This window comes from Vigna unguiculata, chromosome 7 (genome assembly GCF_037176805.1).
Source record: "Vigna unguiculata cultivar grain cowpea cultivar isolate G323 ecotype 2 chromosome 7, ASM3717680v1, whole genome shotgun sequence".
Classification (NCBI taxonomy): Eukaryota; Viridiplantae; Streptophyta; class Magnoliopsida; order Fabales; family Fabaceae; genus Vigna; species Vigna unguiculata.
The window spans coordinates 551444-618846 of NC_140798.1; the positions used below are offsets into that span (position 1 = coordinate 551444).

The 67403-nt window shown below is 29.1% G+C and overlaps 6 protein-coding genes across 7 annotated transcripts; 4 read left to right on the top strand and 2 right to left on the bottom strand.

The window, feature by feature from the left end:
- The first annotated feature begins 2301 nt into the window (after positions 1-2301).
- On the top strand, positions 2302-3229 carry LOC114190788 (albumin-2-like). The gene has a single exon (XM_028079826.2). The coding sequence runs from the start codon at positions 2344-2346 to the stop codon at positions 3019-3021; it is 678 nt and encodes a 225-aa protein (XP_027935627.1). The 5' UTR covers positions 2302-2343; the 3' UTR covers positions 3022-3229.
- Positions 3230-5366: 2137 nt separating this feature from the next.
- Positions 5367-6358, bottom strand: LOC114190876 (albumin-2-like). Its single transcript, XM_028079939.2, has one exon. The coding sequence runs from the start codon at positions 6298-6300 to the stop codon at positions 5608-5610; it is 693 nt and encodes a 230-aa protein (XP_027935740.1). The 5' UTR covers positions 6301-6358; the 3' UTR covers positions 5367-5607.
- A 12154-nt stretch (positions 6359-18512) lies between these two features.
- LOC114189565 (glycolipid transfer protein 1-like) lies at positions 18513-24876 on the top strand. Of its 2 annotated transcripts, none has more exons than XM_028078167.2 (7): positions 18513-18653; positions 19479-19608; positions 20152-20207; positions 20483-20613; positions 23461-23596; positions 24174-24305; positions 24562-24876. In XM_028078167.2, the coding sequence occupies exons 2-7, from the start codon at positions 19491-19493 to the stop codon at positions 24595-24597; spliced, it is 609 nt and encodes a 202-aa protein (XP_027933968.1). In that variant the 5' UTR covers positions 18513-18653; positions 19479-19490; the 3' UTR covers positions 24598-24876. The 2 variants fall into 2 exon arrangements, with proteins under 2 accessions (XP_027933968.1, XP_027933967.1); XM_028078166.2 differs by having other exon boundaries at positions 18573-18761.
- A 1427-nt stretch (positions 24877-26303) lies between these two features.
- LOC114192685 (uncharacterized) lies at positions 26304-29092 on the top strand. Its single transcript, XM_028082467.2, has 5 exons — positions 26304-26558; positions 26696-26874; positions 27153-27250; positions 27354-27414; positions 28556-29092. The coding sequence occupies exons 2-5, from the start codon at positions 26817-26819 to the stop codon at positions 28954-28956; spliced, it is 618 nt and encodes a 205-aa protein (XP_027938268.1). The 5' UTR covers positions 26304-26558; positions 26696-26816; the 3' UTR covers positions 28957-29092.
- Positions 29093-32905: 3813 nt separating this feature from the next.
- LOC114192468 (Transducin/WD40 repeat-like superfamily protein) lies at positions 32906-36986 on the top strand. Its single transcript, XM_028082200.2, has 3 exons — positions 32906-34137; positions 34972-35585; positions 36190-36986. The coding sequence occupies exons 1-3, from the start codon at positions 33088-33090 to the stop codon at positions 36719-36721; spliced, it is 2196 nt and encodes a 731-aa protein (XP_027938001.1). The 5' UTR covers positions 32906-33087; the 3' UTR covers positions 36722-36986.
- Positions 36987-37502: 516 nt separating this feature from the next.
- LOC114191558 (phosphate transporter PHO1-like) lies at positions 37503-49146 on the bottom strand. The gene is made up of 14 exons (XM_028080797.2): positions 48840-49146; positions 46558-46864; positions 45004-45340; positions 43068-43116; positions 42105-42176; positions 41857-41989; positions 41439-41559; positions 40650-40899; positions 40017-40121; positions 39897-39941; positions 39642-39794; positions 38587-38865; positions 38360-38496; positions 37503-37996 (listed from the first exon to the last, which is right to left on the bottom strand). The coding sequence occupies exons 1-14, from the start codon at positions 49074-49076 to the stop codon at positions 37906-37908; spliced, it is 2316 nt and encodes a 771-aa protein (XP_027936598.2). The 5' UTR covers positions 49077-49146; the 3' UTR covers positions 37503-37905.
- Positions 49147-67403: the final 18257 nt, after the last annotated feature.

Consider the following 67403-nt stretch of genomic DNA (forward strand, 5'->3'; position numbering starts at 1 on the left):
AATAGTTACATAAATATCCATACCTTTATTTTGAAGACAGTGTGATGCGAGTGTCCATATAAGTACCCAAAAAAAAACATAGAAAAGCATCTTTTCATTTTAATTTCTCTTTTGTATTTTTTAATATTTATTATAAAAATGTTATTTTATTATTATTATTTTAAAACATACTTTTTATTTTTATTAAAAAGTTGGAATATATTTGAATATATGAAGTGCTAAATAATAAAAAAAGGCCGAAGTGTAAATAGTTAAACATGTGAACAATGTTATTTAAATTGTGCATGTGGTGTTTGTGATCCCATAAACAAATGCTATGAGCTTGTCGGCTTCTGTAACCTTATCCCAACTTCTAATACATTAATAGTTCACTGTGTTATTTAGAACGTGTGTGCTGTTTCTCTGATCACATGAACTTAGGTTGCTTCTTTCATAGTTGGTTGGATGTTTTGATTTGTAATATATATATATATATATATATATATATATAGCTTCTTGCTTCTGAGGAATTTTTCAGCTGTTTGCAAAATAAAGATTTGTGTGATCTCTCTTCTTTCCCTCTCTCAGTACAAAATTTTTTATAGGTCCTCCAAGGTGATTAAGTAGGGTGGAATTTTTTTCATCTCTTATATAGTATGATAAAATATTTCGTTATATCTATCCTTTAGTTTAAATAATTTATTGTCAATATTTGTACGAAGTTTTTTTTTTTTTATCACGAGTGTATTATTTTATTAAAATATAATATATTTTTATATAAGGCTAATGGTTGGTGAAAGAGTTGGACCCTTGTGCTCTTGAAACGTAGGTGTAGTCACATAGGATGAGTTTGCAGCTACTGACTTTGGCTTGTAAAGAACTTAATAATTTTTTGTTGCACAAGCTCTTTTTAATGGGTCTCTCTGTAAAGAAAGAAAGGTGAAGCAATAAAAGCAAAACGTTTCTCTCTGAAACACACTTATTTAGCTCATTCAGCTTACTGTCCCTATAAAACCTAAAACTCAACCCCACCTCACAACACAACACTCTTCCTCCTCATTCTTCTCATTTCATGCACGCTCTCAACAATTTCAAGGATCTGGATATTAGATATTAGGCATAAAAAGATTAAAAACTATGATAACCAGTAGTTTATTTTTGTTTAGTTTCTAACTTTGTTTCTGTTTTGCAGGTATTGCTAATTAGGCTCTGTTTAGTTTACTCTTTTTAGTGGAAGTTTCTAACCAAATAAAACATCATTCCACATCTCATGAAATTCTTTATGGCATAAGAATTTTAGTACAAATAAAGTTTCTAATGATTTTCATATCCTTTATGGTTGTATACGATTAGTAGCATTAGACTAATTATCTATATGAGTGTCAAGTGAGGCTGTTTGTATGAGATTTTGACAATGATCTCTAGAATACTTATAAATACGCATGATCAATTAAACACAACATAATGATAACAACAAAGACTTACGAGGGTGTATTGTGATTGATAAACCACTAACACACACTAAATGCTTGATTCATATGACTTACTATACCAACTACACTTTGCATTAAGTTTTTTAATCTAAAACTAGTTCATATAGTTTGTTATACTAAATCTGATGCATTACATCTTTCATAAGATCCATAATTTTCTTTCATTCTTTCTATCTCATACTGTTTTGTAATATGTGACGGATTGTTGTAAAAATAATTTTTTTTTGTTATTGCAAACATATGAAAGTTGTGTTTCGATTTGACCATTATCGTTGCAGCAGTTTCGATTTGGTCATTTACAAAAAAAAAATGATCGATGGTGTGTTATTACTAATTATTCACCACGGGTCATGGAAATTTTAGCCCATCTCAAGGTGTGTTGTACTTTCTCCAAAACATACCTCTCATATTCTTTTACCTTGTTTTCTTTTATTTCTCCTCTATTATTCTGGTTTACTCACTCTTTAAAGAGTATTTTTTTGCTAGTTCTGAGATACTTGCAAAATTTGGGAAGTATTTAAAGACGCTGAATCTTCATGCCTCATGAAGTTCCTCTAACGTTTTCGTCGGCTTTTACAACAAAGAAAAGGGTAAGGATCCCATTTCATACTAGGTGGTTTGATGTTTTCCTCATAATGAGTTCAGAATATAACATTTGCTCACGATCTTTATGCAGAAAAGAAAAAGAAAAAAGATAGACATAGCTACTTTTTTCACATGTACTACAATTATGGTTTCCAATAATAGAGAAGAGTAGAGTGAAGCAAAGAAAAGAAAAGAAAAGAAAAGGGCAAGGATCCCTTTTGATAACAGTATAAATAGATGGCCGGGTGATGAACGTAAATAAGCAAGCTTGTGTTAAGAAAGAAAAATGTCGAGCCCTGTTTTAATCAATGCCGCAATCCCTTCATCGAGACCATATCAAGTTTATTTCTTTGCGAAAAACAAGTATGTGAGGCTGTATTACACTCCCGGAGACACAGGTGATGAAATTATGACTCCACTGCAATTGGTGAGTTCTGGTTTTTCATCACTTGCAGGAACGGCATTTGCAGAAGATGGAATAGACTGTTCCTTTGACACCGAAGGAAGCAAAGCATATATCTTCTCCTCCGACATCTGTGCCTACATAGATTATGCTCCACATTCATCAAAGGACAAGATCCTCGTAGGTCCTACCACAATTGCTCAAATGTTTCCGACCCTCAGAAACACGGTGTTTGCGGAGGGCATAGACGCTGCATTTAGGTCAACCAAAGGAAAAGAAGTTTACTTGTTCAAGGGCATTGATTATTGTCGCATAGCCTATGATTCGAAGGAGCTTGTTGGGTCTATTGGTAACATCACTGATGGGTTTCCTCATCTGAAAGGGACCATCTTTGAAAGTGGAATTGATGCGAGTTTTGGTTCTGTGAAGAAGGGATTTGCTTACCTCTTCAAAGAAGACAAATATACGCTTTTACGTGAATCTGATGGTACTTTCAATCAAGTCAGGGATATCCTTGCGGGTTGGCCATGTCTTCGAGGCGTTTTCCCAGTTACTGAATGAAAGGATTGTTCACTCTCCTCTTCAACCACAATAAATAACAAATCGTGTCATCATATAATATCATGTTTCATGTTTCCTCATGTTTGATGTTTAATGTTTGTGTTTCCTTTCGTACGTGTGACTGCATGTTTCTTTCTATCTTCCCATGTAATTTCTATTTCCTTGCTTGATAATAAAGGCTTGAACGGCTCATATTTTAAATTTACAAGCTTTTTATCTTTATATCTTTACGTTTCAAAACTTAATGTACTTTTCTTGTCTTTTCTCAAATTAATTATTTACTTATCTCAGCCAAATAGCTAAAAAAAACCTTTAAGAATACTTTAAAAACAGTATAATTTTATATTTAATGTAGTGTTTATCTTGTTCATTCCTGCTCAAAACAAAGTAGTTCAAAATATTTAATAAGTAAATAAATAAATTATTCTGGTGTTGCTTTTTCTTTATAGACTGTTAATTTTATAAATAAATACTATTTATGGATGAACAATTTTTAATCTTAATTCTATTTATTTTAGTTTAATAATTAAGATTTATTATTTTATTGTAATCAGATTTATTATTATTTATTTTCTTCTACTTAAAAATACAACTTATGTGTAGGAACGAAAGAAACAAGAAACACGTAAGATTATATAAAAGTAGTGTATTCAATATTTTTTGTATATTGTCTTTTATAATATAATATTGGTCTTCATAAAGTTTAAATATCATTCATTTTACTCGATTGATCTAATAGGTCCTTGTATATAATCACTCAACCCAAATTTTTTTAATATTTTCCTTCGTTTAAAATCTTTTCTTGTATTATTGATGTTTGTTTTAAGAATTGTTTCGTTTGATATGTTTTCTTTTATCCATTTATTTGTCCTATTATTATTATTTATTTACTTTTTTATTTTTTCTGACACTCTTAAAGAGAAAAAGTTGTTTTATGTAATTCATCATTATTTCTTTTATAGCAAAAGATAGAGATAATATTATATAATATATTTGTTATGGATATGTTTAAATCACTTTCGTGTAAGTACTAAGAAATGAAATTTTAACTCACTAAAATAGAGTTATTTCTTGTTATATCTAAAGTTATTGATTTTGCTTTCATATTACGTTATGCTTTAACATCGTCTAATTCTAAAACATGTTTCTGATAAAGATATTTTATCTCATGGACATATTTTAAGTGTTTTGTATGATAACATTTATGAAATAATTTGTTATATTAAAATTGCTATATATTGAGTTGGGAGGAGCACTTGAACTAAAATATGTATCTGAAAAAAAAAAAAAGAGAGTTTATCTTGATATTTCTGTAAAAAATAATTTAATTTCAAATGATTGATAATAAACTTATGTTTAATTAGTAATTTGATCCTTATATCTAAATCTTTGATTTGTTTGGTTCTTATATTTACTTTTGATTTAATTGAGTCTTTATTTTTGTAAAAATGATCAATGTGGTCTCTTCTGTTAAATTGACATTAACACCATTTGGAAGTGTCACATGTCAAATTTTAGGTCTATCACATGTCAAAATCTGGATCATCTTCTATCTTGAAACTCCTTTAATTTTGACACGTGGACCTTCTAAGTAGAAGATGACCTTAGATTTTGACACGTGATAGATCCAAATTTTGGCATATAGCACTTCCAAATGGTATTAACACCAATTTAATAGAATAAACTTGAATTTTTTTTGTTACAAAATATGGATTCAAATGAATTAGTTTTAAAAGATAGGGACTCAATCGAGTAAAAATCGTATAGGATTAAAATGAATCAAAATCCTAATATAGGGACAAGATTAATCTATTTTTTACAAGATTTAAGAATTTGAAAATATTGTTCATGATATGAAAATAAAAGGAATTATTTTACTTAACATCATGCTTATAACTTTTATGATTTAAAAGTTGCTTCATTCATAGTCTTGAACTCAAAGTTTAAAACATAAGTCTAAATTTTTTTCTTTTTAATGTTTTGTTTGTGTGTCTTCATATCGAGGAAAAACATCTATTTTTCTCAAAAGTTTGTTCGAAATTTTCGGTCTAATTCCAAACATGTAACTAATACTATTAATACTAAAACGAAATACACATAATTTTAAGATCATAACAAATACTAAATTTAATAGGTAAAAATATCTTGTCCACTAAGGACAACTTTTTTTTAATTGTCCTTTTGCTTAAGAGTTCATTGTCAGAAAAAAAAAGTCCAATATATATGATAAGATTTTTGTGATTTACATCATGTTATATATATTGATAAAAGAAAGTTGTTTCTGATTGTGTTCTTATCCTGGAAGATACATTCTTACACATTGGAATTAAGCATACAGAAAAAAATAAACAACACCACACATTTATAATTAAGCATACAAAATTACATGAAGATAGGAAAGAAACAACCACTTACAGAAAGGAAAACAAACATCCAGAGACTTGTTACATTAGGAAAAGTAACAAGCATCCAATAATCCTAATGTTACACATATTAAAGAGAAAAAGAAACAAACTTTGGTAATGAAGACCTTATTTGTAACATGTTTTTTAAAGCTGGTCATCATATTGATGAGAGTAAATCCCTTCATTCGGTGACTGGCACAATTCCTTTAAGGGGTGGCCAACCTTCAACGATAGGAGTGACATCACCCACAAGTGTGTCATTAGTCGCATGCGGAGTGACTTTCATACGCACATAGTCATCTCCTTTGAAAAGGTAAACTTCATTCTCCACATGAGAAGAAAAACACGCATCGATTCCATTCTCAAATATCGTACCTTTCAAAACAGGGAACCCTTCGGGGATGTCAAGAATGTCGATGATACGCAACTTGGTATCATACGTAATGCGAGTATACTTCTCTCCCTTGAATATGTAAACTTCTTTGCCTATGGTTGACCTAAATGCACCGTCCAAGCCCTCAGCAAACACAGTGTTTCTTAGGTCGGGAAACATTTCAGCGATTGTGGAAGGACCTTGGAGGATCTTGTCGTTTCCTGTGTTTGGAGCATAGTCTATGTAGGCACAGTTCTTACCGGAGAAGATATATGCTTCACTGCCTTCAGTGTTGAAGCAACCGTCTATTCCTTGTTCTGCAAATGGCGTTCCTGCAAGTGATGGAAAACCAGTACTAACTAATTCCAGAGGAGTCAGAAGTTCATCACCTGATGTTCCGGGAGTGTAATACAGTCTCACATACTTGTTTTTTATGAAGAAATAGACTTGGAATGGGTTTGATGAAGGCAATGCGGCATCGATGTAAACAGGGTCTGACATTTTTCTTAACACAACAAGAAGGATTAAGAGAAAAAGATTTGAGTTTGCTTATTTACCTTCATCTCAAAGGCACCTATTTATACTGTTATGAAATGGGATCCTTACTCTTTTATTTTATTTTTATGTTTCTTTTACTTTACAATTTTTTTTGTGAATGGAAAAAGATCATGATATTTGAGACTTTCAAAAAAATATTAAAAAAACGGAAAATAATAATATTTTAGTTATGATTACATTATTTTTTAAGAAGGGTTGTCCAAAATATTTTTCGTTTTGAGAACAATTATTTTTTTTTATTTTTCATTATTAAAAATAGTCAAATCAACTTTAAGGTGCCAAAAATATCACTTTTTTATTGAAAACAATTGCGATGAACTTATCTGTACATAAAACACGTGACGGAAATGTGATCATATGATGAAAGAGGAAAAAACAAATTTAATAATTGCCACTGATATTGAAACTATAACACCGTATTTCTTCTTAAATAAATACGCCCAAAGTGTTAACTGCAGAATTCTGTATAAAAATACGGTAAATTGGAAATAAATTTGTATGTTTCATTCATTGTATATGAATTTATGAATGTAAAACTAAGAAAAAACTAACCATCAACAGAATAACATTTTTTGTATATTATTTTTCAAGAAATTAAATAAATAATGATGTTAATCTTCTTACATCAATGACAGACCTATATAAATCTTCATTTAATTTCTCACGTGTTTAGGACCAGTATTCAATTTCTGTCCGGTTGTTTCCTTTAAAGATAAGACTGTACTGAAATCAAATTTAGAATTCTGAAACGTGATAACATTTGTTTATGTGGTCCAATTAATTTTTAGGTTAAGTATCACTCATCCCTTTATTCTTATCCCCTATTAGTCTCAATAATGATTATAACATCCCCAAATATTATATATATATATATATATATATATATATGCACTTTATACAAATATTAACATAATTCTTTATTTAATTTTTTAAAATCATGTATATATTACAAACTAAAATAACTTATATGATAGTTTAATCACTACACAAATAATTGATATCAATAATAAAAAATAATAACAAAAATTTATTGGTAAAGTTTTTTTCACTGACGAATATATCCGTTGATAAATTCAAATCATAAATCATTATCGATAGATAGTAAATGCAATGCATGCTTATAGGATAGTGAGCTATGTTTTTCGCCCTTAAATAACCCTGCAAATATTTATTTCAAGTACAATAGAAAATAAATTATTAAAGTAATAATATGTTGGTAAGTATATTGTATATACACATAATAGAAAACACCTAATAAGTATCTTAAAATAGGTTCTAATAATCTACATAATCATCATCAAAATTATTGAATTCCTGATGAGGATGTTGTTCTTGCTGTTAGGATTGTGTTAAGGTTGAGTCAAACCAAATACAACTGAAATAAAAGTATTAACTATACTTGCAAAGCAGAAAAAATGTTTGAAACTAAACGAAAAGGAACAATTGGTTATCCTAGTTTTTAATTTCTTTATGCCTATATATAATATTTAGGTGCTATGCACTCTTTCACTCAAATACCGATGAGCCCTTAACTCTTACTGAGGATGGAGACACATGCTTAAAAAAAAGTTTTTAAATTTTCTCTCTTTTATGAGGTTTAGTTTTGTGTTGAATTTTATTTTGTTGACTTGAATTGAGTTGACATTTGTTAACTTGACTTAAATTGACCACTTGACCTTTTGTTTGGTTGTTTATTTGTAAAATAAGCTAGGACTATGTTGGAGGAGGATAACACTACACGGAGTGATGGAGAGACTCATCCTTTGACCCACACATAAGTGGCACATTTTTGGAGGAAGCTTGGAGAGTAAGGTTGACCTTCCCTTCTAGAAGGTCAATGGTGCCTAAAGGAGAGACTTGGAGACCAATCTTGGTCAAACCCGATGCAAGAAGTCTTCTTTTTAGACGACTTAGTTTCTAGAAGTATTTTCTATAAAAGAGAATCTTAGACTTTTGAGCGACTCTCACAAATGGTAAAATATATGTGTATTTCACTTAAACCTAAAACTTTTTGTTCTTTTTTCTTTTATTCTGGCACCATAGAACAATCTCCAATATCCATCTTTCAGCAAAATCAGTGCTTCAAACTAAAACCCCACCTACAGAACAATCAAATCACCGTTTACCGTGATGATTGGTACGACAACAAAGACGATAAGGCCCCTTGACGGCGAGTGCAGCAACAAACATGGCAGGTCCCTCGATGATCATAGCTACAACAAACGTGACAGAAACCATCGACGACAAGCATCCCTCAACCCACGAATAAGAGGACGCCTCACGGTAGCGTCACAACAACGTCATGGAGGACCAGGGCAAGGTCACCGTAGGTTGGGTTTTCGCTAACTTTGCATTTGTTCTGATTCACATTTTCGGACGAAAGTTAATGTGATATCATCCAATTAGTTACCGAAGTATTTTGTCCATCGATAATTAAGCCATTGTCGATTGAATATACCGACGAATATCTCACAAAACTTTATAGACAAATATTTTCTTCAATATTTTAAACAATAAATTCTGTCAAAAATTTATTATTATCGATGAATTTTAATTTGTCGATAAAATACTGTGGATAATTTATACTTTTCTTGTAGTGAATGAAAGAATTTATTAATAATAAGAATATTGAAAAATTAGCATTAAAATTAAAACAATTGAAAATGAAAATGAGATATTGATCTATACATATTATAAACCAAAACAAGGAATTTTGATTTTTTTTAATTTATTAAAGAGCATAATACTATTTCAAATATTTCTTTTATTGCACTATATAAGGTATTTAAGCCAATATTAATCTTAAAAAAAGTTTAAAAGAATAGAATAAAGAGTTAGTTCAATGTAATAAGTATTAACATGTACATGTTTCCTCTTTAATATAACTAGCGTTACACGGGATAGCGTATGTGTGTATGTATTTTTTAAATATGCGTGATATTATATTAGTAGGTGATAATATTATAATGTTACTAAGTTAATATATATATTAAAATTATATTTATTAAAAATAAAGTGAAATATATCAGAACAAATAAAAGAATAACCATTGATAAATAAAAAAGAATAGAAGAAGCAAAGACATCTGATTTTATAAAAGGTTTGTAAAAGTAACGGTCAATTTTTAAAAATTTAATAAATTGTTATATTTAAAGGGTAAAATCGATATTTTGAAAAATGGACACAAAAAGGGGAATCTCCATTATATATTGTTATAGATAAAAAAAAATAGTATCCATTATATATTGTTATAGATAAAAAAAAATAGTATTGATATACAATTTTCAATTCTGTTTATTTTATTTGAATTATAATAACGATTAAAGTACTGAATATATTGTTTTACTTTCAATACTATCCTACAAATTTAAAAGAATAATAATATTAATATATAATTATCTTTTAAAAATCACAAAGTTTTAAATTTATGATTTTTATGAACAAGAAGAGAAGACTTCACGTATAGAGAAAATATGTGAAATAAAATGGAATGCTTGGCACCAACGTTCAGGTTTCGTCCAGTTGTCACCTCCATATGGTTTATAAGAACACAAAAAAAAAAAAAGTGAAATAAGCCAATTTAAAATAATATTTATTTTCTTTGCAATGACGACCAAACTATGATAAGAAGAGAAGATGTATGATTGGACTGCAAAAAAACAATGTGAAACATACATTTTTGCTTAAATGTTCTTTTATGTCTTAATATAAAAATTTATGATATCTTTCAGCATAATTATAATAAGTGGAATTTCTTCACTGTAGATAATTAATTTAGTTTTAAAAAATGGTTAAATTTAAAAAATAGATATTTAAAAGAGTAAAATAATAATATAATTATTTTAAAAGAGTAAAATACGTTTTGTCGTCATGGCAAATAAAGTTAATAATATCGATTATTGAATTTTACGAACCGGATGAAGGTGACAACTGGATGGATGACGATTGAATGCTGGTCCCGAACATCCCACTGCTTCTCATACTTTTTCGAATGTTAAGTTCTTGTCCTCCAAAACCAACCAAGGTGACAACCACACCAAAATTGAATGCTGGGCAAACACAAGATGTGAAAAAATATCAGTAGGATTGTGAATTCTTGAAGAAAAAAGAATATATATATATATATATATATATATATATATATATATATATATATAATAAATCTATATCTTTTATTTGAAACATTTCATTAATATAAAAATAAAAGTGAATTTTAAAGTCTTAGGATCAAACGTTTATCACTAGGTCAAAAACTATAGTTATTAGTTAAGGTACAACTTTTTTTATGTAAGAGTATAACACCAGTCTAACCACTATGATTTGATTATGACTCAGTCCACTTGACCTCTGTCACGGAATAATTGATGTCAATTATTTTCCATCCACTTTATATATATATATATATATATATATATATATATATATATATATATTATTTAAATTTTAAAAATAATAATTAAAAGTGTAAAATTAAAAAGATATATATCTAAAGATAAAATAAATTTTAGATATTTTATAAATAATATTTTTATCATGTATAATTATTTAAATTTGAAAAAGCTATTACTAAAATGAAATAATTCTTTTATAATTATTTAAATTCAAAAGAATATTTACTAAAATGATAAAACTATAAATTATTTTATTATTATGAAAAATTATTTAATTTAAAAAAATAGTAATTCAGAGAATAAAATTAAAAAAAAAAGAACACAAAAAATTATATATATATATATATATATTATAATTTTATTTTATTTTTAATTAGTTTACGGACAGAAAAAATAAAAAAATAAAACAATAAATACCATTTCAAAACTAGAAATAAATAATATATGGATATATAAAAAGTTAGAAATGTTTGAATTTGAAAGTGAAAAGAAATAGAAAAGAACACCAATACGTGTTGAATTTAGTAGCGTAGAGGTTAGGTGTTAGCCTTATGCAAGGTCCCCACATCCGAGGATTCTTAATACATTTATGTGCATAAGGTTGATTTGGAGTCCCAATTATTTAATCTCAGTGGAGACGGCCCGTTAGGGACAAGAAATGAGTTTATTTTTGCACTCTCGGAAGAGAGGAAAGGGAGAGAAAATTTATTGATATATTTATCTAACCATTTGACAGTAGGTTTTTAGCATAGGTGTTTTATTTTCATGGTTGAGATTGTCAATTAGAGATATGAGGATAGAGAAATCAGTCTTGCATTGATGTTCTATTTTAGGTTTATCTTTCTTTGTTCTTTATATTTGAAACCATTATTACTTTAATGTATTGGTTGGTTATAAGTATTTGTTGGTGCTTTTGATTTGGCTCTCTTATACCCATATTTGATCTTAGTGGAACCTGATTTATTGACTTATGTTTGTGGGTATTCCCACAAGTCCCTCTCATAGTGGAGAACCTGAGTATTTTGAAGAAGCTTTGGAAAGTAAAGAAAAACAATAATAGCTCGATGTAGTGCAAGATCAGATCAAATCTTAGCATGATAATTACACTTATGACTTGGTAAAATTACTTAAGGGCAAAAGGACTTTAAAGAACAAATAAATGTTAAGAGTGAAGCAAGTGCTACTTCTACGTCTTCAAGGTACAAGGCAAAATTAGTGGCGAAATACGTAAAACAAAGAAAAGGTGTTGATAAATATGATATTTTCTCACATATGGTAAAAGTTTATACAAAAAGATGATTAAATACACTACTTTTATATAATCTTACGTGTTTATTGTGTCTTTCCTTCGTACAAACAAGTTGTATTTTTAGGTAGAAGAAAATAAATAATAATAAATCTGATTACAATAAAATAATAAATCTTAATTATTAAACTAAAATAAATGGAATAAAATAAAAAGTTATTCATCCATAAATAGTATTTATTTATAAAATTAACAGTCTATAAAGAAAAAGTAACACCAGAATAATTTATGTCCGACGTTAAGTGACGTCGGGGGTAGGAGAGGCCGACTTAAAGGGACGTCTGGCGCGCCCTGGTCCGACGTCAAGGGACGTCTGTCAAGCTGGGGGCCGACGTCCTTTTTTGAGTGACGTCGGGGTATTTTTTAACAGACGTTAAGTAACGTCTGCCTGCTCCACGTCAGACGTTAAAAAGGTCTCGTTATTTACAAAAATGCCACCGGTCATTTTTAATGTTGGGCTTTTTTTAGACAGACGTTATTGGGGTGACGTTAAAGACCTTTTTTGTGTTAGTGTATAACAAATTATATGAACTAGTTTTAGATTAAAAAACTTAATGCACAGTGTAATTGGTATAGTAAATCATATGAATCAAGTATTTAGTGTGTGTTAGCGGTTTATCAATCACAATACACCCTCATAATTCTTTGTTGTTATCGTTATGTTGTGTTTAATTGATCATGCATATTCATAAGTATTCTAGAGATCATTGTCAAAATCTCATACAAACAGTCTCACTTGACACTCATATAGATAATTAGTCTAATGCTACAAATCGTATACAACTGTAAAAGATATGAAAATTATTAGAAACTTTATTTTTAGTAAAATTCTTACACCATAAAGAATTTCGTGAGATGTGGAATGATGTTTTATTTGGTTAGAAACTTCCACTAAAAAGAGTAAACTAAACAGAGCCTAATTAGCAATACCTGCAAAACAGAAACAAAGTTAGAAACTAAACAAAAATAAACTACTGGTTATCATAGTTTTCAATCTTTTTATGCCTAATATCTAATATCCAGATCCTTGAAATTGTTGAGAGCGTGCATGAAATGAGAAGAATGAGGAGGAAGAGTGTTGTGTTGTGAGGTGGGGTTGAGTTTTAGGTTTTATAGGGACAGTAAGCTGAATGAGCTAAATAAGTGTGTTTCAGAGAGAAACGTTTTGCTTTTATTGCTTCACCTTTCTTTCTTTACAGAGAGACCCATTAAAAAGAGCTTGTGCAACAAAAAATTATTAAGTTCTTTACAAGCCAAAGTCAGTAGCTGCAAACTCATCCTATGTGACTACACCTACGTTTCAAGAGCACAAGGGTCCAACTCTTTCACCAACCATTAGCCTTATATAAAAATATATTATATTTTAATAAAATAATACACTCGTGATAAAAAAAACTTCGTATAAATATTGGCAATAAATTATTTAAACTAAAGGATAGATATAACGAAATATTTTATCATACTATATAAGAGATGAAAAAAATTCCACCCTACTTAATCACCTTGGAGGACCTATAAAAAATTTTGTACTGAGAGAGGGAAAGAGAGAGATCACACAAATCTTTATTTTGCAAACAGCTGAAAAATTCCTCAGAAGCAAGAAGCTTTATATATATATATATATATATATATATATATATATATATATATATATATATATATATATATATATATATATATTACAAATTAAAACATCCAACCAACTATGAAAGAAGCAACCTAAGTTTATGTCATCAGAGAAACAGCACACACGTTCTAAATAACACAGTGAACTATTAATGTATTAGAAGTTGGGATAAGGTTACAGAAGCCGACAAGCTCATAGCATTTGTTTATGGGATCACAAACACCACATGCACAATTTAAATAACATTGTTCGATTTTTTTTTATAGTTTAGGGTCTATTAAAATTTGAATTTGTATAAATGGATTTTTTTTTTTCAAAAATAGATCAAGTCGTGAGGAAAGATAACGACATCAAAGATAAAATCGTCATTTCTCTAACTAGTTTTTTTTTTTAAAAAAAAGGTGATGTCGTCATTGGGAGGAACGATTTCTTTGAAAGTAAAAAGTGAAGCCGTCCTCACAAACGACGACTTCACTTTTTCGTTTTTTTTTTAAATATTTTTTCTATTTTTTTTCATAATAAATTAATTGGATTTTTTTAGGGTTTGGAAGAATAATCAGTAAAAAAAAATTAATAAATTAAAAATAAACATTACATTAATATATTTTAACATTAATTAATAATTAAAATATAATAATTAAGTTAGTAGAAATCAACATAATTTTTATATGGTTTAATTATGTCTTTGGTCCCCATTTTGGAGTCAAAATCTCAAAATGGTACCCAAATTTTTAAAAGTCTCAAAATGGTCCCCTTTTTTGACAAAACGTCTCACGTTTGCCCTTCCCGTTAAGTCAAGGTTGATGCCGTTAGAGGGAGTGTCACGTGTCAATTCCTCAATTTTTTGAATTTTTTTATTAATTTTTTTGATTTTGTTTTTTGAATTTTTAAAAAAAATCAAAAAAATTGCCACGTGTCAAGCTGTCATCGTGCCACGTGGCAGTGACAGTGACACGTGTCAGTATTACGCCACGTGTCATTTTGTTAGTCTCAATTTGGTCCCTTTATTTTAATTTGTCTCAATTTAGTCCCAATTTTTGTAAAAATAGAGCAATTTTGTCCCCTTCAAATTGAAACAAAATTTAATTTCTGTATAAATATTATACAAATATTTTTATTAAATTTGATATTTTTATTCAAATTGATATTTTTATTATATATTTTTAACATAGCTAAGTTTAGTTAAAATTATCTTTCACATTCAACTTTACTTAAAATTGTTTTCAAATTTTAAATTTATATGTGTTTTATTGTAACATGAACTAGGTAATTTATGATTTTTTTTCTATTAACATTATTTTCTATTAACAACTTTTAAACCATTTTAAATAAAGTTCAATGTAAAATATTAATTAAATGAACTTAATTTGGTTAAAAATATTTACTTGAAATATCAATTTTGATGGAAATATTTGTGTACATTTATACAGAAATTAAAAATTTCAATTTGGAGAGGGACAAAATTGCTCTATTTTTACAAAAATTGGGACTAAATTGAGACAAATTAAAATAAAGGGACCAAATTGAGACTAACAAAATGACACGTGGCGTAATACTGATACTTGTCACTATCACTGCCATATGGCACGATGACAGCTTGACACGTGGTAATTTTTTGATTTTTTAAAAAAATTCAAAAAAAAATTCAAAATAAAAAAAATTCAAAAAAAATTAATAAAAAAATTCAAAAAATCGAGGAACTGACATGTGGCACTCCCTCTAACGGCGTCAACCTTGACTTAACGGGAAGGACAAACGTGAGACGTTTTGTCAAAAAAGGGGACCATTTTGAGACTTTTAAAAATTTGGGTACCATTTTGAGATTTTGACTCCAAAATGGGGACCAAAGACATAATTTAACCTTTTTATATCTAACAAAATTTGTAAATAAAATAATTATAAATTCAAAAAATATTGATAACTGATAAGTTAAAAAAATATAAATAACGAAAACTGAAAATTTATAAAAATTTAATCAAAACTGAAAAATAAAAAATTAAGCAAAACCGTTAAATTAAATAAAAGGAAAAAAATTCTAAAATATTTAAAAAATAAAATAATGAAAAAAGAAAACAAATAATTAAACTGAAAAAGTGAAAAGTTTAAAAAAAAAATTTGAAAAGTGAAATCGTCATGTTAGAAGACGACTTCACTTTTCTTTGACCTCACTTTTCTTTTAAATAGAAGTCGTTCTCTCACGTAACGACATTACTTTTAAAAAAAAAAAAACGAAATCGGCCGGGAGAACGATTTCATCTTGAAAGTTATCCTCCCCAATAACAACTTGATCCAATTTTAAAAAAAATAATCAATGGACCCTATTTTACAATTTTTTTTTTCAAATAGACCCTAAAATAAAAAATGTCAACATTGTTCACATGTTCCAATTTATTACGTGTTACCATTTTTATAGGAAAAAATATCAACATCAATGGTTTCACACTGCGTTTATTTATGTTTGTGTGGTATTTTAAGACTGCATTTTTTTACTGAAAAAAAAAAATCCTGAAGTTGAACTAAAAATGGAAAATGATTCCTGATCGAGACTTAAAACTCGTATATCGTTTGGTTCTTATATAAAAAATTATAACTAATTATTTTTAAAATATTTTATTATCATTTATGTACAAATACATACCAAATTTTACAAACGAGAGTTTTTCCGAATTTAAAATCTAGATTTTAAAATTCGAAATGAATTTTGAATCCGAAAAAATAAATCGTATTACATATACACCCTAACAAGCAACCGTGAATATGAAAAAAAAACAAATTCATATACCCAGTTATCTCTTGCTCTTCGCAACGCACTATTGACAAGCCACCTTCTTCTTCACAAACTTTGAGCAATGGAAGTGCCGAGATTTAAGCTATGAAGGTGCTTGGAGGTTCAAGCTATGGAGGTGCAAACCATTGAAGCTTTAAGTAATGGGGTCGAATATGAAGTCCGGATACAAACACGGAAACAGATACGACACGGACACGAAAATATGGTTAAATTGGAAAACATAAGACACGGGATATAGCATTCATATACATATTAGTTCTAAACTTTTAACTAACAAATTCTCAATTAATATAAAAATGAATATAATTTATCAATCTAATATCCAAAAAAGTGAAAAGTAGTATCATATAATATTTTTTCATATTTTTATACTTATAATAAAAACTTATGTGATAAATTTACAAATTTATAGGTTTTTTTAGAAAATCAATGAATTTATGATTATTAACATTGTGTTGGAGTCATGTCAAAATCATGTTAAAGACAAAAAAATGTCTTTCAAATTGAACATTTGATTGATATGTGTCGTACAACGAGTGTCGATGTTCTGATACGTGTCAGACACGGGACACGTCATTGATGAGACGGACTTCTGACCAATGGATATGCACGTTGTTGCAGCCATCCGACAATGGAAGTGTGTCTTCCGACAATGGAGGTGCACAATTTGTATGTATGGAGGTGCAAAAGTGTATGGAGGTCCAACGGCTAGGTTTACAAACCTGGAAATAGGTCTCTTTCATGTTAAATCTTTTAATAATTTTTAAATAAAGGGTATTAAGGTTATTTTCTTTTGAGCTATGGGGTGCATAGCGAAAATATGGGTACAGGAAGAAACAGCCCACATGTTATTGTTTGTTCTCCCGGGCTCTCTATGGTATTGATTGCACCACTTATGTAAGTAAAGTTTTGAGTGGATTTCTTTCCATTTTACAATACATATTTATGTATTTACACTTTGGCCCTTTTTTATTATTTAGCACCTCATATATTCAAATATATTCCAACTTTTTAATAAAAATAAAAATATGTTTTAAAATAATAATAAAATGACATTTTTATAATAAATATTAAAAAATAAAAAAGAGAAATTAAAAATGAAAACATGCTTTTCTATGTTTTATTTGGGTACTTATATGGACACGCTCATCACACTGTCTTCAAAATAAAGGTATGGATATTTATGTAACTTTAGTATCCTCTTAGTACTCCATACAATATTTTTTTTCAAAACTACTAAAAAATTAATTTTCAAAATTAAAATAAACTTTTTAAATGAATAACTCTTTCGGAAAAACTACGTAATACCTAATCTCTCATTCTAAATGTAAATATGGAAAATCAAGATCACTTCTTATCGTGTTCATCTAAAGAAATTAAATAGTTTTTTAATAATTTTTTAAAATTACGTAAATCTTGATTTTTCAATTTCATTGAAAATACATAAGAAATAGTTAATACTTTTCGAGACATTGTTTTAAAAAAAAAAATTCATTTTCTTAATTATGAAAAGAATAAAACATTTTAAAAAATCAAATCTACTTTGTGTATTTAAGTAAAGATATTGTCTTTTAAACAGACGTCATACTACTACCTTCACGTAACCGATTTTCAAACTAAAAATACTATTTCATATACCACATTTTAACACTTTAACTTCACAGTTTTTCATAATTTTTTAAAATATAATAGTGACTTCAAAAACTTTATCTTTAAAGTTTTAAATATATAAAAAACTAAGTAAAGTGATAAGAGAATAGTTATTTCATTCACTTAACATTTGTATGATCTAATTAATAAAAAAAAATCTAAAATTCAATTAAAATTTTTGTGTGTTTTAATAACACCAAAAAAATTTAAATTTTTTAGAATTTAATGAAGTACAAAAATGTTTTTAGTTAAGTTTTTAGAATTCAATGAACTACAGAAACCTTTTTTTAGTAAAAAAAACTATGCAAAGGTTTTCAAATTTATGCTTACAACTTAATTAAGCCTTATTTTAATGTGAGTTTTTAAGTTTTATAATAATTTTTGGTTGTTTCACAGTGCAGTTCCTTCTGCGTATATATACTTGAAAATGAATGATGGAAGGAGGGAGAAAGAGGAAAATCTTCGAATCTTGTTCCCATCTCTTAACTCCAACGCAATTGCTGTTTGGATCACAGTCCCTTCAATTCCTCCTGTGTATGAACATCATCTCTTCTCTATTTCTTCACGGATCAATGCGTGTCCCATTGTTTCTGGAAACAAATGAAATCTAGATTTTCTTTCTTTTGGAAATCTAGAAAATGGGTATTCCAAATTCTTCTTTTTTTCTGAACTCACTTTCAATTTCTGTGCAAGTCCCTGCTATTTTCTGCTCTTAGGGAAATTTAGCAGGAGCAAGATCTGCTATTATTTATTTTTCCTTGCAATTTGTTCAGTGAAGTTGTCAATTTTTATTAAGCATCTCAAAGGGTGTCTCATCCAGAAATCCAAGGATCTAAAGTCTTAGTTCATTGAAAATTTCCTAATCTCAGTTAACAGCATACTATGTGTGGTAGGAAAGCAAATTGTGATGACCTTATAAGCTTTAGAATCACTAGTTGTAAGCAAAGTTCAAGCTTCTGATGTGTTATAAGTGAAATTAAGTTAAAACCACCACTTTTAGAGAGATTTAAAGAAATTCATTTTTTCCTATATTACAAGCTATCAAAATAGAGTAAAAACTCTACTTATACAATATGATGTTAATTTGAATTTTTGTTCACTTTCCTACTTTAGAAATTTCGCTACAAGGATAGATTATGTATCTGTTGAACCAATGACTAATGTCACATTCCACCTGTATAAAATCTGCATTCTTCCCGTTGATGTTCTGAGTTTTTCTTTCTTAGCTTCGTATTCCTGTATTTTTCTGCTTGGCGTAAGAAAGGTGATATTTGTATACGTGAATTTCAGTTACATATGTTTGGATTTGATATCTGTTTAGCTGATGTTAATGTATTTGTTTGGTCTTGTCTCGTGCAGCAAAGCCCAAAGATGGAGGGGACTGTTTTCGCTCCTGCACTGAAAGAACTTGAGCATGTAAGGTCTGAGCATGGAGAAATTTTGACCAAACATTTCTTGGAAGTGTGCAAGCACATATTGCCAGTACTAGGTGTGTCTTGTTCATTACCTTGTTATTTGCTCTTAAAAGAAAGAAATAATAGATGCTAACATTTCCTAGAGTACTACCTCCATATATATTTTGTCCTTTTCAATGGTTTGGGATAATCCAATTATCCTTTTTTTTTTATCTGTGGTCAATTAAATGATACTATATTTGCTAAATTTAAATGAATTATCACCTCTTTGAGCCAGGTAAGATGCATAATGTGAGTTTTTCCATGGTGGACTTTTGTTGATCCTGTTCTGTTAGCTTACATCCCGAGATTTTTTCTTTTCTCATCAATAAAATGTATAAAATGTTGTTGATTACTTTTAATTTTGCTTTCTTGGTCTCTTAGGTATCTATATCTTCATTCTAGATCCATGACTATTAATGTGCAGAAGTAATTTTTATCTTACAGTCCTAACTCTGCATCTGCGGCTTTTTAAACACCAATAGATTGTGAACCATTGCATCCTGGTTTAGTGCTTGTTTAAGTATAAACGGATACATGTGTCATGGTTAAAAGAGCTAACACTTTTCTTGTAACAGATAAGTTTGGAACTGCTTTGGCCCTTGTTAAATCTGACATAGGTGGCAACGTATCGGTATGTTTTTGTGAACTGTTGTATCCGACTCTAATGATACTGTATACTTTGTCAGATGATTTGGTGCAGCTTTGAATGTATTATTCTTCACTTCTTCTTGTGGTAACATGGTATGGCTATATGTATTCAATAGTGTTTGATTGTGATTCATTTTGTTTTAATTCGTGGGTTTCTATCTGATTTACATAAAATGTTTTTCAGTTGAACTTTTAACAATTATAAGTTGGGATCATATGATTTGTTCTAATTCTATACCTCTCTGATTTTATCGGCAGAGATTGGAAAATATGTATTCCACCAATCCATCCAGATTCAACTACCTGTACAGTTTGGTACAGGTGGAGGTTGAAACTAAAACTGCTAAATCATCATCTAGTTGCACCAATGGACTTCTTTGGCTGACAAGGTAATGAACATCATGCAGTTGCTTTAACTTGTGTTTGTTGGTATGACATTCCTAAATCTGTTTTTTGGAGAACTTTATCTAAAATTTGTAGTAGGGTTAATTTTTTTATTTCAATCATACGTTGGATCCTGTAGGAAGTTTGAGTGGCCAACAGGTTAAAGATTAGATAAAAAAAAAATGCCTCTATACTTAGAAACAAAGTTATGGAAGAAATCTCAACTCTCAAGAGTCCCTTGAGGCATGCTTTCCAAAATTTGGATCTTAATGTCACTTGAAACTGACCATAATTAATAGAGGTTGTATAGAAACATTAAACATCAATGCATGTATACGGAATACATGCATGGTGTAGGTACAAGTATGTTTAACATTACAAATTTGCTTTGATGCTCTTATGTAACTTATGTTGTGGACGAGTAGAGACAGCTGTCTCTTTTTTCTTGTTAGAGATCCCTCATCGACTAGAAATAAGGTGAATTTACAGTATATAAGTGATACAAATCTCATCTCACAGACTGGTTTTGTAAAGTTAAATTAAGCTTAAAGTCTACTTTTTAAGACTTCTAAATGATTATAACCATAACTGGTATCTAGTTTCTTTGAAATAAATGGAAAACTAGTATTGTAGGCCAAAGGTTTGGAGTCAAGTGATTTTTATTAAGTAAATCTGAACATGTGGAATGGTGATTCAATAGGACAAATAATAGAGCAAGCTTTGAGGTGAAATTGGAGGTCATTTCATGCCACAAGCTACATGGTTTAGTTACCTTGGTTTTTTCTCCACAAACTGGTAGAAAAACAAGGGGAGATGTAAATTATAAAATTTAAAATGGGTGGATGAACTCAAAAAAGGATTTAGGCCTATTTGTGACCAAAGGAGCTTATCAAGCTTGCTGAAATTTTGTGAGCTAAGGTACTGAGTGAGGAAAAGATTGGAAGAAAGTGAAAAATACTTCTTGATATTGTGATTTGTTACAAACTTACAAGTGATGATGTTGTCCACAAATCCTGAAGTTACTTATAATAATAGTAATCCTAACTAGATATTAAACAAATAATGATACTAGGAAACATGGAAACTAATAAAATAGATAAGCTAACCCTAAGAATTAATCTCAAAGATAACATAAAATAGTTTAAGATGCAATCTTCATATTCTTTAGAGTTGACAAAATGAGTCAGCTAACCAGACTATTTTGAACCAAATTGGTAACGAATAGAGCTTGAGTTTACGTTAAGTCAAAAGTAAATGTGGACCCATTTAACCTGATCTGATAAAAAAACTGCTGAAAGCTAAAAAGTTATTCAGGTTTTCACTGGGTTTATGCTTCATTTTGGAGACATAAATTGAATTGTGTTTTTTGACCAGACTCATTATAGTCTGCATCCCATATTAGGCTTGATATTTTGTTTCGTCACCTCTTATATGTTAGATACTCTGAATAATCCTGTGGTACTCTAAGCCATGTTAATTGAATCTAGATAGACAAATTATGTATTGGAGAGCTTGTATTTTAAACCATAAATCATTTCATATAGTGAATAGTAATATTCATAAACATTTAAAAAATTTACCATATACTTAAATATAAGACATAAAAACATGCAAAAATATCATTAATAGCAACGGAATAGTCAAAAATAGTGATTGTAGTGTATTTCTTGCATAGTGTCAGTAACACAGCCTCTAAGAAACACTGTTGTTGCTGTGCTTAAAGTTCTTAAAACAGTGGCTATATGATACTAAAAAAACTTTGCACTATAGTCATCCAAAAATAAGTGTTGTTGGTTGCTACTGCACGATTACTACAGACTATGGTTGCTGCTATTTGTATTCGTACTGAGCTGAGGTGCTAAGGCATTTCTTAGTCAGACTTTCTTGGTAGGTAAGACTTCCACAAAAGCACGGATAAGAATATCTTAGCATACAAGGCCTTCGATCTAAAGGAATGAGACCTAAATTTGGTTTCACATGCAGTTCTGGTTGCAATTTCGATTCATGCTATTCCAAGTGTGATACTAATAATATAGCATTGATTCAGGAGCATGAATGAGTTTTCCAACAACTTGTATCACGGGATTGCGAATTGTATCATATTGTGCTATATGAATCCTTTATCATATGATACTTACTACCATGCTCTAAACATATTAGTATATGATTACAATATTATAAGATAGTTTCATACATTCTAACAAAGCTCAATGGAAAATTTTACCTTATAGCAACAAAAATAGCTATGTTTTGCAAGAACATTACTGCCTTGAAAGAGAAACAAGTGGACATACAAGAAAGCTTAAAATTAGGAAAGAATATAAGGGAGAAAGTAGGGGGTGAGGAAAAAGATGATAATTTTTTTCTGAAGATTGCTTGACCATGTGAGAAATAGACCAATAGAAGCTTCGGTGAGAAGAGCTGATAACATGAAGACCAATAGAAAGCCCAATAAATAGAGGTTGAGGACAATTAAAGGGGAATCGTAGGGATAACCATAAAAGGGATTTAGATCTAAATATTCGTTTTGTAGGCTTCATTTTTTTCAGAGTACAATGATGGTCATTTAGCTTTCTCCAACATATCAGGAACTTGTGTTGTCATTGTATGAAACTATGATGAATCCTTTAAATTTGATTCAATTAGATTTTATCTTTTATTTCTTGAGACTGTTATGAAGCTTCAGCTAGTTCTGCTTATCTTTCTCAAGTTGTTGTGACATTAATGTGATAATTATTTTTATTTGGTTGTCAGAGACCTTGGCTAATGAGTACTAGTTGTCATTGCCATATTTATCCTTGCAATAATATTATTTATGCTACGTTTATTTCACTAACCGGTAAAATCTTCAGGGCAATGGATTTCTTGGTGGCTTTGTTCCGAAACTTAATCGACCAGGAAGATTGGACAATGTCCCAAGCTTGTACTGATTCCTATAACAAGACTCTGAAGAAGTGGCATGGCTGGCTTGCTAGCTCAAGCTTCTCTGTAATCTTATGTTTAATTCTTTGTTGATATAATCTTGAATGTTTCGATAGAAACACAAAATACAGCTTATTGAGTTATTAGAGGTCTATAAATCATCTTGCAAATCTGTGGAATGTCAATGGCTGGACATTGAAATAGTCTTCCTAGAAAGTCATGTTGAGTTTACCATTTGCATCATTGTGTTGTCAATTTTCTACCACCTCTGCACTTTATCACGACAGTGCTTCATATTCAATGTTGTATGAAATAGTATAAGTTTCAATGTTATTGCTTTATTTGTCCTAATTTCCAGTATTGAGACATTTAGCATTAAGGTTTCTAATTCTAAGTAAATGAGCTTAATGATGCCGTGATCATGTAAAACATTACACTAACAATAAATAAGCTTGCTTCTTCTAGTTTCTTCGCACTTCACATTATTCCATGTAATTTAGATTAAAGCATTTAAATACCATGCAGTTTTACCTTATCTATGTGTCTTCGTTGTTTCCTTGTCTTCTGTTTTATTTTGTCTTTTTCCACTGTTCTTTTTTCTTAACTAGAAACTGACTGTACATTGTACAAATTATTCCTACAGGTTGTCATGAAGCTTGCTCCTAGTAGGAAGAAGTTCATGGAGGTGATAGGAGGCACCGGAGATATCAATGCTGACATTGAGAAATTTTGTACAGCATTTTCTCCTCTACTCGAAGAAAATCACAAGTTTCTGGTAAGAAATAAGATATATTGGATCATTTTTATGCATGTAGAATGACATTGCTTTTAGATTATCTTGATTCTGCAGAATTTCTTTTGGTTAAAATTAAGTTTGAAGTGAATGATTAATATTTGGAAAGTTAGTATACAATTTTCAAACCAATGCAAAAGCTATATTTTTTGAGAAGAAAATTGAGACCAGTGATGACCTGTGTTATCCATTTTAAACCTTTCACCCATGAACTCATGAAACTTCTCTTTTTGAACAGGCTCGTTTTCGCTTGGATGACATGAAAGCATCATGAACCACAGATACGTGGTCAGAAATTCGATTAGTGGCTCTTACATGCTCTGATCCATTTTACTAGCACAATATACAAGCATCAATTTTACTGCTAAGTACTCTATTAAGATCTTACACTGTATCTTTGTGACATCAAAGTTGGTCCCTATTAGTTAGTTTATTACAAAGGTTAAGGTTAAGGCTAGTTGTTTAGGAACTTGTTTTCTGAAATACAGTATAAAGGAAAAACAATGATATTCATAATACTATTTTATTCGTAACAAGAATAGATTATAGATAATTTGTGATTTTTGAGATTTGCACATATCTTTGTGAGTCACAATTCGATTGAATTATTACATTTATATCTTACTATCCAATCAAAAGCCCGTCAGACCCTGTGTCTTTTGTAAGGGGTAAATGCAACACATTAACCAAAAAGAATAAAAATAAAAATAAAAAAACTGTGTAATATAAAAAATTATAAAAAAAAACCCACAGAATGCAAATATAATTTACTAAAAAAATAATAATCAATATCATTATATAATGATGATCTAATTTTTTATAAATGTATTTTTATCGATAATAATAATTTATATGTATATGATAATATATGATCAACACTTTCTTACAATAATTTTTTAACCCTTTTTGTATTGATAAAGTTTACTAAATTGTTTTATTTTTTCAAAATTTTCTTGTTAAAAAATTCTCTCTTTGTAATTAAATACAATCACCAACTTTGTATAAAATGTTAATTTTCTTGATCACGTGTAAGTTTTAAAAAATTATACTTCAATTCTTAAAATTTATACCAATTTGTGTTTTCAAATATATATATATATATATATATATATATATATATATAATTACTAATTTTTCACATGACAATAGTCATTCTTGGTAATTTTGTATTCAAATTAGACTTGAGAATGAATATTTTTTAACTTTGAAAATGTAATATTTTATTTTATTTTTACATCATCGTAGATACATTTCTCATAACTATTTTTTTTTTCCTTTTCTTTAATTCAAACTTTTAAATTTTAAACATTTGTATGAAATACTTAATAATAATAATAATAATAATAATAATAATAATATTCAAAATTGTTTCTCCCTCTCCCGGTATACAACTATTGTACTCAAGGGGAGTGTTGTTACTTCATGAAAACAAATTCTTCATTTTTGTGTTAGAAAGCTAAGGTACACATTTTCTTAATTTTGTTTTCAAATGTTTACATCAAGACTTAGAATACCGTTGGAAGTTCTACTCGTGTGTATAGAAATATCACATTACAAATTGATTTTGTAACGTCACTCAATCTTATTGTACATACATTTTTCTATAATGTTTTGTTAAATGATTAATATTTTATTTACATCCAGTATTGATAACTATTTTGTATAATAAAAATGAGTTGAATAATGTAGAAAGAAAATGCAAGTGTTAAAATACAATCGTTCTAAAAATAAACAAAACAATTGGTAAGAAGTTGAAAGGATAAAACATTTGTCTTAATAATAGAAAGAGTTGAGGTTTTACGTTTTGTATGGTTCACCAAGAATGAGTTGTGAACCTTTGATTTAGAAAAGATAAGAGTCCCAAATATAGGTTTTGCACCTGAAAAATACAGTGGTACATAGCTGGATTTTCACCTAAAAACACGTTGAGCTACTGGTTTTGATTTGAGGAAGAGGGTGGTGGCTAAAAAACCAATCTTGTTTTTGTTTTCACTTCTGAGATTATGCCACCCTGAAGACTCCCTCTTCATGGTTGGTTATTTCTCCCACACAAACCACCAACACCAACCAACCAACCATGCATATCTTTTTCTCTGCATGCATGCATGTCTCTGTCTCAATGCTTCCTCACTTCTTCATGCTTCACCTTTTCTGAGATTTCAACAATATTACCACCTTTTCTAAACTCATATACATAATATGATTAATTTAATCTTTTCTTCTCAAACTAGACAGGTATATAGCTCTTCTTCTTCTTTTTCTTTTCTTTTCTTACAGTAACAGAAAAAAACTTTCTCAATGTCTCATATCAATCAAAATCATATTCATTATCAATTCACTCACTTTTTTCTCTTCTTTTCTTTGCTTTTCAGAAGGGTTTTAGCTTATTCCATTGAATATTGAATACAATCAGCACCAATATTTTAACTGAAAGATTTCTGCTGTAGATATATATATTTATATATATCAACAAAACTTTATTTACATTGATTAATGTCGACCAAGGTGAAAGGCTTCCTTAAAGGATTTAAATACATTTCCCAAATATTTGGTAAGTGCATTCTCCATTCCCACACACAGATTTAAATCAAAACTACATTTTTCTTTAAGAATATATATATAAAGAGAAAAACACACATGGAAGGTAGAAAACTGATATATAGAAGAGAAATGCTTTCGTTAGAGGGTTGTATCCATATAATGATGTATTTTTTTCTGAAACTTGTTTAGTTTTGTTGCATCCTTTTGGTTGATGATGAGAAAACTGAAAAATTATGGTAAGAATTTGAAAAATGAAAACTACAAATTATGGTGATAACTCTGTTGCAGACGAGAAAGAAGAACAGTTTCAAATTGGGATGCCAACTGATGTAAAACATGTGGCACATATTGGATCAGATGATCCATCAGCAAATGCACCAAGCTGGGTACTATTCTCTTTCTCTACTCTCTCAGTTTTTGTTTAGGTCATAAATCTTTCTTAATTAAGAAACTTTATTAGTTTGTGTGCAATTTAAAATCTTTATGCAGATGACAGAATTCAAAGGAGGAACTAAAGAAACCTCATCAGTCGGGAACCCTAATCCAGAAGGTTTGAACATATTTCTCTTAAAAAAATATATTTTGACTATTAAATTTTAACACTTTTCTCTTATAATTTTAAGTGTCAATTTTTAGTAGTTTTTCATTTTTCTCATTTTTAATTTTCTAAAATCACTTAAAGATATAATATGTAAGAAAAAATTATCCAAATTTATAAGTCAAAATATTATTATCTTTTAGTTACTGGTATTTTACATGTTTTTTACATGTTTGACACTTATTTCTAAAAATGAAAATTTTTATTCTCCATTCTTAATATTTAAATATAAAAAACATATTCTAATGAAAACACTGTGAACATTTAAAATCTATAGGCTTTTCATAATTATGTGCAGAAGATATATTTACACACAACATGTCCACAATATATCTTTCTTGGAATATTTAAATCCCTTTATAATGAGGTTTAGACGAAGGGAGAAAAATGAAATGTTTCATTTGGTTTAAGAATAGGAAAATAAGGTTAAGAGAAAATATTTCAGTAATATACTATAATATAATTTACAATGAATAAACCATTTTTTTTAAATTTGATTTTCTTAAATAGTTTTAAGAATAAGAAAGTATATAAAATATTACATTTGGTGTAATATATATATATATATATATATATATATATATATATATATATATATTTATTTATTTTAAGCATGCAACCAGGAGTTTAATTCTCATACTTCTATGCATTTGGCAAGAAATTAATTCTTTAAATAGATTTTAATATCATGAAGAAGTAGTACTTAACTTCTTCAAAATAACTTAGGGTTACTAATATCATAAAATTTTGGGAAAAATATATTATCATTAAACTCATTTTGTCCTTTATCATGATTCATATTAACCTTTAATTTCCAAAATTAAGACAACGGTTCTAGATTTTGTGCACTCGAATAGCATAATTTCGCATCTTAAACTAAAAAAGATTTCAAAAGTGTCTTAAAATAAAATAAAACACAAAGATTAAAGAACAATGTTAACTTAAATGTAGGAAATAAAAGACTAAAATTTAGATAAAAAGAGTTAAAATTAATTTTGGTAAAAATAAAAGGGAGTGAAAAAAAAAAAAACCATTTTGACCTAAAATCTTTTCTACAATTTGTTGATTTGGTTTCTTATTGGTTGAAATTCAGGTGAACGCGAGAAAAGTTCGAAAAATTCGAAGTCCCGCCACAACGCCGTTCCCAAGTCCCGTAGTAACCAATCCATGGAAGCGGAGAACAACGCGCCTAGACCGAAGGGCACGCGCCGCAGCCAGCGGTCCTCCGACACGGCCTCAGAGACCTCAAACCAAGACTCCTCCACCGGCGGCTCCCGCCACCGGCGAAACCGGCGCGGGTCGAACCCAGGCGGTGAATCGCCTTCCTCCCAGGATATGCCGCCGAGAGGCAGCCGGCGGAAATCGAAGAACTTAGAGGACGGTTCCGTGAAGAAATCGGGAAGATCGTCGAAAGGAGACTCTCTAAGTGACATTTCGATTTCAGATTTTGGGTCTGGTTCTGAAAGTGGGCCCCTTGAGCCCATTAGGGTTTAAATTGGGCTGAGTGAAAGAGAGAGTAATATGTGAAGAAAGAGTTTAGGGAGGGAGAGAGAGAAAAGAGAAAGATTGATATGCTGTTTTGCAAATTGTAAATTATTATTTCAGGTTTTTATGCAATTGTTTTATTGAAGTGTGATTTCAACTTCAATTCCTTCTTATTCAATGAAATTAATGTATTAGGTTTCATTTTGTCACTATCATAATTTAATCTGAATTAAAAGAAAAAATTAAATTGTTAAAGTTGTAAAATAAATAACTTAATAAAAAAAAATTACCATTGAAGCATGAATATAATGTGTACTTGTGACATAAGCATGCATGGGAACTAAATCCTTATATGCAAGACATGTTATTAATATTTTTCACTCTAAATACATGTATGAATGATGTGACATGCAATATATCAAATAGCCAAAAAACTTAAAACACTTGTTCTTAATAAATTAATGTGATGCTTAGGTTAAGTGTATATGAAATTCACTAAGTTGGAACACAAATACAACTTAGTAATAATCGTAATACTTTAAGAGAAGTCCATCAATTTAAATTGAAAATTTAATCTCAAGAATTCGTGTTTATAATAGCTAATTCACTTGTATTTCAATACTCAACTTTACTACTAAAAATATCTTATCATATACCTCTTTAAAAACTTATATCACACGTAAAAAGAGTACCAAAAGATAAATTGAATTTTAAAAAATAACTAGAGATTTTAAGATAAACATGTTAATAAACTAAGATATATCATGTGAATATTGTTAGAATTAAATTTTGAAATTGAGAGGGGTGGAGTTGAACTTTAAAATATATATTTTTTCAAATAAATGGATAATATTCTTTTAATCAATATAACATTTATGAGAAAATATTTTTTATTTTTAGAAATATCAATGAAAATGTTCTTTGACTATAAAAATAAAGTTAAAATATACATTTAGTTCATATTTTTATTCAGTTTTGTCAATTTAATTCTAATATTTTTTTTGTTCAATTAAATCCATTTTTTGTCAATTTTGTTCAATTTGACAATTCTGTTTAAATAATCAACAGTAATCAATCGTAACGACCATATGTGACTTCATTTTTTGTTTAAATGTTCATATGTCAACCCAGTCTTATATCACGTGTCAGGATTAATGTTTTATATTTAATTTGATACATATACTTGTTATTTTTGTTCAATTTAATTCCAAAATTTGTTTTTTAAATGGAGTAATCTTGTCTCCATTTAAATTGAGACTACATTTAATTTGTATATAAAAGTTATAATGATATTTTTATTAAAATTTTCATTTTTATTAAATATTTTTTGTTTAAGGAAACAATTAGTTTAAAATTAAAACAAAAATTTTAAAGATGAAGACTAATATCATTGATATGATATTATGATCAAAGAGAGACTCATGATAACATGTAAGAGAGGAAGATTATTTGACATTTGAATGTGTGTCTTATTATGCATCGGATATGTATATATAATAGAATGATCTAAATTAGGCATGTAATTATGCACAACATAATTACAAAATATTTAATAACCTAATTATATTGATTAGCTTAATTATAGGAGATTAATTACTGATTAGCTAATAATTTGGATTCTATCATAATTATCATCAATTCTTTTATTCTTGACATATATTTTTATGGCTAAATATTTAATATTGTTGTTATGTTACTTTCACTTTAATTTTTTTTCTTAGCCACACAAATAAAACATTAGAGTTGTCATGGTATAATTTTAATGTCTAAAACTATAAATCTATTTAATATCACCCGTCAAGATTATAGACACAATATATTTCTAGTTGTATGTTTTAAAATTATAATATATCAAACATGACTTCCAATCAATTATGAATTATATAAACCCATATTATCACTAGTGCATTTGGGAGCATTTACATTGCAGTATATGCCTCGGTTTTTTGCGGATCCACTGCATATAAGCACGTGGTGACAGTTTCGTAATTAAATTCATCTTTTATGCCTCGGTTATCATACCAATCGAGGCATATGGCTAAAAAAAATTGACTCACGCGTTGGTCAAGCGCCCACCCGAGGCAGTAAGGGTACAATATGCCTCAGTTTCGAATAACCGAGGCAGTATCCCTTCGTAGGGTTAAAAAACCCCAATTTCTTCATTGTGCAGCGACATCTTTTCCGATTTCTCTGCGAGCTTCACCATCTTCGGCCATCCTTCATCTTTTCCAACGACCAGCGCCACCGTCCCGCACAGCTCCCACCGTCCAGCACACCTCCGACGCTCTAGGCCATCGTTTCGTCGCCTGCACCGCACCGCACCGCCGCGGCTTCTTCTTCTTCGACCAACCACCATCGTCGCTGCACCGTGGAGGAGCTGTGCACTGCCACCGGAGCCGCTGTGTGTTCTTCGAGCAACCATCACCATTGCACGCACCTCCAGGAGGTTCTTCCGGTGCCGCTGCGTGTTTTTTTTTAAATTCTGATGCTCATTAGGCCTCAGTTGTGTGAGAATCGAGGCAGTAAAGATTAAATATGCCTCGGGTTGTAACCGAGGCATAAAATACTAGTTTTTTACCTCAGTCGTATATGCAGCGGTTGCGGACCCGAGGCCAAAAGCTGGAAATAACCGTTGTCATTTCCCTTCCCTGCACTAGTGTATGAACGATGAAAACAAAGAAAAAAAATGAAAGATATTAGAGATGAAGAAATAGGTCACTTTCTAAGAAAAAAAATAAGTACAAGAAGAAAAACATCACTTTAATATGAAAAACTCAATATTTTTGAAGTGGGGAGTATACTTCAAAAGGAACTTTTAATGCTTGAGAAAAAAAAAATGTATTTCCTTGTATAAGTTATGTTATAAATGGATGGATAAATGTATATGCCAACTAAAGAGTAGGAAGAACTTAGGACTTTAGTTTGGTCCATAAACCTTTACAAACAAGGCACTTGCATGAAATATAAAAAGTGTAGGATTTGTCTGGTTGTTGAACACAATTTGTCAACCAATGACTTTATTTTTGAAAGTCGGTCATATCTTCACACTAAATGTCTTAAAAATATACTTTAAGTAAATATGTTAAATATATCCTCTGCAGAATCAGTAGAAGTCCTTTTTTGAGTGATGTGATCAACATACTCCTGACTTTTAAGCCAAAGTTTAACGTTTAATGTCCAAATTATATAATTAGTGTTATCTAACTTATTAATGGATAAATGCATACCGACATAATTAGTATATATAGACAAGTCAGACGCAGCAATGGCAGAAGAGAGGTCAGAAGATACAAAATGGGAAGAAATCATGGACGAGCAGAAGAGAGAAAAACCAAAAAAATTGGAAGAGACCTTATCAACACAACAAGGCCAAATCTAGAGAGAGGAGACTATGATGAATCCAACGAAGGTGATCGACGCCAAAGACGACACATGCACCGTCATGTGCAACCAGAAAGGATGACGACCACAAGTTATGATCAACGTGTGGGAACATATCTAGGCTCTGATGGAGTGATCTTGACGATGTTGTGATCGCCTGACCGAAATAAGTTTAACTGTGTGGTTGTCGTCTGAAACATATACTCTTTTGACTCAATTGAATAAACAAAATATATAAGAACTGAATAGAATCAAAAATAAAAATGTAAGAATCAAATTACTAATTAAATCACTGGTGTTTTTATGTACATTTAAAAAAAATAAAAATATCGACAAAGTTCCTTTTACTAAATAAATTTAAATTTTGATTCATAATTTAGAAATAAAAATATATTTAATCCTTAAAATAAAAACTTAATTAAAAAATATCATGTTACTTTTATTAAATGATATCGATTAAAGATTTTGGTAAGAGTAACCTATTGTCTTTTGATGTTTGAAATACATATAAATGTATAAATATTCTCAAGAATACAAATAATTATAATGAAACAAAATGTATTTCTTTGCAATGGAAGAATAAAGAAATTCCCGGCCCAGAAATTTCAAAACTCAAAATTGCAGTGTTTTTCCCGCTTACCCTTCTACTCATTTTCTTCGATTCATCCATTCACTGTGCAAATTTCTTGGTTCTCTCTCTCTCTCACAGTCACCACAGAACAGATCAATCAATTTGTCATCGATTTATTCCACACAGACATGGCCACTCGCCGCGGCAGCGGAGACGACGGCGCCGCCGTCCGTCCCCGCCCTATCTCCGCCTCTCGCCGTTTCCCTTCCCCTTCCCTCCTCAAAGAAAACTCCAACCCTCGCCGCTCCACCTCCCGCTCCAACCCCTCCCTCAAAACCCTCCCTCGCGGCCGCAGTTCCAGCCCCTCCGATCTCTCCCGGGCCTCCGCCCAAAAGCCCACCCGTGATCCCACCCCCAAGCTCTCCACACAAAAATCCAAACTTTCCACCTCCAACCCCCAAAAGCTCAAACCTTCAACCACCACCACCTCCCAAGAACCTAACCATGGAAGTAGCAACAACAGCAACGCAAAGTACCCTAGCAGGCTTCACGAGAAGCTCGCTTTTCTTGAGGGCAAAGTGAAGAGAATAGCTTCAGACATAAAGAAGACCAAGGAGATGTTGGACATGAACAACCCTGATGCCTCCAAGGTGATTCTTTCCGACATTCAAGACAAGATCTCGGGAATTGAGAAGGCCATGGTTCATGTTGTTTCCAATAAGGACAGTGAAGGTGACACCCTCGAAGAAGACAAGAAGTTGGTTCAAGGCCCGAGATTGAAGAATGAGGAGCTCGAGGCGCGTCTTTTCCCTCACCAGAAACTGCTTCGGGAGAGGACAGTGGTTGCCGAGAGTGGTAAAGATAAACATTATTTGGAACAAGAGAAGGTGTTGAGCCCTGTTGATGATAACTCAGTTGCGGTTGAGTTTTTGGCCTTTATTGATAAGGTGAATGCTGGGGAGGAAGTGAAGGAAAAGGGTGGTGGGAATGGGGGCTGCAGTGATCCGAGGAACGGCATTGATACGATGCTCACGGCGAATGAGAAGCTTGAGGAGTTTGATGAGCAGGAGAACAAGGAAGGGGCGGTTGTGGAGGAGGTGGATGAGGCTTTCAACTTTAGGCTGAATGAGATTGGTAACAAGGTTGCTTGTGGTGGGTGGTTTGTAGCGGAAGGTGAAGCAGTCCTCCTGACTCACCACGATGGTTCTTGCAGCTATTATGATATTGCCAATTGTGAGGTATGTGTTCTTCATTTGTTGCTGATTCTGAATGTCAAATTGTGGAGTAGTGTCATTGATTTGGTATTAGGAGCAGATCATTTTAGTTGAGAATGAAATGATGGTCAAAATAGATGTATGTGATTCATTAGATGGCTGAGTATAATTTTCTATTTTTTCTCTTGTGGCCATTTAGATTGGACTTTAGTGATAGGATCTGAAATTATGAATCTTCTCAATTAAAGCCACTAAGAGAGGATTGAATGACCTTCTTAAAATAGCAATTTAGTGTTATTAGTTTTGGTCTCCCCAAGTTCATCTTTGATTTGAACGTAGATAGTGGTGAATACTGTCGTAGGTCATTTGCACTGTGGTTATTTATGTCTCATTATGTGATGCTATCAATTTTCAGTTTGTGTTGGTTCAGTTTATTTTGAAATAATAATAGCTTACTTCTAACTCTTTCCTAAAGTGCTTACGGAAAAAGTTATCAAAAGCTTGAAATGAATGATTAGTTTAAAAAATTATAATTAATGCTCAATGTTGAAAAATGACACATGTTTAGATTTAATGGTGAGATCTGAATGTTCTCCATAAAACATAATTAATGGTTCATATGACCCATAGAGTTTCAGCAAGTGTCTTTAATTTTTGGTCTCATCGAGTTCTTTTTTATTTGAACGTAGATAGTAATGAATACCGAGGCAGTCATTCACATGATTGTTGATTATCATTTAGTACTATATTCTTGAGGGTCTCCAAAAGAGATTTTGAAACGAGAAAAAAATAGTTATATTGGAAGTGTTTAAAGAACAAAGAAGCATTTTTTTTGCTGACAATTTACAATCCTTTCAGGAAAAAGCTGTATATATGCCACCCGCAGAAGTTTCACCCAACATATGGAGAGATTGTTGGGTAATTCGTGCCCCTGGTTCTGATGGTTGTGCTGGAAGGTTTGTAGTAGCTGCATCTGCTGGCAATACTATGGATTCAGGATTTTGCTCGTGGGACTTTTACACCAGAGAAGTGCGAGCTTTGCAGGTAGATTCTGGAACAACCTCCTCAAGAATTGCCCTTAGACCCTTGCCTAACAATGTTGTGCAAAGAAGAAATTCCACCTCTGGCATTGTGGCAGCAGAAGCTAAGCAGAGCTGGTACAGGCCCTGTGGACCTCTCATCATCTCAACTGCCAGTTCACAGAAAGCTGTGAAAGTTTTCGATGTTCGTGATGGCGAGCAAATCATGAAATGGGACGTTGAGAAGCCTGTTCTAGCCATGGATTACTGCAGCCCTTTGCAGTGGAGTAACAGAGGAAAAATAGTGGTAGCTGAAGCTGAATCCATTTCTTTGTGGGATGTGAACTCACTCACTCCTCAGGCTCTGTTCTCTATTCCTTTGGATGGTCGAAAAGTTTCTGCTCTCCATGTCAGCAACACTGATGCAGAATTGGGTGGAGGGGTTCGCAAAAGGTGAGTTTGTTTTAATCTTAACTTCTTGCTTCTTGTCTTTATCTAAAATATTATGTTTCTGTCTTCCGAGGTCGCTATTTTATTTATTTGCCTCTTAACAGCTTTGTGGCATGATGCCTTTTATTCACGAAAGCTATATCTTAGTTACTTTCTGTATTCGTTCTTTCTACTGATAGAACACCACAGGCACATGTATCTTTAATATTTTAGCTATCTCGTCATTATATTAAAACTCTAGTGTAGACCTGATAATTGCAATTCATTTTTCTATTTCTTAAGAAACTGGAACGCGCCAAACTTAGATCAAGTTCATCGTGTCCTTGATGTCATGTTGTCCAATCACATAATATGTGAATAGTTCTTCAAATTTTGTATAACATACAACATTGAAAGTTATTCAATGTTGGAAAGAACATGAAATTTTCCTCATATAATCGGATAACTTCTGGGAAAATAGAAGGGAATTTTAATTTCTTTTTTGTCTTCCATTCTCATCTTCTAATTTCAAAGAAGTTATACTGTTTTCTTTAGTAGTTCAAAATTCATGCATTTTCGCTAGCATCTTTCCCAATCGATAACCAAGTTAAAAAATCTAACATTGCAGAATGAGTTCATCAGAGGCTGAAGGAAACGATGGTGTGTTCTGCACCTCAGATTCCATCAATGTCATGGACTTTCGCCAGAAGTCTGGTGTGGGCCTAAGGATATCAAAAGTTGGTGTGAATGTGCAGTCAGTTTTCTCTCGTGGTGATTCTGTGTTCATTGGTTGCTCCAACTCAAGTTCGATGGGCAAGAAGCAATCAACAATGCTGCAACAATTTTCATTGCGCAGACAAGGCCTGTTCAGCACCTATGCTCTCCCAGAATCCAATGCACACTCACACCATGCAGCAATCTCACAAGTTTGGGGTAATTCTGACTTTGCGATGGGTGTCTGTGGCCAAGGACTATTTGTGTTTGATGCAGTCAAAGATGATGCACTAAGGGGTCTCAACACGGATCACTCCAGTGCTCAAAGTTTCAGAGAAGTTATTGGCCCAGATGACATGTACTGTCCTTCCTTTGATTATCTTGGCTCTCGTGCTCTTCTCATATCAAGAGATCGACCTGCTATGTGGAGGCATCTAATAGTTTGATAGTTATGATTAATTCTTAAGAATGTGTCATTGTGTGCTGCTTTTCTTTTTTTCTTTTTTACTTGGTATGCTGAGGACTGAAGTTATACTTTAGAGGGAATTAATTATGTTAGATGTGGGTGCTTTGGTGTTGGTGTTTTATGCAATAGGTTCATTTCCCGGGTGACCACTTGTCGCTGATATATGTCAAGCCAATACTATTCCCTGACTCTGTATATTTCCATATTCAATCTATTTATATGCATAAAATGACCATTGAAAAGCTTCTTTGATTCTGAATCTACATTTGAATATGGCATTATCCGTGTATGATCTGAAATTGATCCTTCATCATTTAACTCGGCATTTCAGATACATTTGGTTGAGAATATGCTACACCAATGCACTCAAATGAGACCAAATTGAGATGAATTTAAAAATAGTTGGAGAGATTAGTATATGTAGTTCAACCTTTTAATAAGAAGCCAGATACTGTTATTTTTGTTAATAAAAACATTATTACCGGTTTCTTATATAAAAAAATAAAGAGAACATTATAACAATTTAATTTTAGTGCAGTGTTAATATTAGGTCATTATAAATGATCTTACATATGACTTTTGAATTATTATCAAAGTTATTGATTTTTAGTAATGTTACATTTTATGAACGAATGAAACCAACACCTTTTCATATCATTAATATAATTCAACTAAATATTATTGACTCAAAATTAGGGGATCAATACATTCACAATAAAGGAACACCATTGACTTATGGCATATATGTTTGGAAGATCAAATTTTATATTAGCTGTTAAATTTCCATTCTCATTTGATTATTAGAAAACTTTTTTCAACTCACTTCTACAAATTAAATCAACGGTTCCAGTTTTCTTAATCGCAATTTACAAAATATTCGACACACGATCTTCTTCAAACCCACATTCTAAATCAATAAGTTAACAATTATGCTGATCTAGAACACGAAATCCAAAAGCTGTCAGAGCCAATTCACACGACAAAATGCCATCTTTTATGCATTTTGTTGGCACTAAAATTGGTTTGTACTTTCCATTGATACTTCAATTAATTGGTATCCAATGCATGGTGAGGGATGTGACCTTCAAAATTTTATTCCTTTAAGGCAATTGCAAGCAAGTCTCTTTCACAGGACAATCTGTGCACACCTGTGAGAAAATCAATTCAGTTGTCTGAGTCTATATCACGAAAGGGTAATGGAACTGCCTTCACTGCCCTGAAATGTCCTACGTTGTTTAGATGTTCATTCTCCAATCTGCAGTGTTCATGCAGAAATTGTCAAATTCAGTGAATTTTGTTCACCATTTCGTCATAAAAAAGTCATCAATCATAAAACATGAAGATCTAAGATGACGTTTAACTCACTCTTCAATAAAATTCTTGTTCCGATCTCAAATCCATCAAATGACATCGTTTTAGGACAATCACTCTGTCCGAGATTTTTAAGAATAAAACTGTAATAAAACTCCAGACTCAGATGTAGTGATTACCCTAACGATATTACTCGACGGAGTTGAAATCGGAACACTTCTTGAAAAGAACTATATCCATGTTTTGCTGTTATTCGATTGAAAAAAAAAAGTCATTTTGAGATGGTCTAAAATGTTTGAGAAAGTACCTGTAGAAATTCCAATGCCCTCTTCGAATAACCTCAAGTGAAGCTAAAAAAAAGTCTAGTAGCCTTCTTTGAACAGGTCCAACGTTGAGGTGCGTGATAGTCTCCACCCAAGCCACTCTCAGGACAACATTCAATGCCTGAAAAGAGAAATCCAATGCCCCTTTGTGATCAAAAGACTAGTTCATGATTCTAACGTTCATGTAACAAAGTGGTGAAAGAGTACTTACAATAGACATGTAGTATATGCTTTTGTTCTTCAGAATTAGATCATCTCTTAGCCAAGGGTTTTTGGAGTTGGGATTGAAAAAACCCCAGTCCTTGACAAAATCCCAATACAATTGGTAAACTGTGGCCACCCCAGAAGTGATAAAGACTATAGCAAACCATAGATTATTATCTTGCCTGCCATATGTGACTCTAGCTCCTGCTGCAACCATTGCTGAAACATACTTCCCCATGTTCGCCAAATGGTTAATATCACTGTCATCAAACCATCTTCTTGCACACTGGTCATGGAGCATTCAAGTACCATGTCTTAGTTCACAACACAATGAAGTGTCTAAAAAATTTTGCTAGAAAATATATCATGTCACAAGATATAAATTTGTTAAAAATAATCGAAGTGTAATGCTCCGACACGCCTCATAAATGACATGTCCCGTGTCTGACACGTATCGGACACCGACATTCTACGATACTTGTAGGACACACTATGTCCTATCTGAAAGATATTTTTTTATCTTTGACATGATTTTGATGATTAAAATAAGAAACAAATATTATTCTATCACTACTTTTCGCATATTGGATATTAGATAGATAGATTGGGTTCATTTTTATGTTGGTTGACAAAGTGTTAGTTGCCAGTTTCAAACTTAACATGTATATACATGCCGTATCCTGTGTCTTATATTTTTTCAATTTAGCCGTATCTCCGTGTCCGTATCTAGACAACATATGACCCACATTGAGTAGAAATAACAATTAAACGTCATATAAGAAAAGAAAAACTCATAATTAGAACCGATAGTTTGTTTTAGTGATCAGCTTAGATTGTTATAACAACATCGGTTTAAGTAAAGGTCATTCATAAATCTAATGTCTTGAGATTTTGAGTTAAAAAGTGATGTCAGTCTCTTGTGTGAGAGTTGAACTCATGTCACATGTATATAATCTTTCTAACAAATCAGTATAATCTTTCCATAATGAACTCCCTCGGATAAAAAAACCCATCAAAATTGATACAGATTCTATATATTATAATGCATTACCAAGGGCATACCTGCAATGCACGCCACCAATATGGCAAAAATGATATGAGGTAGGTTATTTCTACATAGAGCCTTCCAGAATGGCAAGCCTCTGGGTGGTGTGATTTGAAAACTCTAGCAAAAGTGTGACAACCTGTTGTTTCCAAATGCCTTAACAATGGAATCTGAAACCAATAACAGTCAATTTAATGTTGATTATTAGTAATGATGTTTTAGAAGCAAAGGGAAACGAAATTAACTTGTTCTGGGATTTGTAGTAAGATCACCTGGCTAGTTAGTTGGTCAGCCATAAAAAAGTCTACCAGAAGAACCTGTAAAAATAGTAACCTAAATTAGAAAAACACTACAAGCATATAGATTGTTTGTCATACATGGAAGAATTTTACCTTATAAAATGGAGAGCAAGCTATGTTGCGAATAACACGGATGAAGCAGAAACGAGTAGGGCGATAAAAAATGTCAAATGGGCAAATGAGAAGGCCTACAAAGAACTGAAAATGGAAGTTCATAATCAGAACACAAAAATTTGACTCGAGCATCAATATAAATTCTAGTAAATTCTAGGATTAAACATGATTTTAGCTCCTAAACTTTGACGTAAAATTAAAATTTGTGATCGAAATTTTGTTATATTTTAGTCTTCAAATTTTAGAAATAGATGGATATAGTTCTTTTAACTCAATTATTATAAATTTTCTCGACATGTCAAACACGTTTCACGCTAACATTTGAACTATTTACATGGTTTAATACATCTCTGTTTCAATATCAGCTGAAAAATATATTTGACACGTTAAAAAAAAAAAAGTTAAAACGATTACGTTCATTCATTTTTAAAGATCGAGAATCAAAATGTATCAAAATTTCAGACCGAAACAAATTTCAATTTTGCGTCAAAGTTCAGATACTAAAACCATGTTTAACCCTAAATTATATCATAAATCACTTTATCGAGTTTCAAGAAAAACAATGGTATTTTTTTTCTAGTAACATGGAAAAGCAATAGCCATTGGACTAACCAGAAAAAGAATTCCTGGAATAGCATCAACTTGGCTTGGAGAAAAACCTGCAGCCCTTAGAAGCAGGTGCATCACCATTGCCCCAAACACAGTTGTCATGAGAGTGGTGCACATCAGAAATGCATCTCTGTGTCTCAGTGCTGTGCTTGCTGAAAACTCAAATATGAAATTATGGTTGATTCTTGTGCTCTTCCACATGTACAGATTGCATCCATACATAAACAGGTGTAGGCTTAGCAATACAAACACACTGCACAAAAATCATTGTAACATAAGTTTTCTTGTTTTAATTTTGCAGCTTAGATCTTTAAGTAGTTAGTAGTCCTATTCTTAAATTGATATTGCTTATATGATTTCAAGTAAAAATACATAGTATAGTATGTTGTTATCCTTCTAGGATTTTCCGAAGAAACTTAAGACTAATAAGACCTCAACTTCATCCGCATAAAATAGTGACACTATTTTTATCTCAAAATTCTAAAACAATGAGTTTTTGGACCTTTTTTTTATATATTGTTGGAAATCCCACATCGACTATAATAAGGCAATTTCATAGTATATAAGTGAGGTGCAAACCTTACCTTACAAGTCAGTTTTGTGGGGTTGAGTTAGGTTTAAAGCTCATTTCTAATATAATATCAGAGCCATTATTTAGATTAAAGTCTGATGCAATCCTCACCTTACAAACTGGTTTTATGGACTTATACTCTCGGAGTTGACATTTGTTTATATTTAAATGTTTTTTTTATAAAGAAAAGAAAATTGAATAAGAACTATGCATTTTATCACCTGGAAACAGGGTAAACTGCATCCATATATGCTTGCTCTGTGTTGGGAGAGAATATGCCACACAAATGGGCCAAGATTACGTACACACAACACAAGGATACAGAACAACCTGTACTCAACCCTACAGTGGAAGTAACGTAGAAAAATCAATGAATTGTTAGAAAAAGGAAAAAAAAAAAGTTGACTTATGAAACTCTGTGGGGTTCACCACTCTTAGTGGCCACTGGCTGGTTGCAATACACTTAAAATTTTGGCATCTATTGCATTATTTTGAAGTGATGCAGCTACCATTAGGCAAAAAATAATGGGATAACATAGTGGAGAGTATTTTTTTATATATATATATAAATAATTATATTATGTTTTAAATATATTTTTAATTGTGAAGAAAATAAAATTTGAATGAGAGAGGCATTACCAACAAGGAAGGTGATCATATGAGAAGCTTTTGGCTGTTGTTGGGGTCTTAAAAACTTCATTGCTCTTTTCCTATCATTGTTGGTAAAGTGCTTTGTGAATGTGCTTTCCACTTCATCCATTACTCTAACAACCTTTACTCAAAAGTATATTGTATTTGCATATAACACCAATTATTAATTAGTACAAGGTTGAATACTTTTGATAAAAATTTAATACTTTTTTTTATTATGGGAAAATAAATCATACCTTGTCAGAACTAATAAAATGGGATCTCTTCACTTCCTTCAAATAATTTGTAGAAGCCTTTTGACAAGATACCTTATATCAAATGCCAATGTTATAGAGTTAAGATCATTTTCAAAGTAATTATTATAAAAATTAACAATTTCATCAATTAACATATATAAAATTTCAGTCAATAAGTATGTTATTACACTCTTTTATACGTTAAAAACAAAAGTACATGACCCAATGTAACTATAAAGAAGAAAAAATATTTCTGGTTTTGTGTTTTGAGATTAGGTTTGGTAACATGAGGAGTTGAATAAATTGAGATAAGTTTTTATATTTCTTACTACCTTCACGTGAAGAATATAGGCCACAATTGCAACTTGGTTCCAAATGAAAGCGTCATGAATAATAATGTAAAAAACACCAATTTTAATGTGCTTTCATTTCTCTTTACTCTTCCCATAACTAGGTTGAGTACCACCATAGACTATAGTAACACCAACAACATTAACTATGCTTACATACACAAAATGTAACTGAAAAACGAACAAAATCAAAACACACTTGTTTTGTTACCATCTTTAGTAAACTAAAATATAAACTAGTTCATCCATGTATTTACAATACTATCTGTCTAAAACACTCTTACAAACATAACCTCTAATTAATGTGACTAAGGATCATTTAAAAATGGCATTCTTTTATGAACTTAAGAAAAGTAAATCATTTTTATGTGATATTAAGTATTTTTGTTTTATACACATACATGTTTATGAGAAAGTTGTTCTAAATTGTGATTATCTAGTTTTGGATGGTCTTTTGTTAGATGGAACTACGATGCTAAGTTATTACATCTATTTGTCTATGTTCTGTTTTTTTGTATAAGGATTAGAATACCCCTCACATGTTCTATTTAATTTATTTTATTCTTTGCTGATAAAAAAGAAAAACATATTTATAAGTGTGATGGAGTTATACCTTGTCAAATTTCTTGAGTATCTTGGTGAATGCTACCATATTCAACGAACTACAAAGAAGATAGAATATATATGTGGTTAGGAACAAAACTAGTGTTCACATGGGTCATAAAAATAAAGGGACTTATGGTAGGGTATGACCTATAACATGCCATTTAATGAAAAAAAGAAGATATATATTACGTATTTATTGGCATGAGCAAAAGCTGAAATTGATACGTAAGAATTGCTTTGCAGCAAGGAAAAGTTTCGTAGTCTCATTGCATCTTTAGCATGTCACTGTTCTCGTCATGGATATCATGTAAAGTTGAGAAGAGCAAAAAGATGAAGAATTTGGATTTGTTCTCCATTATCTTGAAGCATGCATGAGTGTTGGATGACATAAGTTAAGGATTTATTTGTAGAAATTTAGGTTATGTCCTAGTAGAAACGTGTAGGACGATATAACCTACCTATCACACCAACGTCTATCTACCAAATCATCACCTTTTTCTTCTTACGTGGTGTACTTAAACTACTCCATGCAAGTCCATATTCTCAGATTGATCTCGTTATAAAGGATAATGATATTATGACTCTCATATTTTATGATATGATTTAATGTGGATCATTGATTAATGTATCACTATATTTTCTTTAGAAAGAATTAATGGTCCACACTAAACCACATCAAGAAATAAATGAAGGAAGTCAAAAAAATGGTAGTCACAGTATAATTTTCCTAAGTTAAATTTTGACAAAAATAATATAAGTTAGTCTAAATATAATATTATGTATAAATAATAAATAATATAGTTAAACATCTAATATTTTGAGATTTTGAATTAAAAGTGTTGTGAATTTCTTGTATAAATTAAAATAGGTTACACATATATGACTTTTGTCTAGTGAATCCACTAAAAAAAGCCATCAATTTTTCCATCATTACGATTCAAGTATAACCTACCACATTCTCCTCATATCAACATTCCATTAATGATCCTATATACTTAATTTAACCAAGAATAAAGATAACCACAAAAGTTACCTACATTTTAGACTATTATAATCATGATCGATTCTGAAAATTTTGTTATATATCTTAAATTAATAATTGATTTTGACTTTTAAGAAACATTTTTTAAATCAATTTTACTTAAATATAACTTATATATTATTTTTTTAAACGTTACACACACAATAAGTTTTTTTATAATAATCACTTGAAATATTAGTATACGATTACGGTTAAGTTATTCAAATATCATCCTGTCACATAATAATTGATGAGTCATGAAGTAATTAAGTAAGCACGCTATTTCCATTCTTGTTTATAAAAAGATTGAAATTAATTCTCTAACATTGTTTCTAAAATACCATTGTTATTAATATCGTAAAACAAAAATTATATATATAATTAAATACAACATAAAAAAATGATAAATTAATTAAAGGTTAAAATACTTTTTTTGTTCCAATTTTCGTTAATTTTTGTCAAGATCCCAATTTTGTTTTGTGTTCGAATAGATCTTAATTTTTTTCAATTTGATTCAATTAGGTCTTAATTGGGTAACACTGGTTAGATTGATAACTTGCACTATACAATTGACATTTTGGTGTTGCGTGTATTGCATTAATAAACCTATGTGGCACTGTTTTAAGTTTAATCATCATTTATTAAAAAAAATGATGATTAAACATCTGATTAAACTTACAACAGTGCCATGTAGGTTTACTAATGCAACACGTAGCACAAAAATGTCAAATGTATATTGAAACATTACCAATTTAAACGGCATTACCCAATTAAGACCTAATTAAATCAAATTGATAAAAATTAAAACCTATTTAAGTAAAAAAATAAAATTGACACCTATTTAACTAAAGTTGACAAAAATTGGAACAAAAAAATATTTTAACCTTAATTAAAATTAGAGTAATTTATGTACATTAATTACCTATAAGTTTTGAGAAGACCAAGACCTTTATAGAGCTCCACAAAAGCACTTCTAATCATCTTCTCAGCACACTGAATTTTTCTCTTGTTGATGAACTCTCCTCCACACCCTGCTGCTTTCATTGGACTGTTAACCAAATCCTCCCACAGCATGGAAGTAACCGCCGTCGGAGTGGTGGCCGGAATATCAATTCTTATGGCCATTTGAGGCTTTCCCTTCTTTGTCTTCACCCTCATGCCTGAGTTCACAAAACTTAAACCATTCCTTTCCAACGTTGACATCACTTCATCCATCTCTGAAACCTCTGTATCTGAATCCTTTGGTTTTCCAACACTTTCTACACACAAATAAATTTTGAGTTTAAACCAAATTTTATTCTCATAAAACACCCATTTACCAAAATAGAGAGATTTTTGTTCTTATTTATATACTGTACATTTCTTTTATCTCAAAGAACCCAATATTAATGATATCAGTTCATCGTTTTTCTTTTAATCAAACTCAATATATGAGTCTTAATTTTTTTGTTGGTTGATTTTTTTTGTGTTATCCTCTGCTTCCGACATTAAAAATACATTGTACTGATATTTTAAATATTTTTTAATATATTTTAAAACATTAAAATAAGTGGTAACTAGTATTATGAAAGTACAGTATGTCGGAGACAAAAACCCAGAAAAAAATCCAAATTCCTCGATATACATGCACAATATTAAAACTACATCAAATTAATCGATAATGAACATGAATAAAAACATAATTAATTACCTATATTTAAATGAACCTAATAAAATTTTAAACAAGAGGTGAATTTCGATCGTGACGAAAGATTCTGTAATTTTTCTATATTAACTTAAATGAATTTCTGCCTCTTAAAATATAGTTTTTATTTTAACTTGTTAGTAATTAAATAGGAGTTATTGTTTCTTATAGAGTGGGGCTTATAATGTTTTTTCTTTTCCCCTAAGCATACAGTTATAAATAAATAAAATAAGAAACAAAAAACCATATTATATATATATATATATATATATATATATATATATATATATAATTATGGATGATTTTCTTATTATGATTCTATTGTTCACTTTATTATCTGTTAAATCGAATATGCGATAAACAAAACTTATATCACAAATAAATCAAACGTATAACTAAACAACGTGCTTCAAATACAAGAAGAAATTTTATGTTTTATAAGAAACCTTCAAGCTATATTACTAGCTTGTCACATCTAGTAAACAATTTTCTTCTACATTTATTACTCAATTAACTGAAGGTTTATTTATTTGTTTTCTCAATTAAAGAAATTTTGTATTTAAGAAGAAAAGCATATGATTCCAAAGTCAAATCCATTAAAATACCCTTCCATGTATTATTTGTTTTATCAATTTCATTACCATTTGATCTTTAAATATTGTTTTATAAGAAATTGTATATAAATTATTGTTATTATTAACCTTTATTTTTATTTTTTAATTGATTTATCAAAAATACTTGTATAAATAATAATAATAATAATAATAATAAAAAAAAAAAAAAGAACTGTACCTGAGTAATTTGAACCTTGGCTAGGAAAGTGGGGGAAAATTCCAGTATTAGAAGGCTTCAGAGACTGATTTTTTCTGCGTCTGTTACTCAGAACTTGCTTAAGCTCCAACAATATGTTAAGCTGTTTATTCAACATTTCTCCTCTTTCAACAAATTCAATCTCTTGTTTCTTGAAGAATTGGTTCACCTTGTTAAGTTCTCCATCAAGCTTTGCAAAAAACACTTGCACCTCATCTTCTTCTGCAAACAACTGTGCCAGTTCAGTTTCATACACATCTTCGCTCTCTTCTGTCGTTTTTCTATTCACCTGAAATATCACGAGAAATATTTAAATTTAATTCAATTTTACAAAATCGATTTATAGAAGAAAAAAAATCTTCGTAAATAATTTAGTCTTATTTCCGATCGATTTTTAAAATCTTCATTTAAAGTTGAATTTAAATTTTTTTATAAATTTGTTGGTATTGTCCTCTACTGAACATTAAAAATATATTAAAAATATATTAAAAAGACATCGAAAGATCCAAATCCTTTATCTTTAATGTGCATGAAGATATAGGTATTTATGAATGTATAGTCCAAATTATAATTTTATGTATATTGTAGCTACCTCTTTCACTTTTAAATAATTTTGTATGAGTTTATATATTCATGAACATGTAGATTAATTTATATTTTTCTCTAGGGTGCACAATGGTTTGGTGATGGGTGTGTATGCAATAGTGTTCCCACTATCCATTTTCACCTTGATTTCGTGAGAGAATGAGAAACTCCTGAAAGCAAAAGCAGAAAAGGTTTCAGGAAATAAAAAAACGACCACTAAACGTGCTTTTTAGCCCTTAATGCCATTCTCACATTCTCCACTTCATCTTTTTTATTATTATTTTATTCACTCCATCAAACTTCTGTACTTGGATTTATTTATTATTGTAAGGACAATATTTGATACGGAACCAAATTTCAATGTTTTGTGTATAAAAGTATATGTTTTTTTTTTTAATAAATTTTATTATTATTTTTTTCTCTTAAAACGCCAATTTAGTCTCCTCGTGAGTATATAAATTTATAGGGTATGCTACTATATATATATATATATATATATATATATATATATATATATGTATATATATATATATAATTAATAATAATTACATGTAAAACATTTATTTGAGTAATGTGTCAAACCTTTCATTAATATTTGTTATTCTTCATTACCTTATATTGTTTATATATTTCCTTCAGTTTTCTTAAAATAATGTATTTAAAGCAGGTTAAAATAATGTATTTCCTTCAGTTCAGTTTCAGTTTCCTTTAGAGAATACCGTACGATTTTTGGATCATAAAATAATGGATTTAAAGCAGGTTAAAATTAGAAGTTACATATTAATGATCAAAAGGTTAATAATCACATTTTTTTTCACCAATAAAGAGAATAGCTTTAACCCTACCAAGATGCTTAATGTGATACACCACGTTCCAAACACACATATATATATATATATATGAAAATAATTTTTTGAAAACTTTCTCTTACAATCTAATGTGACATCTTCTAAGTAACTTTCAATTTTTCTGTTTTTTTATTTCTCTATATTCCAATACCAAAATGTCACCTCATATTATAAGAAAAAGTTGTAATAATTTAGTTGTTAAAATATTTTTTTCTAATATATATATATATATATATATATATATATATATATATATTAGGTTGTGTGAAAAGCATAGATCATTGACTCTTTTCACCCCCGTTACTTTTTCGTGGTTCATATTCACCACAAGCAATTCACGTGGCTGTTATACTCACGTAATTTCAAACCCTCTTAGCCATAAACTAATTAAGTTACTTGAATTATGTTAAATTTCCTATACAAAATTACCAGCTAGCTAGCTTCTGAATATTGCATGAGCTATATAGTTAACTTTAAATACGTGCTAATTAATAAATAGCCTCGAAGAAATTTCACTGTCATTTATTTCTTCATTTTAATTTTCTGATAAAAAAAAAAAGTACATGATAAGACAAAACAAAGACAAGCACACAGAACATCATAAACACACGCAAAGGTTTCAGACATGTCCCTGGAACTCATACTTTACCGGAAACCACAAAAAGGGAAAACAAAGGTGACAGACAAAACCAGAAAACACACATGCAGAGACTTTAGAAACTATACACAGTGATGATATCTTACTTATGTGTGTGTGTATATATATATATATATATATATATATATATATATATATATATATATATATATATTTATTGCAATATACTTTACCTGAATGATTTCTTGTTGCATGTTGTTGTTGTTGTGTGAATTGTAGAGCTTGTTGATTAGAAAGCGAAAAGAATCGAAAATGGAACGACCAAAGGTTTGTTTGGGGGGCTGTGATTGGTTGAGAACTCTTTTGATTTTGATGATTTTGATGTATTTCTTGAGCTGTCTGTAGTTCACAAAAGCTTCCTTCCATTCGGGTATTAGCTGAGCTTCAAGCTCTTTTGAGAATTTCACCATTTTTGGTTTGGTTTTTGTGGTGTGAAAAAGAGAAAGAGAAAGAGAAGAGAAAGAGAAGAGTGTGAGAGATTGAGAATGTGATGAAGGGGGGATTTTATAAGAGAAGTGTGGACAACTTTAAGAAAAAAAAAATGCTTACATTGCTTTTTCATACATGCTTTGGATTACTGTTTGCCTTAATGAGAAGAATAGGATTGACAGAAAAATGGGATTAAAAAAAATTTGGAATATCCCATACACTTTTGTGGTTAAATATGTTTTTAATCTTTTAATTTTCAGTAAATTTTGAAATTAGTTCATTTCAAAATTTTGCATCAAAATATTTTTTTCATTTTCGAAATACGTGAATTTAGTCATTTTAATAAAATATTGTTAGGTTTATTTTATGAATTTTTTATACTATTTGACACATTTTTACTCTAATTTTAAGTCAAATACTATTATGAAACACGCTTGAAATGTCAAATAAACTTGACAAAATTTGATTAAAATGACTAAATCCATGTATTTCGAAAGATAAATGACTAAATTGGTCCAAAGTTTCGAAATAGACTAATTTCAAAATTAACTTCGAAATACATGGATTTAGTCATTTTAATCAAATTTTGTCAAATTTATTTGACATTTCAACCGTGTTTCATAATAGTATTTGACTTAAAATTAGAGTAAAAATGTGTCAAATAGTATAAACAACTCATAAAATAAACCTAACAACATTTGATTAGAATGACTAAATTCACGTATTTCGAAAATGAAAGAAATATTTTGATGCAAAGTTTTGAAATAGACTAATTTCAAAATTAACTGAAAGTTAAGGAATAAAAACATATTTAACCCGACACTTTTGCAACAAAAAAATAAGAAAAAAAAATTATACAAATTTGTAAAATAATTTACATAAGTTGGATGAGAGAATTTTACAAAGTTTAATTTATGCATAAACTGAACTATTTTGTTTAAGTTATAGAGAAATTAATTACTTCTTTTTCTTCTTTAGAAGTTTTAATGAATACTTAATTATCCAAATATATTTAAAATGAAGTTTGTTCTTGCAAGTATTGTAAGATAACTTCAACAAAAATGAGTTGCGCTGTTTCCTCTATCTTAATATGTCTCTTTTTTAAATATTCAAAGTTGGATAATTAACAAATATTTAAAGGCTAAATTTTCATATTTATGAATGGTGCCTTCATCTCATATATATCTTATCTTGCCTTAAATTAATATATGAGTTTGATAGTGTTGACTAAATGCTAACTAAAATTGCTTCATACGCATCGAATTGTTTATATTATGATATTGAATACTTAAATATATGATTAGTATTATACGATATTTTAATATATATTTTCTTGTAAAGACTTTAGTTATATTCAAGTCGTTCTAATACTTTATTAACATTGTTCTAACTATTTGTGTAATATGTATTGCGATAAGGATATAGATGTTAAAAGACATAGATGACCAATATTTTCTCCATAGATTATTTGTACAAAGTACATTATGAGAAATTTTTTAATTACCGATAGAAATAAATTTTTCGGTAAAATAATATTTATAGATAGATTTTAACAACAAAAATAAATTCGTCTTTAAAATTTATTGGTAAATTAAAATTAAAATTATTGAGAGATATTTGTAAGTAATTTAAAATTGTTATCATCGATGGAGTTTTCCAACACTATATTTTATGCTTTGATTTTTGATAAAATATGTTGGTAATTGAATTTTTTAAAATTTATCGATAATTTAAAATTTTGATTATTGACAAAAAAAATCTATCAGTAGATCGAGTGTCAAATTTTCGTCCACTGTTTAATGAGAAATATTTTGTTAGTAATTATCAATAGAAAATTATTGGTAAATTTTTTATTTATCGACGAATTTCTTATCGTCAATAATAACAAATTTTCTAGTATTTTAAATATCTTTTTTATTACTTAAACATAGGGATGATCCGTGAGTATTACCCGAACTCGTTCTCGTTTTGACGGTCAATCCCACATTGGGTATGGGTATGGAGAATCTTTAACTTTTTCAATTGAGTATGGGGATGATGAGCATATGAATGTACATATACGCCTCGTCTCCATCCCCATACCCATACCCGCCATAATATTCGTTCCCGTTATATTTTCGTCACCATTTAAATTATTAAAATATTCACAATTAAATATTAAATAAGTAACCTTATATATCTTATTACACACACTTTCTACTTTTTATTTCTTCCAATTGTTTGATTTGTCATGAAATTCATTCGCATCTCCAATATATTTCTCATCTTATCATAGTCTTTATGAAATTATGTATGTTAATTAAATATTTTTTTTCTCACATTTGAATATTTCTATTATTTCTTTCACATAAGAATATTTAACACTCTCAATTCAAGTGTTTAATAACATAAACCTTTCATTTACTAGGTAATATAAAAAATTTATCTTCTTTACTCTATTATTATTAACTTTTGTTTCATTTGAAAAATTCTTTTGTTTTGCTAAAACAATTTTCGTTATCTCTCAACCATTAACTATGTTGATATTTGACAAGTTTTCTTAGATCTTTAAGGTATTTTTCATCTTATCATACCCTTAATTATACATCGCTTTCCTTTGTTCGATTTCGTTCAATAATCTCTCAAATTGTTTCTAAGACAAACATTTGATAATTTTTTAATATTTTTATTTGTTGTTTATTTTTATCATATAAAATACTATTTTGATATATTTTATATAATTATTTTTGTTAAATTACTCTTTTGGTCCTTCTATTTGTCAAGAAATTTCAGTTTGGTCCTCAAATTTTTCGTTGTCTCAATTTTGTCCTCATTTTCTTAAAAATGATTCAATTTGGTCCTTGCTTTAATTTTGACAAGACGGTGTTTAAGTCAACCCCACGTGTCAATTTCTGGTTTTTTTTTTGAATTTTTTTTTATTTTTTACACGTGTCATTTTACAGTTGTGTCACGTGTCAAAATGACTCAATTTGGTCCCTATATTTATTTTTAGTTTCAATTTAGTCCCAATTTTTGTAAAAATGAAGCAATATTGTCTCTCCTTAGATTGACACTCAATTTAATTTTTGTATATAACTTATGATGATATTCTTAATAAAATTGAAGTTTTTATTAAATATTTGTAGAAATATTTTTAAACAACTTCTTTTTTTAGTTTTATTATTAAACAAAGTTAAACCCCAAACATAATTTCAAAATTTAACAATTTTGTCATCATATATAAAAAGGCATCAAGTGTATCATATTATACAAACTTAGTGAAGATTAAAAATCAAATAACTTATCACAAAAAGTTTATGAACTAAATTTCGAGTTCAAAACAAAACCAAAGTCTAATGTTTTGTATAGAATTTAAATTTAATTTTAAATATTTATAGAAATATTTAATAAAAACGTTAATTTTAGTAAGAATATCACCATAAGATTTATAAAAAAGTAAATTTAGTGTCAATTTAAGGAAGAACAATATTACTTCATTTTTACAAAAATTGTGACTAAATTGAAACTAAAACCAAATATAGGGACCAAATTGAGTCACTTTGACATGTGGCACAACTATGAAGTGACACGTGTAAAAAATTCAAAAAAATTCAAAAAAAATTAAAAAAAAAACAGAAATTGACATGTGGGATTGACTTTAACACCGTCTGGTCAAACTAACGGTAAGGACCAAATTGAATCATTTTTAAGAAAATGAGGATCAAATTGAGACAACGAAAAATTCGAGGACCAAACTAAAATTTCTTGACAAATAGAGGGACCAAAAGAATAATTTAACCAATTATTTTTTATTTTCTAATTCATTATGAATCATAATTTAATTTTGTCACTATAATTGTATAGATAAATTTTATTTACTATAATATAAAAATTTAATGTAATTGCCATGATTTTTTTTATTACCATCAACATATATTGAAGTTCAAAACATAGGAGATCTATGTTAAGATTTATTTATTATTAGTTTAATGTTTGTTCTTTACATGATTTTGATAAAGTGATGTATTATAACTTTTATTTATTATAATATTAAAATTATCTAGTATATTATAATTAATTGAATGATATATATATATATATATATATATATATAACACTATTTATTATTTATTTATTCATGAACTTGAACTAACTTTCATATAACTATGCTGGAACTTTTCACGCAAATCAGAACCCTAGACTAAAAACCTTGAATTACAATAAGAACACGTAAACGAAACATTTCATTAGTATTTATAACAACAAAAGTATAATTTTTATGGTATTATCTCTTTACAAAACTTTCAATTTTAATTGAAACTTTATTTACATTTTTAATAATTTACATATTTAATTACAATGCGATTAAATTTTAATTAGGCATTTAAGTAAGTTATATATTAATTTATGGATTTTTTTATATTGGTTTTATGCGATAATTCGGACAAAATTATTCCTATGAAGTATCGTTAGGTATCAGATTATTTGAAGTTAAAAACACCATCAAAAGCAAACCAATTTTTTTAATAAAAATAAAATTCACATACAATGATTCTTTCTAACATGGTTGGCATATACCTGCAAAAGTATTTTATTTTTTAACTCACGTTCAATGACAATTGAGGAAAAAATTGATAATGATACTTTTAGTGATGGTTCTTTTTAAAACTGTTTTTAAAAGCATTATTAATGTGGATGATTTAAAATGTTATATATTATATATATTTTATAATGATAGTTTAAACATCATTATTAAGAGTATGACTAACTGCTCTTAAAAACCTTGTATATACTGGCTATAAAATTAAAATTATGAAATATGTTATTAAATTAGTTATAATTACTAGTGATATAGAAATTACATTGATTAAATATGTTTTTAATTTTTAATCTCTTTAACCTCACTTTTAAATTCTACAAAATTAACTATAATTTAGTATTATTAGCACTTTCTAGTTTTTATTATTAAATATCACTATGAAGTAAAGACGTAATAACCATATAAGTAATTATTATATATACGCCTAATTATTTTTTAAACTAGTTTTATTCGTCATCTTTTTATGAAACTTATACTTTTAATTTTTCAACAATTTTTTATTTATTTTAATTTTTATCTCTTTATGAAATTTCTAGTTTGAACTATTATTTATCATTACTTTTAGTTCCATCCATTTAACATCATCATGTTAACTACTATTTTGATGTGGTTTTCATGTGGTAAAATACTTCTAGTTTGAGACATTTTTGTATAAAGTGTTATTTGATTATGAAAACTAACAGAAAAAAACACAGTTTGAAAACAAAATAGGAAAGTAAATGTAGCAATCAAAATCAACAATCTTGTCTACACAAATCATTTAACCACTGTCCAAACTATAAAATCAAACAAAACAATCTATAACAAAAAAACACAAAACCAATGACCAAAACAATCAAAATCAAATTACCTAATCTCATAGTAAAAACAAATGAGTCTTTCAAAAAATTATCGAAAAGGTTCGACAATAATTAAATCCGAGCGAGACCTACATAAGAATTTCACATAATTATAATCTAAAATCTTAAAATAATTTATTTAAGAGTTTTTTTTTATATATTATTCAACTTTTTTATCTTATTTAACATAAAACCTGAACTCACATTTAAATTTTTTAAAAAAAATCATAATTATTATTATAATTTGACAAATTTGTTGAATAAAACTAGACATGTCAAAGTGAACCAACTCGGCTCACACGGGTTGACTCACCACGAGCCGGGTTAGAAATGAGTGAATCCAACCTGACTCACTTTATGGTGAACCAGAAATTTTGTAACCTGGCTCAACCCACCACGGGTTAGTGGGTTAAGTGGATTGGCTCACCAACCCACATAAAAAAAATTATTTATTTATTCATTTTTTAGTATTCAAATATTTAAATAAATTTTTAAGTAACCCATGAGATGACAATTATAGTAAAATCAAGAACCAATGTCTTGATCATGCTCACCACCAATATATGAAGAATTGTTTCCAAGAAAATATCCATATAGTCTAAGAAACATGGCTAATATTACAAATTTTCTGTTATGTTATTCAACAAAATATAAATAAAAAAATTATACATTTTTTTGAACATATATAATAGGAGTAGTAAATAATCATTAAAAAATTTAAAAAATTATAAAAAAATGTTAGTGGGTTAAGTGAGTCAACCCACCTTCAATCCGGCTTGAAACTGTTTAACCCGTAGGTTAAGTGAGTCGGATTGAGTTCAACCCACTTTTGAAAAAATTGAATTTTTTTCAACCCAAACCGATTCGAACCCATGGTAAGCCAGATTGACTCACGGGTTAAAACTCATTTTAACGTCTCTAAACAAAACTAAAAATTATTAAAGAAATAAAACTTCCATCTTGTATATAAACATTTTGTCAAGTTCCAATTTGGAATGTTTTCTATAACTTTTTGTGAAGATCAAAGTGCACACTAAAAAGTTTGTAGCTGGAATCCCTCAACATTTTACTTGCATTCTTTTCTTTAATAGTGGAGACTGAAAAGGGTCTATACTTTTTAATGTGAAAGAGGTATCTACTCAGAATATTCCCAAATAAAAAACTTAATTAATGCAACTTAATTAAGGTTGGGGAAAGCTCTAACATCATAATCTGCAAGGTTAGTGAAGTTGTGGAACTAAATGAAGGACGCCAAATTATTGCTTCTGCGTATGCTACCTCATCTTCCACAATCCATAATTAAAACTCCTCCAACTTTTTATCTGCTTCATATTAATCATAGGGATTCGATTGATAGTTTTTATTTATTTATTTATTATTGTTATTTTGCATAGGAGTGAACAACTGAAAAACCCCTTATGCAATTTTTTAGAGAAAAAGATAGAATAATTAGTAAATTACTAAACATAATTGTTTTTCACAACTATTAATGATATACAGTTTTTTCGATGCTTTATTAATGCCAAATAGGTTTACAAAATGCTTTTGATTTTGTATTTCATTGGCGACTTTGATACGTATCTTAACACTTAATTGGCAACAAATACATACATATACACGAATATATATATATATATATATATATATATATATATATATATATATATATATATATATGTATATAGAGGAGATACACTTTGTTAATGCTTTTTAACATTTCATAGTAATTTTATATTTAAGTAATTAATTGCAACAAAGTTAAGTGGTTTTTGAAATTCAGCATAGATTTAAGAAAGGGTTGAGCTTGGAAAAGGTAAAAATAGAAAAAGGGAATGGGAGTTAAATATAATATGATGACTAACTTTTGTTCTTAGTGTTCCATAATGTGTCATCACTTTTAAGTTAATTGGAAAATGATTTCTCCTTCCATTTAGATTACTATGAAGATAAGTTATTATATTATTTTTTAAAAAAAAGTATTTTCTTTGAATTAATATTTGGAAAGGACAACGTTTAAATAATTTCACGATAATATTTCAATTGAATACATATCTCAAATGCTGAAAATATAACAAAACATAGATCATTTTCATAATAATCTGCAAAATCAAGACATTGTAAAAATATTAAAATGTGTGTCCATTAGCTTCATATCTTGATGTTTAAAATGTGAATTGAATAAATATATTATTCCTTTGAATCATGGATAAGCATTATTCATCACAAATCTCTTACTCAATTAAGCTTCTTGAAAAGTGCTTTCAAATTATTGGCTACCTAATTAATAATGAACAAGAATAACACTTATTTCCTCTTATATTGGCTAGCAAACATAAGCACAATCCACATCTATGTATAATGTATAAATACGACGAAAAAGAAAAAAATGTATAATATATTTTTATTAATAATAATAATATTATGCATATGAATCTCTAAAGTGTGAAATCTGAAGCTAACACGTATTTGGCTAGGGATTGGCTTTCACAAAAGAAATATATATGTATGAATAAACTTTTTCCTCTACACAAGAATTATCCTTTTTTTAGGTCAATAAACTTTTAGTGTTGTTAATTTTATACGTAATTTATCACCATGACTTTATCTTATCTCTTGGTCATCATTATACTAATTGAGTGTAGATTCAACTTTTCAAAATATCTCAAGAATTTTTTAATACTACATTAATTAAAATATATTACTTGTGTAAAAATTACATCATCGTCATCTAATTATGAATTATTGGTATGAATAAAATATAATTTTTGAAAAAATTATATTTAAAATATTAACAATTAGATAAAAATATAAATTTGTACATGATGATATGAACTATTTGAAAATCATTAGTCGTATTTTTATGTATTTATGTTATATAATGCATCATTTCGTATTGGGTGAGATTATTGATAGCATTAGTTGGCAAAATAGACTATGTAATTATTCTTACAAGGAAGTTGTCCTCATAAAACCTTAATATTCACTTATCATTATATCCTCGATATTTGATATATTTTGAATTTGAAGGATTTTTCAGTGTCTGTAGTGACATTTTATAAATTATGTAAATAGAAAAATTATATTATGACTCCTAATTTTTTATTTTCATCTTTTATGTTTTATTATGATTTAATGTAAATTATTGATTTTTTTAAAAGTAAAGATAATGGTACATTAATTCATGACTCACACTACGTCATACCAGAGAATAAAGGATGAAAGTCAAAAAAAGAAGAATTATAGTATCATTGTCCATATAAATATGTGTAATAAATACTATTAATAAGTAATAAATATCTCGTAATTGGTATCTTTTTATATTATTTTAATATGAGTTTAAGTTGTTTAGATCCGATCAAAGAATTTGGATTCTCTATTAGTTTTATCTGTATTATTTTTTTACTGTGTTTTCATAATACAGTGATTACCACTAATTTTAACGTTTTAACATATATTAAAAATATATTTAACATATCCGTATAATATATTTTTAATGCACAACAAAAAACAATAAAAAAAACCAGTAGATTAAGCATGATGTGTATTATCTTAGTATGGCAATTTTGTTGTTAAGTATGTCTAACAAGATGTCATCCATTAGAAATGACATTGTCTCGGTATTCCTATAACTGACCTCCCAAGGTCGAGAGTTTATTAAAAAAGAAAATTTCTCAATTTTGTTTTTGTTTTGTGGTTTTCCTCAATATCCTAACACTACTAAAATTAATTGTGACTATGATAAAAGGTAAATGAAAAATTGAATACACTAACTTTTAGTCAAATAAAAACAGATAAATAAAATTTAATGTGAAAATTTAACAAGATCATGATAATAATAAACCTAATGTACCAAATATCTATCTATAAATGATAAAGTACTTGATAACCTTAACAACAATAATCAAAATAGTTTTTAATGTCATGAACTGAAGTAAACTCTACCTCCGTCATATAAATCCAATTTAAAAGATAAAAGTTTTGTATTTATATAGTTGAAGTCGATGGTATCAGTTGAGTGAGATTTGCAACACTTGTGTATGTGTAGACAATGGTACATGGAAATTAGATAATAATATTTTGACTACTAAATTTTAACAATTTTCTCTTACAATATGTCATCTTCTAAGTGGTTTTGAAATATTGAGAATGAGAAAAAAGAAAAAATGGAAAACCACTTAAACGATGACACATAAAATTGTAAGAGAAAGTTGTCAAAATTTAGTAGTAAAAAAATCATTTTTTTTGAAAAAGATAATGATATTTTGACTACTAAATTTTGATAATTTTTTCTTACAACATGAGATGTCATCTTTTAAATGGTTTAAAAAATCACTCTCGATGACAGAGCAAAGGCACGATTAGTAATGGGGAGGTTTTGTTGTCTAAAACCACGTGTTTAGATTCCCTTCCACCAGAATCTACGAACATGACCTACTTTCTAAATGCAAACAGAAACATGGCCAATCTACACCCCACACAGGATCTTGCTTCAACTATTGCATAGTTGTTCACTACAGTGTTTGTGATAAAACAACTTGTTTCTTTTTTTTTTCTTTAGTGGCACCACAGCCAATTTACACAATAATTCTCATTTTAATGTGGATCATGACGTTGGTACATGGAGGTGCCCATAATTGTTATTATGTTGCTCCCACTAATACACAACACAATATCTCTTATATAAAATATACATTGCTTTAAAGTTATTGGGATTGTATAGGAATGGCCCTTGGTGAATGCCAAGTTTTGATTAATTCATTTCAAAAAGAACAAAAATTCCATGCCTTGAAACAAAAGTTCAGTGGGTGTCATTAAAAAAAATAGACTTTAAGTTAATTCAATTCTACAAAATCGGCTTGTAAGATTATATTTACATATATTTATATTATGTAAATTGGTCTTATTTCTAGATAATGAGACTTCCAATACGCTCTTGGTCCGATAACGAATGAAACAATTGACCCAACAAAATATTTTTGCTAGGATAAACTCTAAATAATAGCTCTGGAACCATATTAAGAAGTGGACTAAGTCTAAATCAATCTTACAAAACCAGTTTGTAAGGTGAGATTTGCACTCACTTAAATATTGTAAATTGGTCTTATCTCTAAATGAATATGAGACTTCTAACATGTGAGAAGACTTTGGGTTGTTAACTCGTTATGTATAAATGTAAATATTATTTTTGAAGTTAGTTTTATAAGTTTAAGTTAATTTTTTTTTTAAATATTACCATGATTTGTTTTAATGAGATTTGTTGAATTTTATAGGTTCAAATTTTATGTTATTAAATATATTTGAATTGAATTTTTTCCCAAAAACTTCATGTTAAGAACATATGAGAGTGTAGTAATCTTGACATAGTCAATATGTTCTTGTGGAAGTAATGTCTCTGCTTTATGGACAGCAGAAACTTGATAAGAATCTTATGATATTGCAATATTCGAAATTAGTATGATTTGTTAAGGTGTTTTGATATCAATGGTGTAGATAATTTATTTTTTATTTTTACAAGCTAAGTCTTTTCTTTTAATTGAGTTTTTTATCTAGGAAAATTAAATCTAAAATCTTAATTAAAAAAAATTAAATCTTAATTAAAACAAGAAAGGATTACATAGATATTATAATCTTAATAATTGATTTTTACATAGATATAATCAAATACTATTAATTATATTTTTTCTAAATTCAAAAAGTAATATAAAAGCTGATTAAGATATACAAGTTAGGACGTGTGGCACGAAATGAGCTAATAAATGTGATATACAAGGTTCATGAACCATATGCTAATAATTTCCTAGTGTTTTAGAAACCATAATGAACTATTTTTCTGTAAAAGGAAAAACATGTTGAACCATTTGAAATCAGGGACAAAACCCATTTTATCTATAAAGAATAAGAACTAAATGTCTATCAACTGCAAAGTACATGAACGTTAATCGATTTTAGCACCCTAAACATTTTTTTCCTACTATATAAATAACTGCCATTTACTAAAAATAGCATATACGTTAATCATACTACATTAATATTTAATTTATGTTTTATAATAAGGAGTCTAAATTTTCTACTGTTTTTTTATATTATCATTTGTTAGGCATTAAAAATACACTGTACTGATATTTTAAATATCTTTTTAATATATTTTAAAATGTTTAAATTAGTGGTAATCAGTATATTATGAAAACACGGTAAAAAAATAACACGCAAAAAATCAACAACAAAAAATTCAAATTCTACGCTAACACAGTTTAAGATTAGATTGGCCCAATAATGTTGAGGAGGCTACACATGCAGAATCTTATTATCTCATCCACACACTGTATAACTAAACTAGCAGCAAGAATATTACTTAATATTATTATAAGGAATGTTGCTTACTTTTCCCTCCTTACACCTTATCAGTATTAATGGATATCCCTAAGTCAATGTTGTAATGAACACTAGGGTTTGGAAATCACAAAGTTAAGAATCTTTTTACACAGTTTTTGGGAATTCTGATTTGTCGTTTTGGTCCATCTCTCAAATAAGTGTTTTCGGTATGGGAAAAAGGGCAAGAAGCACTAGGATTAGTTCATCAAAATAGGCTTTTATATAATATATTTAGTTTATTTTATATTAATTTACTTGTTCCTTTTCTTTTTTCTTTATATATATGCATAAGCTTAGTTACTATAATGAAGAGGAGTATTTGAGCTTGTTTTATAGTCTCATCTGATATAAGATGGCTCTATCCTTTCACAAGAGTCATGGAATGTTTTTTTTTAATTTACCATTTTTAAGATAAGATGGATCATGTGTTTACTTTAAATCCTTAATACACATACATATACTACATACATAAAATTATAACTGCTCCTAATTCTTAGTGCACACTTTCAACAGTGGTGCTATATACCAGATCATTGTCAATCTGTCTACCAATAACAAGTCCTCTCTATAGGCTCACCACATATCAAAATATTGTACTTTATTAATAATCAAACCACCATAATGCAAAATCCACTAAGCAATTCCCTTATTCCCTCTTTTTTTTTTTCTTTTCTTCAAATTAAAAACCTATTTCTTTTTGCTATATATATTCTCTTTTACCATGAACACTTTTCAACCTATAATTTAGTATTATGATAATATCCCATTGCACTTCAAAAACATAATAGAAAGTGGGTTAGATAAAATAGCAGAAAATTCATATTCAATCTCTGTCTACTACGAAAACTTATGGCAAAATACGTTAGAAGTTCCACATCGATCATAAATAAAGCAATTTCATAGTATATAAGTGAGATGCAAATCTCACCTTATAAACCAGTTTTATGGGATTGAGTTAAGCTTAAAGTTCACTTCTAACATGTACGAGATGTATAACTTTACCTCACAAGTTAATTGAGTTAGACTTAAAACCCACTTCTAACAAAATAAAATGAACCCGTGGCATGACAAAATATTAAAATAACGTTTTCTGTAAACTTGCACGCATGCAATATATTAATGCAGTTAACGTATATTTGTGTGAAACGTTACTGCTAAAGTTTGAAGAAAGTTTCTTGGAGTTAGACACGTATATAGAGCCAATGATGAGTTTTTTTTTTTCTTCAGTGTATAATGCATAAAAGTGACTTAGTTGTTAAAGTTTGTGGCTGCTTATTCTTCTCAAATTCTTCTACTCTACATTAGAGTGTGTTATACGTAAATGACAGAATATATCACGTACTTGTTAGTGTAATATGAGTATGATCCCTCTTATTTAGATGGATAATTAAATTAAAAAATCAAAATCAAAATGTGCAACTGTAATATATATCATTCGATCATCGCCTTCTTGTACATATAAAATACTTCAAATCAAACATTTTTTTCCTAAGGAAAATAACCACATATATGTGAATATGATATGTAGAAAATTAATCAGAAAAGGAAGTTTGTAAATTAAGATAAATTGCAATGTATATTAAGTCTCCATTGAAGAAGCACTATCGGAATTAGAGATAATGATGAGTTGGGTTCAGCTTTCAGCTATACATAAAGATTCACATTAGTCAAGTCTTTTTTATCACTTAATATTTAAGGGTTTTTTCAAGTGAAAAAAAGTGTAAATTTTGCTGTCTTTGAAAGAGAAAATTGATTCACATATTTACCAAAGTGTTTTAATAAAATATATATGATTCGTGTTTCGTTCATCGTTAATCAGGTTAAAATTTTGACCACAAGTTTCCAGTTATGATTCTCTATTTTCACCATTGGAATCATCAAGGGGAGGTTGGTCATTAGAAAAATAAGTTTTTGCATTGTTCTTCTATTTTAAGATTTTTCTTTGTTCTTTAATTATTTTTTTTTAATTTTGAAAGTGTTATTGTCTTGATGTTATCAAATTCCTACATAATAAATATTCTCCAATACATTGTTATAATGGTACATTAATCAATGATCTACATTAAATTATATTAAAAAATAAAAGATAAAAAAAAATAAAAAATGAGAATCATAACATCATTGTCTTAATATTATATTATCTATGCATCTCATTGTACATAAGCGTAATTCTTTGTTAAATCATAATTAATATATTAGAAAGGTAAGCTATACAAGAACACAATAGGAAGACCTTTGACTTTGCCCAAAGTAGAAAAACATATCCATTATATACGTATATTTTATTTCATCGCCTCTCATCACTTAAGAAAATAATTATTTGATTCAAAAAAAAAAAACTATAATCTTTTTAAAGATATATATTTCACTAGGTTATTTTAATGCGTCTTCTTCTAACTCTTTCGTTTTAAATTCATATTTTACATAATTTTAGTTAGTATAAGGAATATTACTAACTAAAAATATATAATAATATATTCTCATGTTTATAAAAGTTTTCATGCAGATGCACACTTGTTATTTTCTTTTCAGTTTAAAAAATTCAAACCAAAAATATGGTGCATAAGATGTTTTTCTTCTTCTTCTTCTTCTTTTTCTTTGGCCACAAAACCATAAATATATGTTGTGACTAAAGGCATCATCATTGAGAAAGTTCTTCTGGGTGGAATGAATCAAGTTGCAGAATGCATAATTTTATTGAAGGGATCTCATTTGAGTGGTGAACTTTGAAATTCATTTTAATGTTTTCGACACTATAATATGCAAATGTCATGCTTATTCTATCTTTTTGAGTGGAATTTGTATGAAATAAAATAAAATAAAATATAGTGATAGACATTACTTTGGCCACACCAAAAATGGCCAAAACATGCCATACTAAGTAATAACATAAAATAAAAGGAGCATACTAAAAAATAGTAAGAAAATGTACCTTACACATATCTTTGCCCAATTCTTATTTGTCCAATTATTAAAATCTAACCTTTTTCTCAACCTAACTCCAATTTCTTCTACACACCTCATGAATTGGAAAGTTTGTCCAATAATTTGATGTGAAATTGGCTCAAGTCATGAAAACTGTATTAATATTATTATAATTTTGTTGACAAATTGATGTAAAGCATGTGATACACTAAGTCCCACTAAAGGGTTCACAGTGAGAGCATTCAAAATTATGACATCAATAATAATGAAGTGGACAAATGTGATATGATTGAGAGAGTTATTATAATCTTATATTATTCAAACATGTAAAATATTATAAGCTTTATGTATAAAATAATTATATACTAAAAGGTATTAATCTTTTGAGTGAGCTTAGTGTATTTTTGATAGATTCATATTCTTACAAGATACCCAACTTAAGAAAATATTAAGAAGAACATATAACAACAATTTTATACACACAACCCTACGTATCAAACCAACCACTGTTAAAAAAAATTCTCAGATTTTAACGATCACTTTAATATCGACAGTTGCAAAAGTGTGATTAAAAGAGTAAGTGTTGGAAGTCCTATCTCGACTAGAGATAAGGCTAATTCATAATATATAACTCACTTTACAAGCCAATTTTGTGGAGTTGAGTTAGGCTTAAAGCACACTTTTAATATGGTATCAGAAAGTCTCACATCGATTAGAGATAAAGTCAATTTATAATATATAAGTGAAGTACAAACCTCACATTTTTAGAAGCCGATTTTGTGGAGTTGAATTAGGCTTAAAATTCACTTCTAAATTGAGTGTAGTTGCAATTATTGAATTTTAATATAAATTAATTTACGAGAAAGTTCAACTATGCGTATAATTGGAGAAGACTGGAATATGGAGAGGTTTGAAAGAATATAAACAGTTATTGTTCTGTGTATCCAACTTCAAACAACTTCTATGGTCTGCTTCTTCCTAATTGATTTTTAGTGACATGTTATAATTGATTTTTAGTGACATGTTATGTGGGAGTTTCATTATCATATATTGGGTTACGAAGCCACCATCAACGGGATCTTCACGCCATCATGACGTCATTTTCGACATGGGACTTTATGGATTACCTTAAATTCTCAATTCGATGAAAAAAATTTGTTAGTTAATATAAATTTTATTGAATGTTTTTACTTTTAGTTTGTGGTTAGTGTTATGAAAATAGATAAATCAATATATTTTAAAATGTAAATTTTAATCCTAGCTTAATTCTATAATTTTATAGAATTAGTTTATAAGGTAAAGTTTAGATTAAATTAAATTTGTTTTATTTGTAGGTAGGATCTTGAAGTCCTTTTCTCATGCCAATTTGTCTCATTTATAGTTTATATGAAATCTTTAATATACTTTTCATATCAAAGTTTATATATATATATATCTTAAGGGTGAGACTAAACATTAATTAATAATATGATAATAGTTCGATATCAGTGACAATTATATCCATTAAACAACAAATTTCATAAAATAAAATCTATCAAAATAAACTTCAAATTACTTTGATACCATTGTAAGAAGTAACCTTCAAATCTAATTATTTATATCAGTTTGTACGGTGATATTTGTATCTATTTATATATTTTTGTCTTATCTATAATTGACGTAAAATATCTAAGAATAATTTTTTGCTTTTGCCATGTTATATATTGGTATGTTTATTTTTAGCATTTCCACCATGAAAATGCATGAAGTAGGAAATTTTGAATTAATAATAAAAACACGTAAATCAAAATCAAGCACGCTCTTTTCATTTGGTTAAGGGATATTTAATTTTGCACGAGAAAGTTTCACAATTTAAAAAGTGTTTAAAGAATAACTTATATTTAATGATTTAAACAAATTCATAAGATCAGTGTTAAAAGCACTTTCTTTAACACGTCTTTTCTAACATTTGAATAAATTTTATTAAAAAATTACAAAATCAAGAACAAGACATTAAATAAGTTATAAAGTTTCATCAAAATTTTGTAATTCCTGGTCAATAGAAATGAATCAAAATCATGTTATCATGTTTTCTTACAACATATGTCTTTTGGTATAAAGTCAACTTCCCTTTTGGTCAAGCAAACTTATAACTACCACACAATGTGAAAACTCTCATGAATGTGTTAGAAACATATATAGGGCTTTTGGTCAAAATATAATTACATGGAGGGTTGGAAACTTTTTATTAATGGTTACTTATATACTAACAAGCAAAGCTGGAGCATTTAAATTAATATAAATTTAGTTAATTTATATTTTTTATCTTTATGTCTTTAAAGATTGTTCGTCATGTTTTTTTCTCACCGTAAGGTTTAAAAGTAATTGTTCAACAAAATGTTTAAGGTGTAGGGATTATGTGTCTACTTAAACACTTTGTTTGTAATCTTCACATAAAATCTTCGGTCTCCTTTCTCCCGTTCGGTGATCCATGCAACCGGGGTATCTGTCAATGACCAGGGTACCTGTCAATTAGGCTATGATGCTTAAGTAAGTAGGTATTCGTTCAATCTAAGCAATTAATATTATAATAAATGTGAGGTAAAACTTCTTGCCAACCTATGGTTGAGTCTTATTTATAATTTTTTACCTAGGCTTTTGATTAAGGTTGGCTTAATTGAGGTCCAATTGTTTTGTAAACTTGATTAGTAACTTGTTTACCTTAATTACATAAACACTTACTTGATCCATGTTACGACCGTCCGACGAGAGTTACCGGACGACATTGTTTTGTTTCATTTGCCTACATGACATTGTCGACATAAATTCTATTTCCAGACTTACAACTTTACAAGCTAGCGAACCATTTGGCTGTCGACTCCAAACATTATTCGATATGGAATTGATCAACATGGACCATGACATGCCATTGTCAACCAAGCACAATCACGGTTCGATTGTTGCCACATAACTTCATTTCGGTGTAATTGTCACATCAACTAGTCACAACTTCAAACTCTAACTGTTGGATTGCAAGATAACCAACAATGTGGAACATATGGCGCGACCTGAACGCCAATCAACGTTGTGCAAATTTCTGAATCCCAATCAACCTTTGTGAGAAATAGACCCCTACAATACAATAACTCAAAAACTACGCTGAAAATAAATTATAAAAAACATATTTTACACTTCTATAAAAAAGTTACCTTACAAAAATTTACCAGTTGAGTTTCTATTTATTACATTCTACATTGTTTATTGATTAATTAACTTCTAGGTAAAAAAAAAATTGTATGTTTATCAATAATAAAAAATAATTATATGTTTATAAACCTTAAGTCTCTTATTTATATATTTTACTGTTGCATATTTTGTGGTGATAAATATGAGATATTATTATTTATAAACATTTCATTAATTAGCTTAACATTAGTAACGAGTGAACGAAAATAACATAATAATTGTATGAATAAGTGGTAATAATAAAAATATTAGTATATTAGAAGTAAAAACAGAGTTATATATAAACTTAATTATGTTTTTTTTTCTAAAATGAACTAGTTTTCATTTTTATTTCTGTAAAAAAATTCTTTATTTTTTATTCCTATAAA

Excerpts from the sequence above, each read along its gene's own strand:
- LOC114190788 (XM_028079826.2), top strand. The coding sequence starts at position 2,344 with ATGTCGAGCCCTGTTTTAATCAATGCCGCAATCCCTTCATCGAGACCA.
- LOC114190876 (XM_028079939.2), bottom strand. The coding sequence starts at position 6,300 with ATGTCAGACCCTGTTTACATCGATGCCGCATTGCCTTCATCAAACCCA.
- LOC114189565 (XM_028078166.2), top strand. The coding sequence starts at position 18,720 with ATGAAATCTAGATTTTCTTTCTTTTGGAAATCTAGAAAATGG. Across the intron at positions 18,762-19,478 it reads TTTGGAAATCTAGAAAATGG|CAAAGCCCAAAGATGGAGGG; the intron begins GTATTCCAAATT and ends TGTCTCGTGCAG. Across the intron at positions 19,609-20,151 it reads GCACATATTGCCAGTACTAG|ATAAGTTTGGAACTGCTTTG; the intron begins GTGTGTCTTGTT and ends TTCTTGTAACAG.
- LOC114192685 (XM_028082467.2), top strand. The coding sequence starts at position 26,817 with ATGTCGACCAAGGTGAAAGGCTTCCTTAAAGGATTTAAATACATTTCC. Across the intron at positions 26,875-27,152 it reads ATACATTTCCCAAATATTTG|ACGAGAAAGAAGAACAGTTT; the intron begins GTAAGTGCATTC and ends ACTCTGTTGCAG. Across the intron at positions 27,415-28,555 it reads CGGGAACCCTAATCCAGAAG|GTGAACGCGAGAAAAGTTCG; the intron begins GTTTGAACATAT and ends GTTGAAATTCAG.
- LOC114192468 (XM_028082200.2), top strand. The coding sequence starts at position 33,088 with ATGGCCACTCGCCGCGGCAGCGGAGACGACGGCGCCGCCGTCCGTCCC. Across the intron at positions 34,138-34,971 it reads ATGATATTGCCAATTGTGAG|GAAAAAGCTGTATATATGCC; the intron begins GTATGTGTTCTT and ends CAATCCTTTCAG. Across the intron at positions 35,586-36,189 it reads GGTGGAGGGGTTCGCAAAAG|AATGAGTTCATCAGAGGCTG; the intron begins GTGAGTTTGTTT and ends CTAACATTGCAG.
- LOC114191558 (XM_028080797.2), bottom strand. The coding sequence starts at position 49,076 with ATGGTGAAATTCTCAAAAGAGCTTGAAGCTCAGCTAATACCCGAATGG. Across the intron at positions 43,117-45,003 it reads GGTCTTCTCAAAACTTATAG|TTCGTTGAATATGGTAGCAT; the intron begins GTAATTAATGTA and ends TCTTCTTTGTAG. Across the intron at positions 39,942-40,016 it reads CTTGCTCTCCATTTTATAAG|GTTCTTCTGGTAGACTTTTT; the intron begins GTAAAATTCTTC and ends CTATTTTTACAG.